This window comes from Triticum urartu, chromosome 3A (assembly GCF_056163025.1).
Source record: "Triticum urartu cultivar PI428250 chromosome 3A, HENAU_Tu73, whole genome shotgun sequence".
Classification (NCBI taxonomy): domain Eukaryota; kingdom Viridiplantae; phylum Streptophyta; class Magnoliopsida; order Poales; family Poaceae; genus Triticum; species Triticum urartu.
In genome coordinates, this window is record NC_141875.1 from 235397700 (window position 1) to 235468103 (window position 70404).

Below are 70404 nucleotides of genomic sequence, written 5' to 3' on the forward strand. Positions count from 1 at the left end.
AAAGAGGTGTATAGCCGTATCTTCGCCCGACGTCGCCGAGGAAGCTGACGACCATTACTAGCGGAAGGCACTCAAGCAGCGGGCTAGAGTATGGGGGCATGTCTCGTCCGCCGGCTACGACATCGAGGTTATTGACAGCGACGCCCTGAGGCGGGTTGTGTCACAGGTTAAGTGGCCCACCCCAACCCCTCAATTTCAACCGCCCTCGATCTCATCCATGGCCCCGCTGCTGATCTCCTCTGTCTCGCTGTCAACAATTTGCCATTCTACATCGCCATCGAGCCCCTTTTATCATTTCTGAAGGACACATTCTGCGACGCTGGCTTGGGATCCGCAGCTTCCAAGTCAGACCTCATCGACGGCGACCACGAGGAGGGCACCCTCTCCGTCTCTTCCAAGGGGAAAGAGCCCATCTACTCTTCCAAAGGAAAGCGCCCGTCTGCGACATCAGGGAGGGCACCCTACAGCCGGGCTCTTCCAAGGGGAAGGAGCCCATCTGCGACAACATGGAGCGCATCCAGGGTCTGTGCTCTTCCCACCGGGAATGAGCCCATCCATAACAAGTGAGGAAACCCATGATTTGTTTTGTCGTGCCTCTTCACAGGGGGAAACCCATGATTTGTTTTGTCGAGTCCCTTTTGTAGTGTAGTGAGAATATGTCCAGTTTTAATTGCTATATCTGGTTGTTTGTAGTATGCCTTGTTTATTCCAGTTGTTCACAATGTGATGCTCTACATGTGCAATTATTTACTCCGCGGTACATTTCATCAATCCAGTTTTAAACATGCCGATAGGAATGCATATATTTGCTTGCTGTTAAGCCTGTTATAGCTAGCATATGCCTCTTTTAAAGTTTTTTGATTGTTAGGTTGTTTGTAGTTAGCATATGTTCAGTATCAAATGCTATCTTTGGTTGTTCGTAGTATGCCTTGTTTATTCCAGTTATTCACAATGTGATGTTCTATATGTGCAAGTATGAACTGTGCAGTTCAATTTCATCAGTACTAGTTTCAACAATACTACTATGAATGACTACATTTGGTTGCTGCATCTTGTAGTTAACACGCCTTTCCATTTTTATTTAACCATAACCATTGTACTTAGATTGGCACAAGACCAGTTTGAATGACCATGTTTGCTTGTTGTTAAGTGTTTGGCCTGTTGCAGTTAGCACACCTTTCCACTTGTTTTGCTTTACTAGCGTGCTTAAACCTGCATAATGAAGCTATCTTTTGGAGATTATTTTGTCTGCCATGTGTAATTTTGGTTGATGTTTAGCCTGTTGTGCTTAACATACTTGCTGATGTACCTACACAGGACAATTTTGGGAATGACTGCTGTTTTCCATCGAGGTTAGTTTCATCCCATGGCTTATATCTGTTCACTGTTCAGGATATCGGTAGCTGGTACCATATAGGCCGGCGGCTGATAAGGGACTAATCGATGAATCGAACTTTTAACTGAACATATCTGCAACCCATTTTTCATAGGTTAACTAGGGCCATATGTAATATATCTGAGGCTACATAGCAACATGCACTGTACTTAATGTCTAAATATGCAATCCTAGGCTACATAGCAACAAGGGAAGAGTGTTACATTAATGTTCTAATGATGTCTAGATATACGTAGAAGAGCAGCAGCAGCAGCAACAGCAAGAACACAACCCTGTTTGGATACTCAAGTTAGCTAGAGGTTAGAGTTAGTTTCTAACTCATTACTAACCCTGAACTAACTCCATCCAAAGAGTTGTTTGGATGGCAGGGTTAGATTGACAATAAATGCACTAGGAGAACTAGCTCCAATTAGCACTTCTTGGGTTGGATAGTAGTTTTTTTGGGTGGGTTATAAATGCAACTAGCTCAAACTAGCCCTCTTGTTTAGATATACTTTAGGGCTATTTGAGCCCGAACTAGCTCAAACTAACTGTAACCCATGGATACAGTAGCAGATAATTTGTAAGAATGAACTAAACTCCTTCCGGCCCATAATATAAGATGTTAATTCATCTAATATGTGAGTATATTGGATGTTATAAGATACTCCCTCCGTTCCTAAATATTTGTCTTTTTAGAGATTTCAAATGGACTACCACATACGGATGTATATAGACATATTATAAAAGAGTGTTGTACTACATCATTGTGCAATTTATGTTTAGCTTCTAATATTAACTTGGTGCTTTTAGGTACATATGTCATTGGTAAAGATCCGTGTTTTGACCCTTTCTGCATATGGGGCAATGAGATATCGATGAACCAGCATCAAGTGAGGAAGCTGATAAAGATTGTTAGTAAAATGGGTCCAATGATGGCAATTAAACTATTTGTTTACACTTTATCCAAGACAACAGCGAAATGCATGATGGTAAGTAAGAACTCTGTAGCCTTCTTTTTACTGCCCATAATAAGTTGTGTTAGATGACAATGTCTGAATCTTTTTCCTTTGTAGTGGTTGCCAAAGTAGTTTACTCAAGATTACCTCTCAAACTACATGATTGGTGCGCATGCAAAGGTTAAAGTATTTCTACCAGAACACGATGATTATTTAGATGTTTTCATGAAGACCATGAAGGATGGGCGGTCGGCCATCACAAGGGGTTGGACTAGAGTCGTGTGTGCCTTCTGCATGGAGGAGGGCACAATATGGGCATTCCGCTTCACCTTGTTCAGCAACCAGAATATATTTCACATCTTTCTTTACCGTCTTTAATAGTATAAGTATACAACTATGGTTCACCATTATTTATTTGGTTCTTATGTAATTCTTGAACATATGTACCTATGAATCGAATAATCCATTAGTTGTTTGAACCTGATGGATATGAATAAAGTTGTAGCATACATTCAAATTCAAATCCAAATCCGGTACAATTTGGAAAAGCGGCAATTAAATTATGGTGAAGTTACGCTCTCCAGGTTGTTATGGCACACACGGTTGGTAAAACACAAACGTTTGTGATATGCACCATAATTGGAGACGGTTCACAGAGAGGGAACTTGTGCAAGCATGCACACAGTTGCCGTTTGCAAAGCATGTGCGATGTTAGACGGTATCACAAATGGTGCAGGCAAACTAAATGTTTGTGTTAGTTGCCTTATCGTACACGATTCACAACCATGACCTGTTTCTGATGAAGTATGCGTTGTAAACGTTGCACCACAGAATAGCGTGTGCGATAGTTGTCGTGTATGACGATGTTACAACGGTCCGACGTTTCGTAATCCTATCTGACACTCATATGACGATTAGCTAATCTTCTTAACAGTGAACCGTTTGTGATGGGCCGCGCATCATACACGTTCTACAATAGTGAACCGTTTGTGATGGGCCGCGCATCGTAAACGTAGCACCACAGAATATCGACTGCGATGGCAACGCGAGCAGAAACGAGTAGGAGTACTGTAGGGGCCCTATCCCCGACAGTTTTTGGGTCGTGTGGGAAGGACCCCCCTATCGCCCACACTCACTTGGCGACAGTTCCAAATTCCATCGCGGAAAGGGGTTTTAAACCATTTGTTTAGGGCCGACGTGCACCAGTGACCTTGTGTGCTATCAAACATCACAACGTAACTGGGTGATTATAAAGATGCTCTACAGGTGTCTCCGAAGGTGTTTGTTGGGTCGTCATAGATCGAGATTAGGATTTGTCACTCCGAGTATCGGAGAGGTATTTCTCGGCGCTCTCGGTAATGCACATCACTATAAGCCTTACAAGCAATGTGACTAATGAGTTAGTTACGGGATGATGCATTATGGAACGAGTAAACAGACTTGCCGGTTACGAGATTGAACTAGGTATGATGATACCGATGATCGAATTTCGAGCAAGTAACATATCAATGACAAAGGGAATAGCGTATGTTGTTATTGCGGTTTGAACAATAAAGATATTCATAGAATATGTAGGAACCAATATTAGCATCTAGATTCCGCTATTGGTTATTGACCGGAGATGTGTCTCGGTCATGTCTACATAGTTCTCGAACCCGTAGGGTCCGCACGCTTAACATTTGATGACGATTTATATTATGAGTTATGTGTTTTGGTGACCGGAGTTTGTTCGGAGTCCCGGATGACATCGCGGACATGACGAGGAGTCTCGAAATGGTCGAGAGGTAAAGATTCATATATTGGAAGGTAGTATTTGGGCATTGGAATGGTTCCGGGTGATTAGGGTATTTTTCCAGAGTACCGAGGGGTTATCGGAACCCCCCGGGGAAGTATTGGTCCTACATGGTCCTAAGGGAGAGAGAGGGAAGCCTGCGGGGGGGGGTGGCGCTAGCCCCCCTCCTAGGGAGTTTGAATAGGACAAGGAGGGAGGGGCGCGACGCCCCTTTCCCTTCGCCTCTCCCTCTCCTTCCATTTCCCTCCGGTGGAAGAAAGGAAAGGGGGGAGGGGCGAATCCTACTAGGAGTGGAGTCCTAGGTCCTAGTAGGACTCCCACCCCATGGCGCGCCCCTCCTGGCCGCCTGCCTCCTCCTCCCCTACTTTATATACGGGGGCGGGGGCACCCCAAAGTCACATCAATTGTTCTCTTAGCCGTGTGCGGTGCCCCCCTCCACAGTTTACTCCTTCGGTTATAGCGTCGTAGTGCTTAGGCAAAGCCCTGCACAGATTACATCACCGTCACCACGCCATCGTGCTGATGGAACTCTTCCTTGACCCTCTGCTGGATCAAGAGCTCGAGGGATGTCATCAAGCTGAACGTGTGCTGAACACGGAGGTGCCGTACGTTTGGCACTAAGATCGGTTGGATCGTGAAGACGTTCGACTACATTAACCACGTTAACCTAATGCTTCCGCTTTCGGTCTACGAGGGTACGTGGACACACTCTTCCCCTCTCATTGCTATGCATCTCCTAGATAGATCTTGCGTGATCATAGGAAAATTTTGAAATTGCATGCTATATTCCCCAACAGTCTTGACCATATCACATCACAACAAGCCCTGCAAAAACAAGTTAGACATCCTCTACTTTGTTGTTGCAAGCTTTACGTGGCTACTACGGGCTTCTAGTAAGAACCGTTCTTACCTACGCATCAAAACCACAACGATGTTTTGTCAAGTTTGATGTTTTAACCCCGTAGTGAAATTCGATTCAACTAAAGTTGGAGAAACAGACACCCGCCAACCACCTTTATGCAAAACAACTTGCATGTGTGTCGGTGGAAGTGGTCTCATGAACGTGGTCATGTAATGTTGGTCCGGGCCGCTTCATCCAACAATCTCGCCAAATGAAAATAAGACGTTGGTGGTAAGGAGTATGACTATGATCGCCCACAACTCTTCGTGCTCTACTCGTGCATATCATCTATGCATAGACCTGGCTCGGATGCCACTGTTGGGGAACGTAGCATGCAATTTCAAAAAAAATCCTACGATCACGCAAGATCTATCTAGGAGATGCATAGCAACGAGAGGAGGAGAGTGTGTCCACGTGCCCTCATAGACTGAAAGCAGAAGTGTTAGCTTAACGCGGTTGATGTAGTCGAATGTCTTCTCGATTCAACCGATCAAGCACCGAACATACGACACCTCCGAGTTCTGCACACGTTCAGCTCGATGATGTCCCTCTAACTCTTGATCCAGCAAAGTTTTGAGGGGGAGTTTCGTCAGCATGATGGCATGGTGACGGTGATGGTGATGTGATCCGCACAGGGCTTCGCCTAAGCACTACGACAATATGACTAGAGGAGTAAACTGTGGAGGGGGCACAACACACGGCTAAGAAACAATTGATGTGCTTTGGGGTGCCCCCTGCCCCCGTATATAAAGGAGGAGAGGGGAGGAGGCCGGCCTATGGGGCGCGCCAAGTGGGAGGAGTCCCACTTAGACTCCTAGTCCAATTCGCCCCCCCCCTTCATTTCATCGGAGGGGGAAAGGGGGAAGGAGAGGGAGAAGGAGAAGGAAAGGGGGGCCGCGCCCCCTCCCCTTGTCCAATTCGGACTCCCCATGGGGAGCACCTCCTTGTGGGTTTCCCTCTCTCTCCCCTATGGCCCATGTGGCCCATTTCTTTCCCCGGGGGGTTTCGGTAACGCCTTGGTACTCCGATAAATACCCGAAACACTCCAAAACCATCCCGATGTCCGAATACTCTCGTCCAATATATCAATCTTTACCTCTTGACTATTTCAAGACTCCTCGTCATGTCTGTGATCTCATCCGGGACTCCAAACAATCTTCGGTCACGAAAACACATAACTCATAATACAAATCATCATCGAATGTTAAGCATGCGAACCCTACGGGTTCGAAAATTATGTAGACATGATCGAGACACATCTCTGATCAATAACCAACAGCGAACCTGGATGCTCATATTGGTTCCTACATATTCTACGAAGATCTTTATCGGTCAAACCGTAATGGCAACATACGTCATTGGGTTAATTATCCTTTTGCCCACAGTGGTGTCCATGTGCTCAGTTTTGCCCTCAGATGTGAATTGTGCTCAGTTTTGCCCCTAGTCCGTGCGCACCGACTCGTTCCGTGAACTCTGTCGTCTCCATCAGGTCAACCTTTTGACTCGGCCCTTATAGGTGGGACCAGACGGCAGAGATGGACAATTCTATTCAGACCGTTGCATGCGTGGCTTGTGGGACCCAGCAGAGAGCCGTTGAGCAGAGAGTCGTTGCGGGTGTGCTATATAAGCGGGTGACAGACAGTGGCGGTGACCATGGCGACAGAGAGCACGGCGGTGACCACGGAGAGAGAGAGCACGGTGCTGTGGAGGGCGCGGCGGCGTTGAGATCCCCTTCGGCTCCGAGCTCCATGTTTTCCTCAAGCTCCCGCGCCACCTCGCGGATGCAGAGCCAGGCGCGTGTGGACATGCCTGTCTTCGTCTGTCCGTGGTGCCTGGCGGGCGTTGATCGAAGGGTTTCTCACACATCGAGGAACCAGAATCATCCGTTCTATGTGTGCAGCGAGAATGGGGTAAGAATCGGGGCAATTGCACCATTTTTGATGGTCGGGATCTTTGAGCAATGGGTTGATATGTTTGGTGTTCATGAAGGTGACATGCTTCTTTCTTTGGGTCGATGCTCTGGCCAAGACTCTAATGAATGAACTGCAAGAAGAGCATGAAGAATGGTTGTGCATGCTGCCACAAACGGAAGTGGCCGCAACACGGGCTCCGGAAGAAGAGATGGAGGGTGAAGCATTCACTGACAGGGAGCTAGCTGTTGAGCTTAGGATGTTCAAGAAGAAGGTTAGGAAGCTTGAAGATCAAGCACAAATACCAATACCCATTTTTAATTACTTTTGGGCATTTGTAGGTATGGTAATTGCATTGGTTGTAATGTTGAAAATGTATGGAAAGGCATGAATTATGGAGGAATTTGTAAGCTTGAAATTGTATGAGAAATTCACCTAGTTTAAATGTTGGTCAGTTGTTTAAATGTTGAAAAAAGAGAAGAAGTGACCAACATTTAAATATGTTGAAAAAAGGGAGAAGAAATGAGGAATTCATAAACTTTTGATAAATGAAATGCAGCTCTCTGCTCTGCGTTTCTGTCAAAAAAAAGGTTCCTCTGTAGGCCAAATTCAGAGTGTAGAGCCAAGTGCAGGCTAGACTAATGGGCCAACTGCATCCAATTAGGCCCATTCGGGCGTTCTCTTGCGTGTTTTTCTGTTTTCTGTTCTGATTTAATTTAGGAAATAAATCATAATGCTGAAACTTTTGTGGAAGCTAATTGAATTATTCCAGAGCCAAACAATTAAATTTAGAAAAAAAAATTGGAGCTGTTAAATATTTAATAGCAATTTAATTACTCCAATTCAAATACACCGTGATTTAAAGCAAAGACCAAAATGTCATGGAAAATGTGCCTCAGCTCTGGTAGAGGTTTACACCTGGTGCCAAAATAAATGAACATTTTTAAGGGCATTACATTGAGAAAAAATAATTTGTCTAAAAAATGAAGGGCGGAAAATGCACAAAAAATTAGTGCGGCTGGGGACTCGAACCCAGGACCGCGTGGGTTTGTGGCGTTTAGGGCTGCGCTGGTAACCGCTAGGACAGATGGAAAGACTTTGACATGGGTAGGGAAGGAATGTATACATAGTGAGACCGTGAATGTTTGCACACGCGTGAGAGTGTTTTTCCTTTGTTTTGCATTGAAATTTTGGAGGGTTGGAAACATATGTTTGCAGTGCCACATGATTTTGGTTAGAGTGGCACTTGGTTTAGGGTTAGAGTGGCACTTGGTTTAGGATTTAAAGGGGATAAATTTGCATGTTAGTTCATGACTTGGTTTTTTTGAATGAAAGAGAGGGCTTCTCACCCCCTCCAATTTTCATTAATGAAACCACAACTTCTCGAACTTCATGACTTGGTTTAGGGAAGAAATGATATGTTTGGGCTCGGGCATTTTTTAACACACATAATAACTTAGATAAGATGCAACACACTGTACCCTTACATTAGGCAATAATAACTTGGACCCATAAGTTCGCGGACACGACACGACACGGCACGCATGACATAGAAAAGCAACAAAATAAAAATGATAAAACTAAAACATGACGAGCTTGACTCCGGGCTCACACCCCTTCTTGAACAACTTCATCTTCACATCCTTCTTCCACCTTGGCCGCACGCCCCTTCAACACCGTCTTCAACTTCACACCTCCTCCTCCTCGTCGTAGGGAAGGGAGTGCATCTGGACTAGAGTGGGGAAGATGCTCTCGTAGTTGGTGTAGATGTTGTACACCGTGAAGAAGATGGCCTCGCAGCCACACCAAAAGACTTGACCGAGGAGCTCGCGCGCGTCAAACGAGTTGATGAAGGTGACCGTGAGAAGTAGGAGGATGCCGCTGCGGTCACGAACCTCATTGAGGGTGAACATCCTAGGCGAGCCCCATGGGAGGTGGGCATAGCCGGCTCTGAGGAAGGTGCGGGTAAGTTCGATGGACCCCCTCCACCTTGAAGTCGCCCACACATGGAGCTCCCTCTCCACGAGCACGCCTGGTGGGTAGAGCAGCTCCAGCACGACAGGCGGGCGATTGAAGGTCGGCCCATTGAACTGTGATACGTTTCCAACGTATCTATAATTTTTGATTGTTCCATGCTATATTATAGTCTGTTTTGGACATTATTGGACTTTATTATACACTTTTATATTATTTTTGTGACTAACCTACTAACCGGAGGCCCAGCCCAGAATTGCTGTTTTTTGCCTATTTCAGAGTTTCACAGAAAAAGAAAATCAAATGGAGTCCAAACGGAATGAAACCTTCAGGAACATGATTTTCGGAACGAACGTGATCAAGAGGACTTGGACCCTACGTCAAGAAAGCAACCAGGAAGGCATGAGGTAGGGGGGCGTGCCTGCCCCCCCCCCAGGCATGCCCTCCACCCTCGTGGGGCCCATGTTGCTCCACCGACGTACTCCTTCCTCCTATATATACCTACGTACCCCCAAACTACCAGATACGGAGCCAAAAACCTAATTCCACCACCGCAACCTTCTGTACCCGTGAGATCCCATCTTGGGGGCTTTTCCGGAGCTCCGCAGGAGGGGGCATCGATCACAGAGGGCTTCTACATCAACACCATAGCCTCTCCGATGATGTGTGAGTAGTTTACTTCAGACCTTCGGGTCCATAGTTATTAGCTAGATGGCTTCTTCTCTCTTTTTGGATCTCAATACAATGTTCTCCCCCTCTCCTGTCAAGATCTATTCGATGTAATCTTCTTTTGCGGTGTGTTTGTTGAGACCGATGAATTGTGGGTTTATGATCAGGTTTATCTATGAAAAATATTTGAATCTTCTCTGAATTCTTTTATGTATGATTGGTTATGTTTGCAAGTCTCTTAGAATTATCAGTTTGGTTTGGCCTACTAGATTGATCTTTCTTGTAATGGGAGAAGTGCTTAGCTTTGGGTTCAATCTTGCAGTGTCCTTTCCCAGTGATAGTAGGGGCAGCAAGGCACGTATTGTATTGTTGCCATCAAGGATAACAAGATGGGGTTAATATCATATTGCATGAGTTTATCCCTCTACATCATGTCATCTTACTTAAGGCGTTACTCTGTTCTTTTGAACTTAATACTCTAGATGCATGCTGGATAGCGGTTGATGTGTGGAGTAATAGTAGTAGATGCAGGCAGGAGTCGGTCTACTTGTCTCGGACATGATGCCTATATACATGATAATACCTAGATATTCTCATAACTATGCTCAATTCTGTCAATTGCTAAACAGTAATTTGTTTACCCACCGTAATACTTATGCTCTCGAGAGAAGCCACTAGTCAAACCTATGGTCCCTGGGTCTATTTTCCATCATATTAATATTCCATCAACAAGATATTTCTTTGGTCGTTTTTATTTTTCTTTATTTACTTTGCATCTTTATCATAGAAATACCAAAAATATTATCTTATCATATCTATCAGATCTCACTTTCGTAAGTGACCGTGAAGGGGTTAACAACCCCTTTATTGCGTTGGTTGCGAGGATTTTATTTTGTTTGTGTAGGTGTGAGGGACTCGTGCATGGCCTCCTACTGGATTGATACCTTGGTTCTAAAAAACTGAGGGAAATACTTATGCTACTTTTCTGCATGACCCTTTCCTCTTCAAGGGAAACCAACGCAGTGCTCAAGAGGTAGCAAGAAGGATTTTTGGCGCTGTTGCCGGGGAGTCTGCGCAAAATTCAACATACCAAGTACCCATCACAAACCCTTATCTCCCACATTACATTATTTTCCATTTGCCTCTCGTTTTCCTCTCCCCCACTTCACCCTTGCCGTTTTATTTGCCCTCTCTCTCCGTCCACCTTCTCTTTCCCTATTTGCCTCTTTTTTGCCCGTTTCTTGTTTGCTTGTGTGTTGGATTGCTTGCTTGTCATGATGACTCAAGATAATACTAAATTGTGTGACTTTACCAATACCAACAACAATGATTTTATTAGCACTCCGATTGCTCCTCTTACCGATGCTGAATCTTGTGAAATTAATGCTGCTTTGTTGAATCTTGTCATGAAACATCTGTTTTTCTGCCTTCCTAGTGAAGATGCCGCTACCCATGTAAACAACTTTGTTTATTTGTGTGATATGCAAAAGAAGAAAGATGTGGATAATGATATTGTTAAATTGAAGCTATTCCAGTTTTCGCTTAGAGATCGTGCTAAAGCTTGGTTTTCGTATTTGCCTAAAAATAGTATTGATTCATGGAATAAGTGCAAAGATGCTTTTATCTCGAAGTATTTTTCCTCCCGCTAAGATCATCTCTCTTAGAAACGATATTATGAATTTTAAGCAACTTGATCATGAACATGTTGCACAATCTTGGGAGAGGATGAAATTAATGATACGTAATTGCCCTACACATGGTTTGAATCTTTGGATGATTATACAAACTTTTATGCTGGATTGAATTTTGCTTCTAGAAATCTTTTAGATTCGGCCGCGGGAGGCACTTTTATGGAAATCACTTTAGGATAAGCTACCAAACTCCTAGATAATATCATGGTTAATTATTCTCAATGGCACACCGAAAGATCTACTAATAAAAAAGTGCATGCAATTGAAGATATTAATGTTTTGAGTGGAAAGATGGATGAAATTATGAAATTGTTGGCTAATAAGAGTGCTCCTACTGATCCTAATGACATGCCTTTGTCTACTTTGATTGAGAATAATAATGAATCTATGGATGTGAATTTTGTTGGTAGGAACAATTTTGGTAATAACGCGTATAGAGGTAATTTTAATTCTAGGCCGTTCCCTAGTAATTCCTCTAATAATTATGGTAATTCCTACAACAATTCCTATGGAAATTATAATAAGATGCCCTCTGATTTTGAATCTAATATTAAAGAATTTATTACCTCGCAAAAGAGTTTCAATGCTTTGGTTGAAGAAAAATTGCTTAAGATTGATGAGTTGGCTAGGAACGTTGATATAATTTCTCTTGATGTTGATTCTTTGAAACTTAGATCTATCCACCTAAGCATGATATCAATGAGTCTCTCAAAGCCATGAGAATTTCCATTGATGAGTGCAAATAAAGAACTGCTAGGATGCGTGCTAAGAAAGATTGCTTTATAAAAGCGTGTTCTTCTAGTTTCCATGAAAATAAAGATGAAGATCTAAAAGCTATTGATGTGTCCCCTATTAAATCTTTGTTTTGCAATATGAATCTTGATAATGATGGGGCTGAATATGATCCACCTTTACCTAGAAGGCGTTCCAAAAATTCGGAGTCTTTTGATCTTGATGCTAAAATTGTTAAAAGTGGGATTGAAGAGGTCAAAACTTTAAATATCAATGAACCCACTATTTTGGATTTCAAGGAATTTAATTATGATAATTTCTCTTTGATAGATTGTATTTCCTTGTTGCAATTCGTGCTAAATTCTCCTCATGCTTATAGTCAAAATAAAGCTTTTACTAAACATATCGTTGATGCTTTGATGCAATCTTATGAAGAAAAACTTGACTTGGAAGATTCTATCCCTAGAAAACTTTATGATGAGTGGGAACCTACAATAAAAATTGAAATTAAATATCATGAATGCTATGCTTTGTGTGATTTGGGTGCTAGTGTTTCCACGATTCCAAAGACTTTGTGTGATTTGCTAGGTTTTCGTGATTTTGATGATTGCTCTTTAAATTTGCACCTTGCGGATTCCACTATTAAGAAACCTATGGGAAGAATTAATGATTTTCTTATTGTTGCAAATAGGAATTATGTGCCCGTAGATTTTTATTGTTCTTGATATAGATTGCAATCCTTTATGTCCTATTATTCTTGGTAGACCTTTCCTTAGAACGATTGGTGCAATTATTGATATGAAGGAAGGGAATATTAGATTCCAATTTCCGTTAAGGAAAGGCATGGAACACTTCCCTAGAAATAAAATTAAATTACCATATGAATCTATTATGAGATCCACTTATGGATTGCCTACCAAAGATGGCAATACCTAGATCTATCTTCGCTTTTATGCGTAGCTAGGGGCATTAAACGATAGCGCCTGTTGGGAGGCAACCCAATTTTATTTTTATTCCTTGATTTTTGCTCCTGTTTAGTAATAAATAATTTATCTAGCCTCCGTTTTGGTTGTGTTTTTTGTGTTTAATTAGTGTTTGTGCCAAGTAGAACCGTTGGTAAGACTTGGGGAAAGTCTTTTTAATCTTGCTGTAAAAAACAGAAACTTTAGCGCTTACGAGAACTTCTGCCATTTTTATTTGGAAGGTGCTATTTAGTTAATTATTTTTGAAGATGATTAATAGATATATTCCTCACGTCCATAAATTTATTTTAGAATTGTTGGGGTTCCAGAACTTGCGTTAGCTACAGATTACTACAGACTGTTCTGTTTTTGACAGATTCTGTTTTTCGTGTGTTGTTTGCTTATTTTGATGAATCTATGGCTAGTAAAATAATTTATAAACCATTGATAAGTTGGAATATAGTAAGTTTAACACCAATATAAATAAAGAATGAGTTCATTACAGTACATTGAAGTGGTGTTTTGTTTTCTTTCGCTAACGGAGCCCACGAGATTTTCTACTTTAAGTTTTGTGTTGTGAAGTTTTCAAGTTTTGGGTAAAAGATTTGATGGATTATGGAACAAGGAGTGGCAAGAGCCTAAGCTTGGGGATTCCCATGGCACCCCAAGATAATCTAAGGACACCTAAAAGCCAAAGCTTGGGGATGCCCCGGAAGGCATCCCCTCTTTCGTCTACTTCCATCGATAACTTTACTTGGAGCTATATTTTTATTCACCACATGATATGTGTTTTGCTTGGAGCGTCTTGTATTATTTGAGTCTTTATTTGTTAGTTTACCACAATCATCCTTGCTGTACACACCTTTTGATAGAGACTCACATGATTTGAATATTATTAGAATACTCTATGTGCTTCACTTATATCTTTTGAGCTATATAGTTTTTGCTCTAGTGCTTCACTTATATCTTTTAGAGCACGGTGGTGTATTTTTTTTATAGAAACAATTGTTCTTTCATGCTTCACTTAGATTATTTTGAGAGTCCTACAAAACAGTGTGGTAATTTGCTTTAATCATGATAGGCATTCAAGATTAGTAGAAAAAAATTCTTATGAAGTGTGTTGAATACTATGAGAAGTTTGATACTTGATAATTGTTTTGAGATATGGAGATGGTGATATTAGAGTCATGCTAGTTGAGTAGTTTTGACTTTGAGAAATACTTGTGTTAAAGTTTGTGATTCCCGTAGCATGCACGTATGGTGAACCGTTATGTGATGAAGTCGGAGCATGATTTATTTATTGATTGTCTTCCTTATGAGTGGCGGTCGGGGACGAGTGATGGTCTTTTCCTACCAATCTATCCCCCTAGGAGCATGCACGTAATACTTTGCTTCGATAACTTGTAGATTTTTGCAATAAATATATGATTTCTTTATGACTAATGTTGAGTCCATGTATTATACACACTTTCTTCCTTCCACCATTGCTAGCCTCTCTAATACCGCACACTTTTCACCGGTATCATAAACCCACCAAATACCTTCCTCAAAACAGCCACCATACCTACCTATCATGGCATTTCCGTAGCCATTCCGAGATATATTGCCATGCAACTTACCACCATTCCGTTTATTATGACACGCTCCATCATTGTCATATTGCTTTGCATGATCATGTAGTTGACATTGTATTTGTGGCAAAGCCAAAGTTCATAATTCTTTCATACATGTCACTCTTGATTCATTGCATATCCCGGTACACTGCCAGAGGCATTCACATAGAGTCATATTTTGTTCCAAGTATTGAGTTGTAATTGTTGAGTTGTAAGTAAATAAAAGTGTGATGATCATCTTTTTTAGAGCATTGTCCCAAGTGAGGAAAGGATTATGGAGACTATGATTCCCCCACAAGTCGGGATGAGACTCCGGACTAAAAAAAGAGGCCATAAAAAAGAGAAAAGGACCAAATAAAATAATGAGAGAAAAAGAGAGAAGGGACAATGCTACTATCCTTTTACCACACTTGTGCTTCAAAGTAGCACCATGATCTTCATGATAGAGAGTCTCCTATGATATCACTTTCCTATACTAGTGGGAAGTTTTCATTATAGAACTTGGCTTGTATATTCCAATGATGGGCTTCCTCAAAATGACGTAGGTCTTCGTGAGCAAGCGAGTTGGATGCACACCCACTTAGTTCCTTTTGTTGAGCTTTCATATACTCATAGCTCTAGTGCATCCGTTGCATGGCAATCCCTACTCACTCACATTGATATCTATTAATGGGCATCTCCCTTTTTGTCTTCTCCACAACCACCATTCTATTCCACATATAGTGCTATGTCTATGGCTCACTCTCATGTATTGCGTGAAGATTGAAAAAGTTTGAGACCACCAAAAGTATGAAACAATTGCTTGGCTTGTCATCGGGGTTGTGCATGATTTAAATACTTTGTGTGGTGATGATAGAGCATAGCCAGACTATATGATTTTGCAGGGATAACTTTCTTTGGCCAAGATATTTTGAGAAGACATAATTGCTTAGTTAGTATGCTTGAACTATTATTATTTTTATGTCAATATTAAACTTTTGTCTTGAATCTTTCAGATATGAATATTCATACCACAATTAAGAGAATTACATTGAAATTATGCCAAGTAGCATTCCACATCAAAAATTATGTTTTTATCATTTACCTACTCGAGGACGAGCAGGAATTAAGCTTGGGGATGCTTGATACGTCTCCAACTTATCTATAATTTTTTATTGTTCCATGCTATATTATATTCTATTTTCGACATTATTGGGCTTTATTATACACTTCCATATTATTTTTGGGACTAACCTACTAACCGGAGGCCCAGCCCAGAATTGTTGTTTTTTGCCTATTTCAGAGTTTCGCAGAAAAAGAATATCAAACGGAATGAAACCTCCGGGAACGTGATTTTCGGAACGAACGTGATCCAGAGGACTTGGACCCTATGTCAAGAAAGTAACCAGGAAGGCACGAGGTAGGGGCGCGCCTACCCCCCCCCCCCCAGGCGCGCCCTCCACCCTCGTGGGACCCACATTGCTCCCCTGACGTACTCCTTCCTCTAGGGATGAAAACGACACGGAAATGGACGGAACTGGGTGCTACCATATTTATTTTCATATTTTTTGCAGAAGCGGAAACGAATGCAGAAACACCGGAAATGAATACGAAAACAAATACTACCGGAAACAGACACGAAGCGAATACAGAGCGGACACGGAAACAAAACTGTATATTGACTGGAACTTAACACAACCTCGAATCATAGAGAAATAGACAAAAACAAACAAATTTATGGAATTGTTAACATGGCTACAAAATAATATGGTTGTGTTGGCAACATAGGGTAGTATTGTAGTAGTACATGACAATTCCCTATAGGGTATAGTTGAGTACGTGTGTGGTCGTAAAAGTTGGTCCTCAAATTATCCATTCTGCTCTTTCTACTCATCATGTTATTGTGTATTGTTTGATAGTTGGGCCACAAAGTAGCCACAGACCTATAGTAGAAACGGAAATTCCATATTTACGGAAACGGAAAGTTCCGTTTTCCATGTCTGTTCCACCGGTAAACACCGTTCCATTTTTGTTTCCATTTTCGCATAAAAAATTCCATTTCCATTTTGGTTTTGCAAATTTCCGTTTCCGTTTTCATATTTCCTCTCCGTTTCCATTTTTCCTCCGAAAAAGCGGAAACTTTCCACTCCATTTTCATCCCTACCTTCCTCCTATATATACCTACGTACCCCCAAACTACCAGATACGGAGCCAAAAACCTAATTCCATCGCTGCAACCTTCTGTACCCGTGAGATCCCCTCTTGGGGTCTTTTTCGGAGCTCCGCCGGAGGGGGCATCGATCACAGAGGGCTTCTACATCAAGACCATAGCCTCTCCGATGATGTGTGAGTAGTTTACTTCAGACCTTCGGGTCCATAGTTATTAGCTAGATGGCTACTTCTCTCTTTTTGGATCTCAATACAATGTTCTCCCCCTCTCTTGTGGAGATCTATTCGATGTAATCTTCTTTTGCGGTGTGTTTGTTGAGACCGATGAGTTGTGAGTTTATGATCAAGTTTATCTATGAACGATATTTGAATCTTCTCTGGATTCTTTTATGTATGATTGGTTATCTTTGCAAGTCTCTTCGAATTATCAGTTTGGTTTGGCCTACTAGATTGGTCTTTCTTGCAATGGGAGAAGTGCTTAGCTTTGGGTTCAATGTTGTGGTGTCCTTTCCCAGTGACAGTAGGGGCAGCAAGGCACGTATTGTATTGTTGCCATCGAGGTTAACAAGATGGGGTTTATATCATATTGCATGAGTTTATCCCTCTACATCATGTCATCTTACTTAAGGCGTTACTCTGTTCTTTTGAACTTAATACTCTAGATGCATGCTGGATAGCGGTCGATGTGTGGAGTAATAGTAGTAGATGCAGGCAGGAGTCGGTCTACTTGTCTCGGACGTGATGCCTATATACATGATCATACCTAGATATTCTCATAACTATGCTCAATTCTGTCAATTTCTCAATAGTAATTTGTTTACCCACCGTAATACTTATGCTCTCGAGCGAAGCCACTAGTGAAACCTGTGGCCCCGGGTCTATTTTCCATCATATTAATCTTCCGTCAATGAGCTATTTCTTTTGTCATTTTTATTTTGCTTTATTTACTTTGCATCTTTATCATAAAAATGCCAAAAATATTATCTTATCAAATCTATCAGATCTCACTTTCGTAAGTGACCGTGAAGGGATTGACAACCCCTTTATTGCGTTGGTTGCAAGGATTTTATTTGTTTGTGTAGGTGCGAGGGACTCGTGTGTGGCCTCCTACTGTATTCATACCTTGGTTCTCAAAAACCGAGGGAAATACTTACGCTACTTTGCTGCATCACCCTTTCCTCTTCAAGGGAAAACCAACGCAATGCTCAAGAGGTAGCAAACTACATCTTCACTTGGTCGCTTGGAGAGGGCTCGGTCGCTTGGGTGTTTGAAGTTGGAGAGAATGGATCAGGTCTGGCTTGTGGGTGGGAGAGGAAGAGAGGCACCCCATTTATAGGCTTGTGGGTGGGAGAGGAAGAGAGAAGGGATAAGAACGGTGTGTGTGTGAATCCGGACGCGTGTGTGCATCTGTTACGTTTTGCACCCTTAATTTTTTGCACGGAAACGATGCATGGGTGCGTGTGTGAATCACTGCATAGGGAAGCTCTTTGATCGGGCGCGTGCATCTGACTCGTTGCCGTAATCTGAACCACTACCGTAATCTGAAACAATGGCCTAACTCTGAATCAATACATGCATGGACACCTAGCTCGCCTCGCTAGCCTAGCTCGCCTCGCTCGCATGCATGCACGTCCGCCTACCGCGCATGCAAACCCACGTCGCCGCCCTTCCCATGCATGCAGGCCTGGAGAGACAACCTATTAACTGCGGTCTCAGGCCCAGACAACGAGACGGCCCAACGGTCCATCCAGCGTGCCCGGTACTTGTTGAGAAAAAACAATCTCCCAGCCAATCAGATTGCATCTCGTGGATCGCCCCCCTCCTCCCCACAGATTCCTTCTAAAAGGGTTAGATCGACGGCCCTTGATCGCCGCTAGGGTTAGATGGACGGTCCTTGTTCAGCGCTAGGGTTAGCAGGGATTGGAGCAGTCAAAGATATGTTTGACCAGATTTAAAATGAGCATAATAAATTAAATAAAAATCAGAAAAATGAAAAACATGCGCACATAGTCTTCTTATGTCATATACTAACGATTTAAGTTGATAAACAAGGTTTACATACATTTAAACGAAAAGTTCATGTGTCTTATGTGATATCTGTTGGGGAACGTAGCAGAAAACAAAATTTTTTCCTACGGTTTCACCAAGATCCATCTAGGAGTTCATCTAGCAACGAGTGATTAGATGCATCTACGTACCTTGTAGATGGCGAGCGGAAGCGTTCAAAGAACGGGGATGATGTAGTCGAACACGACGTGATCCAAATCACCGATGATCTTAGTACCGAACGGACGGTGCCTCCGCGTTCAACACACGTACGGAACGGATGACGTCTCCTCCTTTCTTGATCCAGCAAGGGGGGAAGAGAGGTTGATGAAGATCCAGCAGCACGACGGCGTGGTGGTGGATGCAGGGCGTCACAGTAGCAGGGCTTCGCCTATACTACGAGAGAGAGACGTAACAGGGAGAGAGGAAGCACCAAAGGCTGAGGTATGAAGTCCTCCCTCTCCTCAACTATATATAGGAGGGCCAAGGGGGGGGGTGCGCCAGCCTAGGAGATCCAATCTCCTAGGTGCGGCGGCCAGGGAGGTTTCCCTCCCCCCCCCAAGGCACTCAGGGGTGCCTTCCACTAGTGGGACTCCTCCCCCATGGAAACCCTAGGCGCATGGGCCTATAGGGGCTGGTGCCCTTGGCCCATATAGGCCAAGGCGCACCCCCTACAGCCCATGTGGCCCCCCGGGATAGGTGGCCCCACCCGGTGGGCCCCCGGGACCCCTCCGGTGGTCCCGGTACAATACCGATAACCCCGAAACTTGTCCCGATGGCCGAAACAGCACTTCCTATATATAATTCTTTACCTCCGGACCATTCCGGAACTCCTCGTGACGTCCGGGATCTCATCCGGGACTCCGAACAATATTCGGGTTACTGCATATACATATCTTCACAACCCTAGCGTCACCGATCCTTAAGTGTGTAGACCCTACGGGTTCGGGAGACAAGCAGACATGACCGAGACGACTCTCCAGTCAATAACCAACAGCGGGATCTGGATACCCATGTTGGCTCCCACATGCTCCACGATGATCTCATCGGATGAACCACGATGTCAAGGATTAATCAACCCCGTATACAATTCCCTTTGTCAATCGGTATGTTACTTGCCCGAGACTCGATCGTCGGTATCCCAATACCTTGTTCAATCTCGTTACCAGCAAGTCACTTTACTCGTACCGTAATGCATGATCCCGTGATCAACCACTTGGTCACCTTGAGCTCATAATGATGATGCATTACCGAGTGGGCCCAGTGATACCTCTCCATTATATGGAGTGACAAATCCCAGTCTCGATCCGTGTCAACCCAACAGACACTTTCGGAGATACCTGTAGTGCACCTTTATAGTCACCCAGTTACGTTGTGACGTTTGATACACCCAAAGCACTCCTACGGTATCCGGGAGTTACACGATCTCATGGTCAAAGGAAAAGATACTTGACATTGGAAAAGCTCTAGCAAACGAACTACATGATCTTTGTGCTATGCTTAGGATTGGGTCTTGTCCATCACATCATTCTCCTAATGATGTGATCCCGTTATCAATGACATCCAATGTCCATAGCCAGGAAATCATGACTATCTGTTGATCAACGAGCTAGTCAACTAGAGGCTTACTAGGGACATATTATGGTCTATGTATTCACATGTGTATTACGATTTCCGGATAATACAGTTATAGCATGAATAAAGACAATTATCATGAACAAAGAAATATAATAATAATGCTTTTATTATTGCCTCTAGGGCATATTTCCAACAGTCTCCCACTTGCACTAGAGTCAATAATCTAGTTACATTGTGATGAATCGAACACCCATGGAATTCTGGTGTTGATCATGTTTTGCCCTAGGGAGAGGTTTAGTCAACGGATCTGCTATATTCAGGTCCGTATGTACTTTACAAATCTCTATGTCTCCATCTTGAACATTTTCACGAATGGAGTTGAAGCGACGCTTGATGTGCCTTGTCTTCTTGTGAAACCTGGGCTCCTTGGCAAGTGCAATAGCTCCAGTGTTGTCACAAAAGAGTTTGATTGACCCCGACGCATTGGGTATGACTCCTAGGTCGGTGATGAACTCCTTCACCCATATTGCTTCATGTGCTGCCTCCGAGGCTGCCATGTACTCCGCTTCACATGTAGATCCCGCCACGATGCTCTGTTTGCAGCTGCACCAGCTCACTGCTCCACCATTCAACATATACACGTATCCGGTTTGTGACTTAGAGTCATCCAGATCTGTGTCGAAACTAGCGTCGACGTAACCCTTTACGACGAGCTCTTCGTCACCTCCATAAACGAGAAACATTTCCTTAGTCCTTTTCAGGTACTTCAGGATATTCTTGACCGCTGTCCAGTGTTCCTTGCCGGGATTACTTTGGTACCTTCCTACCAAACTTACGGCAAGGTTTACATCAGGTCTGGTACACAGCATGGCATACATAATAGAACCTATGGCTGATGCATAGGGGATGACGCTCATCTCTTCTATATCTTCTGCCGTGGTCGGACATTGAGTTGAGCTCAATTTCATACCTTGTAACACAGGCAAGAACCCCTTCTTGGACTGATCCATTTTGAACTTCTTCAAAATCTTATCAAGGTATGTGCTTTGTGAAAGACCTATGAGGCGTCTTGATCTATCTCTATAGATCTTGATGCCTAATATATAAGCAGCTTCTCCAAGGTCCTTCATTGAAAAACTCTTATTCAAGTAGGCCTTGATGCTGTCCAAGAGTTCTATATCATTTCCCATCAAAAGTATGTCATCTACATATAGTATGAGAAATGCTACAGAGCTCCCACTCACTTTCTTGTAAACGCAGGCTTCTCCATAAGTCTGCGTAAACCCAAACGCTTTGATCATCTCATCAAAGCGAATGTTCCAACTCCGAGATGCTTGCACCAGCCCATAAATCGAGCGTTGGAGCTTGCACACCTTGTTAGCATTCTTAGGATCGACAAAACCTTCCGGCTGCATCATATACAACTCTTCATTAAGGAAACCATTAAGGAATGCCGTTTTGACGTCCATTTGCCATATCTCATAATCGTAGAATGCGGCAATTGCTAACATGATTCGGACGGACTTTAGCTTCGCTACCGGTGAGAAAGTCTCATCGTAGTCAACCCCTTGAACTTGTCGATAACCCTTAGCGACAAGTCGAGCTTTATAGATGGTTACATTACCATCCGCGTCTGTCTTCTTCTTGAAGATCCATTTATTTTCTATGGCTTGCCGTTCAACGGGCAAGTCAGTCAAAGTCCATACTTTGTTTTCATACATGGATCTTATCTCGGATTTCATGGCTTCTAGCCATTTGTCGGAATCCGGGCCTGCCATCGCTTCTTCATAGTTCGAAGGTTCACTGTTGTCTAACAACATGATTTCCAAGACAGGGTTGCCGTACCACTCTGGTGCGGAACGTGTCCTTGTGGACCTTCGAATTTCAGTAGGAGCTTGATCAGAAGTATCTTGATCATCATCAATAACTTCCTCTCTAGTCGGTGCAGGCGCCTCAGGAACATTTTCTTGAGTTGCGCCATTTTCCGGTTCAAGAGGTAATACTTCATCAAGTTCTACTTTCCTCCCACTTACTTCTTTCGAGAGAAACTCTTTCTCCAGAAAGGATCCATTCTTGGCAACAAAGATCTTGCCTTCGGATCTGAGGTAGAAGATATACCCAATGGTTTCTTTAGGGTATCCTATGAAGACGCATTTTTCCGATTTGGGTTCGAGCTTTTCAGGTTGTAGTTTCCTGACATAAGCATTGCATCCCCAAACTTTTAGAAACGATAGCTTAGGTTTCTTCCCAAACCATAATTCAAATGGTGTCGTCTCAACGGATTTCGACGGAGCCCTATTTAAAGTGAATGTGGCAGTCTCTAAAGCATAGCCCCAAAAAGATAACGGTAAATCGGTAAGAGACATCATAGATCGCACCATATCTAATAGAGTGCGATTACGACGTTCGGACACACCATTACGCTGAGGTGTTCCAGGCGGCGTGAGTTGTGAAACTATTCCACATTTTCTTAAGTGTGTGCCAAATTCGTGACTCAAGTATTCTCCTCCACGATCTGATCGTAGAAACTTGATTTTCCTGTCACGTTGATTCTCAACTTCACTCTGAAATTCTTTGAACTTTTCAAAGGTTTCAGACTTGTGTTTCATTAAGTAGACATAACCATGTCTACTTAAGTCATCAGTGAGGGTGAGAACATAACGATAGCCACCGCGAGCCTCAACACTCATTGGACCGCACACATCAGTATGTATGATTTCCAATAAGTTGGTTGCTCGCTCCATTGTTCCTGAGAACGGAGTCTTGGTCATTTTACCCATGAGGCATGGTTCGCACGTGTCAAATGATTCATAATCAAGAGACTCTAAAAGTCCATCTGCATGGAGCTTCTTCATGCGTTTGACACCTATGTGACCAAGGCGGCAGTGCCACAAGTATGTGGGACTATCGTTATCAACTTTACATCTTTTGGTATTCACACTATGAATATGTGTAATATTACGTTCGAGATTCATTAAGAATAAACCATTGACCATCGGAGCATGACCATAAAACATATCTCTCATATAAATAGAACAACCATTATTCTCAGATTTAAATGAGTAGCCATCTCGTATTAAACGAGATCCCGATACAATGTTCATGCTCAAACTTGGCACGGAATAACAATTATTGAGGTTTATAACTAATCCCGTAGGTAAATGTAGAGGTAGCGTGCCGACGGCGATCACATCGACCTTGGAACCATTCCCGACGCGCATCGTCACCTCATCCTTTACCAGTCTCTGTTTATTCTGCAGCTCCTGCTGTGAGTTACAAATATGAGCAATGGCACCGGTATCAAATACCCAGGAGTTACTACGAGTACTGGTAAGGTACACATCAATTACATGTATATCACATATACCTTTTGTTTTGCCGGCCTTCTTGTCCGCTAAGTATTTGGGGTAGTTCCGCTTCCAGTGACCCTTCCCTTTGCAATAAAAGCACTCCGTCTCAGGCTTGGGTCCATACTTTGACTTCTTCTTCCCAGCAGCTTGCTTGCCGGGCGCGGCAACTTCCTTGCCGTCCTTCTCAAAGTTCTTTTTACCCTTGCCCTTCTTGAACTTAGTGGTTTTATTGACCATCAACACTTGATGTTCCTTCTTGACTTCTACCTCTGCTGATTTCAGCATTGCAAATACTTCAGGAATGGTCTTTTCCATCCCCTGCATATTGAAGTTCATCACAAAGCTCTTGTAGCTTGGTGGAAGCGACTGGAGGATTCTGTCAATGACCGCATCATCCGGGAGATTAACTCCCAGCTGAGTCAAGCGGTTATGTAACCCAGACATAGTGAGTATGTGCTCACTGACAGAACTATTTTCCTCCATCTTACAGCTGAAGAATTTGTCGAAGACTTCATACCTCTCGACCCGGGCATGAGCTTGGAAAACCATTTTCAGCTCTTCGAACATCTCATATGCTCCATGTCTCTCAAAACGCTTTTGGAGCCCCGGCTCTAGGCTGTAAAGCATGCCGCACTAAACGAGGGAGTAGTCATCAGTACGTGTCTGCCAAGCGTTCATAGCGTCTTGGTTCTGTGGGACGGGTGGATCACCTAGCGGTGCTTGTAGGACATAATCTTTCTTGGCAGCTATGAGGATGATCCTCAGGTTCCGGACCCAGTCCGTATAGTTGCTGCCATCGTCTTTCAGCTTGGTTTTCTCTAGGAACGCGTTGAAATTGAATACAACGTTGGCCATTTGATCTACAAGACATATTGTAAAGATTTTAGACTAAGTTCATGATAATTAAGTTCATCTAATCAAATTATTAATGAACTCCCACTTAGATAGACATCCCTCTTCTAGTCATCTAAGTATAACATGATCCGAGTTGGCTAGGCCATGTCCGATCATCACGTGACACGAACTAGTCAACGTCGGTGAACATCTTCATGTTGATCGTATCTTCTATACGACTCATGCTCGACCTTTCGGTCTTCTGTGTTCCGAGGCCATGTCTATGCACATGCTAGGCTCGTCAAGTCAACCTAAGTGTATTGCGTGTGTAAATCTGTCTTACACCCGTTGTATGTGAACGTAAGGATCTATCACACCCGATCATCACGTGGTGCTTCGAAACGACGAACTGTAGCGACGGTGCACAGTTAGGGGGAACACTTTCTTGAAATTATTATGAGGGATCATCTTATTTACTACCGTCGTTCTAAGCAAACAAGATGCAAAACATGATAAACACCACATGCAATCAAATAATAATAGTGACATGATATGGCCAATATCACATAGCTCCTTTGATCTCCATCTTGGGCTCCATGATCATCCTGTCACCGTCATACTCATCGACATGTAAGTTGTGATTCCTATTACAATAGCATGAACATCTCATACATCACATATAGATCATTCATCATTCATCACAACTTTGGCCATATCACATCACATAGCATACCCTGCAAAAACAAGTTAGACGTTCTCTAATTGTTGTTTGCATGTTTTACGTGGCTGCTATGGGTTTCTAGCAAGAATGTTTCTTACCTACGCAAAGACCACAACGTGATATGCCAATTGCTATTTACCCTTCATAAGGACCCTTTTCATCGAATCCGATCCGACTAAAGTAGGAGAGACAGACACCCGCTAGCCACCTTATACAACTAGTGCATGTCAGTCGGTGGAACCTGTCTCACGTAAGAGTACGTGTAACGTCGGTCCGGGCCGCTTCATCCCATGATGCCGCCGAATCAAGATAAGACTAGTAATGGCAAGCATATTGAACAAAATCAACGCCCTCAACTACTTTGTGTTCTACTCGTGCAAGAGAACTACGCATAGACCTAGCTCATGATGCCACTGTTGGGGAACGTAGCAGAAAACAAAAAAATTTCCTACGGTTTCACCAAGATCCATCTAGGAGTTCATCTAGCAACGAGTGATTAGATGCATCTACGTACCTTGTAGATGGCGAGCGGAAGCGTTCAAAGAACGGGGATGATGTAGTCGAACACGATGTGATCCAAATCACCGATGATCTTAGCGCCGAACGAACGGTGCCTCCGCGTTCAACACACGTACGGAACGGATGACGTTTCCTCCTTTCTTGATCCAGCAAGGGGGGAAGAGAGGTTGATGAAGATCCAGCAGCACGACGGCGTGGTGGTGGATGCAGGGCGTCACAGTAGCAGGGCTTCGCCTATACTACGAGAGAGAGACGTAACAGGGAGAGAGGAAGCACCAAAGGCTGAGGTATGAAGTCCTCCCTCTCCTCAACTATATATAGGAGGGCCAAGGGGGGGTGCGCCAGCCTAGGAGATCCAATCTCCTAGGTGCGGCGGCCAGGGAGGTTTCCCTCCCCCCCAAGGCACTCAGGGGTGCCTTCCACTAGTGGGACTCCTCCCCCATGGAAACCCTAGGCGCATGGGCCTATAGGGGCTGGTGCCCTTGGACCATATAGGCCAAGGCGCACCCCCTACAGCCCATGTGGCCCCCCGGGACAGGTGGCCCCACCCGATGGGCCCCCGGGACCCCTCCGGTGGTCCCGGTACAATACCGATAACCCCGAAACTTGTCCCGATGGCCGAAACAGCACTTCCTATATATAATTCTTTACCTCCGGACCATTCCGGAACTCCTCGTGACGTCCGGGATCTCATCCGGGACTCCGAATAATATTCGGGTTACTGCATATACATATCTTCACAACCCTAGCGTCACCGATCCTTAAGTGTGTAGACCCTACGGGTTCGGGAGACAAGCAGACATGACCGAGACGACTCTCCAGTCAATAACCAACAGCGGGATCTGGATACCCATGTTGGCTCCCACATGCTCCACGATGATCTCATCGGATGAACCACGATGTCGAGGATTAATCAACCCCGTATACAATTCCCTTTGTCAATCGGTATGTTACTTGCCCGAGACTCGATCGTCGGTATCCCAATACCTTGTTCAATCTCGTTACCGGCAAGTCACTTTACTCGTACCGTAATGCATGATCCCGTGATCAACCACTTGGTCACCTTGAGCTCATAATGATGATGCATTACCGAGTGGGCCCAGTGATACCTCTCCATTATATGGAGTGACAAATCCCAGTCTCGATCCATGTCAACCCAACAGACACTTTCGGAGATACCTGTAGTGCACCTTTATAGTCACCCAGTTACGTTGTGACGTTTGATACACCCAAAGCACTCCTACGGTATCCGGGAGTTACACGATCTCATGGTCAAAGGAAAAGATACTTGACATTGGAAAAGCTCTAGCAAACGAACTACACGATCTTTGTGCTATGCTTAGGATTGGGTCTTGTCCATCACATCATTCTCCTAATGATGTGATCCCGTTATCAATGACATCCAATGTCCATAGCCAGGAAATCATGACTATCTGTTGATCAACGAGCTAGTCAACTAGAGGCTTACTAGGGACATATTATGGTCTATGTATTCACACGTGTATTACGATTTCCGGATAATACAGTTATAGCATGAATAAAGACAATTATCATGAACAAAGAAATATAATAATAATGCTTTTATTATTGCCTCTAGGGCATATTTCCAACAATATCTCGAGTATCTCAAACTCTCTTCTATGAAGTGAAGAGAAGTGTTTTGGGGAAATGAACATGAAAATTTCAAAAAACTCACCACAGCTTCATTTTGGAGTGACTAAGGATCCAGGCTTAGTTTTTCATTTTGATGTTTTAGACTTGTTTAAATATTGGTCAAAGTTAAGTTTGACCAGAATTTAAATGAGCAAAACAAATAAAAAATCAAAAAATGGAAAAACCAGCGCACATAGTCTGTATATATAGAATATATGTGTAGGAAAGTTATTTGGCTGATTTACACAAGGTCGAAAAAAAACCTTGCTTAGAAATGAATTCGTTTACGCTACCTTTTGACCCCTCTTTTTTAGCACGTTTTTCATGAAAATTTCAAAAACCTCACCACGGCTTCATTTTGGATTGACTAAGAAGGATCCAGGCTTAGTTTTTCATTTTGATGTTTTAGACTTGTTTAAATCTTGGTCAAAGTTAGGTTTGACCAGAATTCAAATGAGCAAAACAAAATTCAAAAAATCAAAAAAAAAGGAAAACAAGCGCACATAGTCTGTGTATATAGAATATATGTGTAGGAAAGTTATTTGGCTCATTTAGACAAGGTCAAAAAAATCTTTCTTAGAAATGAGGCCGTTTACCCTACCTTTGGAGCTCTTTTTTAGCACATTTTTCATGAATGTGAGTTTACCAAAGTTTCAAAAGAATTCCAACATCCATATAGCATGTCAAATTTGAAGTTCTAACATAGGTCCAACATCATTCAAACATAGTTCTAACATAGGTCCAACATCATCCAACAGAAATACAACATTATTCATAATGTTTCATAATCATTCATAAATAGTGTTGGGGCTTCTGTCTGTTCCTTGAGCTTCTTGCCATCACTTTGCTCCTCGTGCACCTTGTGCTCATTGCTTCATCTCTTCTCCTCTTGGTTGTCGGTACCTTGTGCATCTTCTTCAAACCTACCATAGAGCTGTGCAAAACATAAAAGGGTAATGAGATCATGTCAAGTGATAAATGTACAGTAGTATTTGACCCTTGCAAGATTTACATACCTAGCAGAACTCACAACAACAGAAGGTTGGTCACCATGTGGAGCCTCACTTGGATCACCATTTGGAGCCTCACTTGGATCACCATGATCACCATTTGGAGCCTCACTTGGATCACCATTTGCAGCCTCACTTGAATCATTATTTGGAGGATATTTTGGATCATCGTCAAAATCATGCAGCTGGTGACCATCATCATTTGGAACCTCGTCAAAATCCTCATCTCATGCAACCGGTTGTTGACCATCATTTTCATCATCTATTGAGGTAACCGGCTGCTGACCAACATTTTCATCGCAACCTTCATCGAAACTCTCTTCGAACGTTGGATCTACTGTGTTATCAAAATACTTACCGAAATGACCAGACCCACCACACCTTGTGCACTTACGCTTCCTCGCTCCAAGTCCAGCTCCTTCGCTGCGAGGTTTGATTTGACTCTTCCTTGGTCTACCTGCTGCTCTCTTCAGAACTAGAGCATAAACCTTGAATCCAGGGTCCACCATGTCCCATTGTTGTTTTCCCTCCATAACAGGCAAGGCATAAGCATATGTGGACTTGAACCTTGCAATAGAGTAGTAATCATGCACATACTATTGTATGTTCCCTGCTGGACCTGGGAGAGAAGTGATGAAAAGCAAGGCATGAATGCATGGCAACCCAGTTATCTGCCATTGCCTACAACTGCAAGTTCTAGCTTCTAAATTCACTGGATATCTCCATTCCATCTTCTCTTTATCCAAATATGATATATCTGCTGTGGTCCCCGAGCAAAGAGTCATGTTCATTTCCAAGCCTGTTGTTTTCTGCTTCAGTTCATTCATCACGACAGGGATGATAATGTGGCCCCTGAATTTTGCCTCGGCTATTCTTGCACGATAATGAAATTTCTGTATGTATTCTATACTTATCATGTCAAGCAAATCCACCACATAATGACCCTTTAGTTTCCGGATCGTTGAGTGGAAAGACTCTGCTAGATTATTATGCACATAGTCAACTTTTCTCAGTTCACTGATTTGGCTTCTGGCCCATAACTTGGAGTGCTGTGTTTCCAAGCATTATTTCACTTTGGGATTCATGTATAACTGCCTCAAGTGGTAGTTGTGCTTCTTCACACTGCAAGTTAAAAGATGTTGGCCATAAATTGTCGGTATACACCTTTCCTTTGAATTTCTTCATGAAATTTGCAGCAAGGTGATGCATGCATTCCCTATGCTCTACTCCAGGGAACACATTGTCCACGGCCACTTCTAAACCTTTGCAGGCATCTGTATGAATGACCAACCCATTGGGATGTGCAATAGCCCGGCGCAGATTATGCAAAAACCAAGTCCAGCTCTCCTCGGACTCTGTCTCCAGCACACCGTAGGCAACTGGAAATACAAAACTGTGTGCATCAACTACACAAGCTGCTACTAATTGTCCTTTAAACCTCCCTATGAGAAAAGTGGCATCAATAGCCAAATAAGGCCTGCAGCCTGCCAAAAAACCCCGGCGACAAGCCTCAAAGCAGACAAAAACCCTCCTAAAGCATTCCTTGGTCTTTGTCACTCCCCTGAATGTGTACTCCACGGTGTGGTGGTCCATATCTACAATACTACATGGGCTAGTCCTCTCCACTTCACCTTTGAATGAATACAAGAATTGAAAACTTTCCTGCCAGTTACCATAAATAAAATCCATAGCATGTCGGAAAAGCAACTTGGCTCTCGGGTCCAGATGCTCCCGGAATCTGGACCACCCACTGAGCTCGAGATTCGCGCGTGCACATGTATTCTATGATGTATACTGCGGTCGAAATTCTGGACAGCGGCCTCACACAACGGTACAATCCGAGACGGCGTTAGCTCATGTATGGACAGAACAGACAGCGCGTCGATCGGCACAGACGGGGCGTGAGTTCTGTACCACCCGGCCCAGGTAACGGCCGTTTTCCACACCCCCACCCACCGGCCGACACATTTCCAGCAGATCCGCACCAGGCTTCTTCCTCCACACTACTCCAGAAATATCCAGTACTGTTCCGAGCTCCAGATCCATCGGCGCCATGGCTTCTTCGTCATCTTCCAGCCAGCACCCGGCCTCACAGGAGGTGTTGCCTCTAATCCCTTGTCCGTACTGCGGCGACAAGATCCTCACGTACGTCTGCGGAGCCAGTTCATTGAAGTCCGGACAGCGATTCTACAAATGCATCCAGAAAGATGTAAGTGTCTCTGATATGTAGGCATCAGATCGAAAGTTTCTCTGATATGTACGCATCAGATCGAAACCCCGATTTGTGTTTGACTTGATGTCTTGTGTTTTTCGAATGCAGGCCGGGTGATGCAAGTTCTATGAGTGGCAGGAGGGGTACGCTAGGTTTCTCCCGGCTCATCTTGGTGCCAACGGGGTCCAGAACCAGATCTAGGAGGGGGCGCCCCAAGTTGCAGCTCCGGCGGTGGACCAGCATATTGGAGCAATTCTAGCCATGGTCAGATATTTGAAGCTCAATCTTGTAGTCGCGGGAACCAACCTCACTGCCACGGCATTGCTTCTCGCACTATTCATCGCCATATGTGCCATGGTCATTATGTCTCGCTCCACCAGCGATTAATGTAATAGGCAGTAGCAACTACCTTTCGCGTGTGTCATTAGCATGGGGTCTGTGCTGTGCTAGACCCCGTAGCCGTCTTCGTTTATCTGTTCTAAGTAACTCTGCTGTACCAAGCCGTATGTGTCTGTTGTAATGCAACGAAATGATGCTTAATTAAGTACTTTCCTGTATTATGTCGAAAAGTTGCATGTGTCCATTAATTAAATTAATTACAGATGACTGGACCCGTTGGTTGGACTGGACCATTCTGGATTCCTTCCCACCCACACATCACGCTGGTTGTGGCCTTTCCTCACAGCCTGAACCACCCGGGCCGTGGCCGACCACACGACCAGATCTACAACCAACTCAGCGGCGACTCCGCCGCTGCCCCGACCTCACGACGGCGGCCGCGACTGTCTCGCCGAAGCTCCTCTACCAAAGGTACCCCTCTCGCAAAGTCCCCATGCCTCGATCTTTAGGCAGCCGCGGATCTCGCTCTTTGAATTCACTATCCCCATAGCTTGGTCCCGGGATCCCCTTTGACCTTAGTCCGATGCCAACACCCAGTCACCACAACTTTTCTATTCTTCTGCCGTAGGTACGAAATGGCTGGGTCAGTTAGCTCCGATGATTTTTGCGCCGCCGGCGGCCGCCGAACTGAACCAACACCGGCGAAATCATCAGATAGCAGGCGAACTAGTGCGTCAGGCAGCCGATCTGACGCAATTCCACCTAATTTCACTTCTAGGAGCTCTGTCGGGCACGTTGTCACTATTATCGACAGTTTCAGTGAATACAAGCGGCGGCTAGTAAAAGAGATAGGATTCGGGGGGTGCTAGAGCTGCCAATGATCCAGAAGTTAAAACTCAAGCTTAGTGCTTGGGCAATGAGCAAGGTCGATGTCACCCAACGTGCATTTGTTATTAATCCAAAGATAATTCTCCCGTTCAAGCCAGCGGATGTGGCCAAGGTCTTCGAGATCCCATGCGGCAACAGGGATGTGCGTGGACCGAATGGCAACATCAACGAAGAGTCTGTTTCATTTATAAAAAAGACCCTAGGCATGGACCAGTCCGCAGCACACAGCTTGCGCGTTGCGGAGGAGTTCATGATGCGGAACATAACTGAAGAATCAAGCAAGTTGGAGAAAGACTGTTTTCTGATAGCGTTCGTGATCTTTGTAATGGGTCATCTCCTAGATCCTTCGTCGAAACATGACTACAAGAGCATCAATTTCTGGGGCGCCATTGCTAATACCGAAGAGATAGCCCAGTTCAATTGGTGCGAGTATGTGTTGCAGGCCTTGCTTGATGCGGTCACAAAACTGAAGGTTGATATGGATAATGGCGTCACGACAGCAAACCTTACTGGATGCCATCTTTTCCTTCAGGTAATGACAATCATTTCACCCCTTTTTCCACCATCAAGTCAAACCAACTATGATGGTACTATAAGCAAAATCCTTCATCTCAATACTGATCATGATTTGTTATCAACCTTTTTATTATGTGGCCCAGGTGTTTCTTCTTGATAACCTTGACTTGGGGATATTCAACCTGAAACATGATGTTTTCCCTTGGGTCAAAATGTTCGACCAGGACACCTTGCGGCGCATGACTATAATGGCGTCCGACGTTGGAGTACCTGAGCCGTCATTCGCGTCATCAATGGTAATATATCTGTGAATAAACCACTGTCGTTAGCCATTGATGAGCCCCCACCGCACACCCAACTGAACAACCTTTTATTTTTCTTTGTCTCATGTTTTAACATTTGCAGTTGAGAGATGCAGCGACCGTATGCTACTCCCAGAGCGTTCAGACTGACAAGCCCCGCACCGACAACCCGCCATTGTCTCGAACCTGGTCCCCTCTCCCGCCACGCGTGCGCCGGCACCTCCCTTACTGTACCGAAGGACAGTGTAGTCAATCGCCCATCTCCAATGGTCGCAGTTGCCAAGAAGACCACGCCCCCAAGGCAAATGACCGCTGTTGACTACTCGAACTATATCACAAATCGATACCCAACTATGGTATTGAGCTCGCACTCTGTTTTTTCTTAGTATTGTCTTCACCTTCCTGTCATTCTGGTTTCCATAACTGAACCTAACTCGCATCTCCTATTGCAGTCATCCCAAACGATAGCGGTTCTTCTCCGTGAACAGAATGCACGGGCGGTGCGCCATCTTACCACGGCTCGGCAAAATATCCAGAATGACATGGTCAACTTCACAGACAAGCTAATGTCAGCGCTTGCTTCTGGATGCACATGCTGCACTGCTAGGGGTTTTTCTGATTGCCCTGTTAGACCGCAGACGCTAGACGAGGAAAGCGCATCATGCCGCGAAAAACGCAAGTTTGCTCTTCCTGGAGCCACGCACAGTGCACAAGCTTCATACCACACTCTAAAGTATCACAAACTTAGCGGTCTCAAGTTGGACCTCTCCGACTGCGAATGTTTTTTTAAATCCTGCGATAATTATCCATGCCAAATTTATTTTTCTGTTCTATATGTTGCTAAAGCAATTTCCTCTGTTATTGCCCTTTCTCCCCTACAGTTGAAAGTCCACCACAGAGAAGCGGCGTGCGAAAAGGCAGCATGCAAACCGAGCCAACACGCAAACCCGGCCATCATGCGGCCACATCAAGCCACAACAAGGACAAACATCATGGAAGAAGCGACGCCATATGCAACGCCATACAACAGTATGCCATATGCATAGCTGAAGCAGTTAAGGACATATACGTCGATAGTATTCAAGAAAACCAGACAGGCGTTTTCTTTTCCATCTCCACCGCCGAGCTACCCAAACGGAAATACGTATCATCAAGGAGCTATGCAGGGAATCCATGGTTTAAAGGCCGCCCAGTCGTGCCTCCTAAAACTGATATAGCCGACTTGCTGGAAGCCTATCTGCCATCGCTGCCCGACAATCAGCTGGCACAGTGAGTTTTTTCTTTTCAATAGATGTTCTAATGCTGATATATCACATGCCTCCGTCCAAACACCAGAGTTCTAACTTTATCTTATGCTACTGTCTGTAACAGAAACTTGATAGTTCATGGTACCCCCCGGGAGATTAGAATCAGAGGTGTCGAAATCCAACTACAGATCATCAGCAATAGCATGCTCAATCACGAGCTTGGTTCCATCCTTATACGTCAACTAATGCAGATGGACAGCGAAGCTAATTTGGATACACCTTGCCTAACACACCGCCACATCCTCGAATGTTATTTCTCGATACGAATGCACCATGCTAGCAATGTCTTCGGTTCATTTCTCATTTCTCCGCGCAGCCCATTTTGTTTCGCCACCTGCATTAATCATAATGGCCTCCTGAATTGTTTTAATTGTTCCTTCTTTGCAGACCTTAGCCCTTGCCGAAAATTCAAGTATTTCTAGGTTTTTAGAGATCCAGAATCAGTTTATTGGTCCGGTTGTGCAGCACGCAGTAGAGGCATGCCAACTAGTAATGTTTTTTACCCCGCCAATACTTTTGAGCAAACCCTTTCTCCCCCTGTGACACAAATGGCACGACTAGAGCTCACAAATTGTGTCTCCGAAAACAAAAAAACTGTAGTTTTACATCCCAGCAATACTTCGAGAGGGGTGGGCTCTCTACATGTGGGACATGCTCCAAAGGGTGATCCACATCATCGCTCCCTCTGTTGGTGGCGGGGTATGGAATGCTGAGCAGAAGGAGCGGCACGAGCTCATAGCGTCCCGGCTCCATGATGCTTTGTTCCAATGCTTGGAAGACTTCTTCGCAGTATGGCCTACGCCAAAAGAAAATTGGTCAACTAAGTTTCCTCAACTCTTTGACACTGCATTCACTAGGCATGCTCGCTGTCAACCTAGGTTCACAAGTTTTATAGAATTTGAGGACATTATTTCCTTGTTGCTATCTCGTTCTAATACTTGCTTCTCCTTTTCATAATACGTGTTAGGGAGGAAACCGGGTACTGTGTTATGCATACCATCAGGTACCACGACGGAGATAAATTACGAGTCCCCATAACAAGGGTGTGTAACCTTTTTGAATTTTCTTACCTCAATTTCATACTTGATGCCCGACATACGTCTTCACTCTTTAATGATAACATTCTCCGACCGTTTTACCTTGTAGGACACCCTTAAGACCACTAAGCTATGTGCGCTGCAAGATGCAATGAAGCTGCAGGGGAACCAATCTTCACTCCCAGCTGACGCAATATGGTCAGTGTTCGCTCCTTCTGGGGATTTCAATGACAACACGTCTCAGTAGCTGCAACCCATGTCTATTGGACATGGTTTTCCTTTTTTTCGTTCAATGACTCATTTCTGGCCATGGAACACGAGACCTTCTGTGCTACTCTTAGTATTTGAGTCTTAATCAAACCGCTCAGCGAACACCAAGACCTTTTTTCCACAAGCGGGCTGCATGTTTGAGACCTGCTATTTTGGTTTTAACTATTCCATTTTGTTCCACCATGATTCCTCCGTTTTCTTGCGGCTAACACACCAGTGGATCTTTTTACTTGTACTAGCCCTACTAACGCACAAGAGGACACCCGAGGATCCTCCTTTCTAGCTTTTTGCATGTCCATTCAAATTACCCAAAACAAACCGCACCCTAGACCAGATTAACAAAACTTAGCACAGGACATACTTCCATAGAGGTATCCGTACCGAAGTTCACATAGTTGATACTAGCATAGTTACGAGCCAAACTATCTAAATGCCTAGGGGCACGCCCAGATTACGACACCAACTTGTTTAACTTCTTACATAAATAAACCTCTCGGAGCAAATGAAACACCCCCCCCCCCCCCCCCCCCGAGGGCGATCAGGATTGCACCAGCCTGTTAGTTCTCACTGACTCCATCACAATTCTCAAACCAAAAAGTAAGTCTGCCCTCGAAACCAACCTCAGCGAGCATCTTAAACTCAAATCCCTGAGGCCGAAGAGGATTTTAGACAATTCTGCTTGTCCTCACTATCTTCATCCTCATTCTACAGCCCAAAAGTTCGTCCTCCCACGCCCATCCCCTCATCGCTACTCGGTGTTGACCTTCATGCAGTAAGGGAGGCGTGCCCTGTTCTCCTTCATGCTCACCATCTTGTAAACAAGAGACTTCCCTAGGAACTCGATCTGCCTCTGAAACATAAACCAACAACATCTCGGGCAGTCAGCAGGGATAGACAACTAAAACAATCTGCACAATCAAGTATTAAGTCATGTCATCCAAAGTCTTCCTACTTACATCAGTCAGTCTAGAAACCTTCTCCCCATTGTAGTCCCGGAGGCAGTGCATCGCATATATCCAGCTTTCCTCCCTAGTCACACAGTCAGCATCATGTACGACACAAGTAACCGAACAAATGGGAGTCCATCGAGACAAAAAAATTACATGTCGCAGCTGCGGTGCATGCCAGTGCTGAATTGCAATGTCCACCCTGCAGTTGACACCCTAACAGCAGGAATGCACTCGTGGATGCAACGTCTCAAATTAGATATCACCCTTGTTGCGTTCGCCGTGTGCTTATCTTCCATTTCGTGAGGCAACTCGTCCGTCTCTACTGGGTCCATTACAAGACACTTCTTTTTCTGAAGATCAATGGCATACACTGCCTAGCTATCCCGATGCTTCAGTATCAGCATCACCTGCGCCGGTTGTTGTTTTGCATACAAAGTTAGAATCAAAAAAAGTTCACCAAACTTGGCAGCAGAGTTAGAGGCTTATGTCAGCTAAACTATAAAAGGTCCAAGATCTCACATTCTGGCAGGCCTCAATCCTCACTCCAGTGTGCTCTTCGGTTATCATTGTTGCAATTTCACCGAAGTCAAGCTCCGATGCTCTTTCTACCTCCATTAGCCGGTCCTGTGAATAGATTATTTTTTCATGATTCATGTTAGTTCCTCAACTTTTCTTCTAACTCCAATGCACATGCTAACAAGCATTAAATCTGTTTCACTTACACCAAGCCTGAAATCTGGTATCATCCTGAAGCATTCCGGCAAACCAGCAAATAGAATTGTCTCCTCCTTCCTCACCAGCCACCACATATTCACCATGTGATCAACATCAGGGTCCCCATCACGATCGAAGTAAATCTGGATCTGGGTCCCTGTCAGGTTGGTCCTGTCCGGGTGTGTGTGACAATACCATTTCCTTCCATGTTTCACCATTTTATAATTTTGATTAGACTACAGTCTTCAGACCACTCCGGGACCGAATTTTTATAAACAGTTTATGTGCATTTTTTATTTACCTTGCCAACTCCATGGATGAGCACCTGTTCATCTTATCATGCCAGCCCATTACATCTCATCCTATAGGTTCATCGGGGTGCAGTCCCAGTCTCCCAGGGTACTTCTCTCTAACCTCATCCTTGGGTTTGATGAACATACGGAGATGTGACGGAACTTGAGCTGTGTATGGTGACAATTAGCCCGATGACCGAGAACTAAATTTTGCAATATTCAGACTTCATTTCAGAAATAGGAAAAAGAGCAAGAGGATGCTACGACACGCACCTTCTGTTTCCCACACCGGAGCACGCTGCCTGCCCTCAGAAATCATTGGTCCACCTGCAAGAACACACACACATAATGCAAGAGTCAGTCATCTTCACACCCAGACCACACTTAATTTTTTTAATAAGGCGATGCTAATTTTTGCACAGTCCGTCCTGGTGTGGGAGTCAAGATGATTATGGTTCCTTTACCTCCAGCCATTGCTCTACGGATCGCCTCCATAACGGGATCCTCTGGCACCACAGCCTCTTTTCCTTTGTCATCTGGAAAAAGTCAGAAATAAAACAATTAGTTTTAAATAAACTCCTAACAAAGCTGATGCAACACCCACATCAAGTGGATTTAACTAATCTCGGGGGGCTTACGTTTTGATATGTGCTGTACGGCCCCACTTGCTGATGGCCCACCAACGGTAGCACTGCTGGACAACGGCTCAACAGGGACAGCCTGGTCACCATGGCCTTCGTGCCCGACCGCTCGTGTGTTTGATTTGTTGCCGATGTCCGGTGTCGATCGTGACACAATGTCAGACAAAAACCTCACCTTCTTTGGCCAAGGATCTTCGCCTTCTTCGGCTGGTCTCTTTCGATCTCCTCCAGGATGTCCTGGCGATGCAGCCGTACCGCCCAGCACTCTCAGCAGAGCAAGTGTCCCCATCCCCGTGACCACCATCATACTTGATCCATAAGCAGGCACTATTAATTTTTTCCAAAATTAGGTTAGTCAACTACCGGGGCACAAAAAACTCTCAAAACATGCGACAACCAATACAGTTGTCCATACGGCCAATGCGTTTTGTTTTTTCGTACCTTCCACTGTTGATACCAGAGTAGAAACAGCGCCTTTGCATGCAGAAACTGCCAGGGGGTCCTCAGCTAGATCATTGGCGTCAACCTCTGTGTTGAGAACAAACACGATATCAGATCTTTTTCTCTGGAAATTGCAAGCACTATAAAGGGTGCCACGACTTGTTGTCACCTTTTTTTTCTAGTTTCCGTTCCAATTCTCGCGCGTACGCCTCATCATTTGATAAATGACTGCCACACTCCCAGCTTGGTGCTTTTGCAGCCAGCCCTTCAGGACCAACGCTTACCTTGCCTGCAACAAAATTATTACATTTTTTTAGAACAATTGATATTACCACAATATCAGTCAAATTCCCTCCTTCGTTTTTTCAATTTTTACAGATTCTTTTTTACTAACCCGGGGATGCAAACATTGAACGCAGGCAGAATGCAATGTCCTCATCATGCAGGGCAACCTCGTCATCACTTTCAGCAGCAATACTTGGAACAAGGGCTGGCAGCGCCATCGTCGATGCAAGGCAACGCTGCTTGCACACGCATCAGCTTGATCAGCTGGGTTGACAAAGCGTGTAGCCTCTACGCCAACCCACGCCTTTGCACTCCAAGGAATATGAAAACGGCTATCGCCTGCCTCCCCACCAGCAACTGCAACTGCAAGCAAACGTCAACCCCAATCAAATTCATGGTCATGCACTCTATAGCCTACATTCCAGAAATTCAAAGAATGGAGCTCCTCGGTTGCGGAATCATTTACCTGATCCAGATGGTTCTCTGCGAGAAGATCCAGCACCAGAACCTACATCAGCGCCAACAAGTGAGATGTTGCCTCCTCGGTCTGCAATTTTTGGAACTTTTTCCTATCAGCTATCAGTGCACTCATAGTTCTACATATCGAATATTTTGTTAATAATGCGACCGCCCCACACCGCCCCACACTGCTTCGTGCGCCATGCTAACAGCATTAGGGTACAGCTTGCTTCCAAAACAATACTGTAGTTTCTTCTTTTGATCATCAACCTACATGATTATACTCTCCACAACCGAGCTCCTGTTTTCTTCAATTGTCTCTGCTGCAACCCTGATCACAGCATCCATAAGCATTGGCATGACATGGTCTTCGATCATAGCCATTATGTTATCCTTTCCCCTGCAGTTATATCAGAACATTAAACATGTCAGAATAGACCATCACCTAAATAGATCAGAGTGCATTGGTCTGCATAAACATATTTACCAGGTTGCTCACCTCTCCAACTTCGACCATGCTGGATGCTGCATCTTCACCCACTCTCGCTGCCATCATCGGGAGCCACCTCATAGGAAGCCCACCCATGCTCCCCTATGGCCTTATCTGCAATACAAAACAGACAGACTGTAAATTTCACAGCCCAGGGGAGAAATGAATTTTTGTTTTATGGTTCGAAGCCAACGAAATGAAGCCAGAGCTGTCTTTGTTTAGTAATTCCAATCCTAACCTTGTATCTCCGGTGCTCATCTGCCCTCTGCCGGTCTTCTTCAACCAAAGTGATGAGCTCCTCCATCTTCTCCGAAGAGTACACGGCAATCTTAGGCACCAGGTCGGTGCTGATGCTTGCTGCCTTGAAATCGATCCACTCGAGGCAGAAAAGATGTAGATTTTCAAGAGAACAAGAATGTGTTCATGCAAAACAGCCAACATTTCATGAAAATACATTAATTTTTTTAAATCTGTAAAGTTGTTAACCTGAAGCAGAAGATTCCACCCCGCCTAAAGTGTATGTTTTTGCACCAGCTAGGAGATCAGCTTTGAATTTTTCTGCAGCTCGCCTGGTGAGAGTAAGGATGTACCCCGCCCAGTCGTACTCCCCAATCTTGCTAGGCTCCTTTACACATGCTAGCAACTCATCTGGCACGTTTGCCTGGGCACCCCTTGGTTCCACCTGGGTGCAGAAAACAAGCAATGTGTAGGCTACGCGTGCCGTGTCTAATTGCTTTGCTGACATCTCTTCAGGATCACATATCTGAGCTAGTTTCTGCAGATCCCCTACCTTAATTCCAGCGGACGCTCTAACTTCTAAGCCAAGCAACGACTGCACCTTCTCAACAGTTTTGACCCTATCTTTCAGTGGTCCAAATTTAACAGGCCTATTGCCAGACACCACACCTATAATCCTACCAAATGCCTCCCTGTCTAAGTACCTAACTTGCTTATCTGGGAAAGTCATCCCCATGGTTTTTGGATCTAACCTAGACTGCACCCAGACATAGAACCTCCTATTCATCTTGCCAGCCACCCTAATAGTTAGGAAACTGCCGAGCCCCGTGCTTCTGACCACTGGATACAATATGGACCCGACGCCCAGCAATGTCGCCGGAGTGGAAGTGTTCCGTATTGATGGCCCTGGCAGGTTTTCGGCCGCTAACTTCGGCTCCATCGGAGGGATCTCCTCTGGTTCAGCTGTGGCTGGAAGCTGAAGCCTGCTCCCCCACGGGCGTGAAGACTGGCTAGATCTAGCTTCGACAGCGACCCTTCCTCGGCTTCGAGTATGACACTTCCTCGACGGTGAAGCTTGTGGCTTCATCGCGACGACCTAGATGCATAAACATCAGTAGGAAGGACCACCCCAGTGTCAAACCAAAAAATGCCTATGATTTTCTTAATCGCCACACGAAAGAGCAAGCCTTTGTAAATGCGGACCAGATCTACTCACCAGCTAGCCAGGTCGCAGCACGAGATGCACGGCAGCGACCCGGAGATCCGGTTTTCCACCGCCAAGCACCAACCTTCTTTTCACCTCTCCTCTGCTTTTGCTCTCCCCTTATCTATCTCTTTTGCCCAAGCAGAGAGAAGGATTGGAGTGAGAGTGTGGGGTAAGAAGTAAACACAGCTGACCACGGGGCACGGGATGATTTTTTCACCCACTCCCTTATCTGCATCTAACATGGACGTCTCGCTGCCACTCATACCGAGCTATAGCTCGCCCGAATTTTGGGTGCAAATGGCGGGATTTTTACCGCCCACTACCGACCAGCAATACGTGCCTACCCGGTGCGCGGCGCGACCCAGCTGCCTGTACAAATGACACGTCTACACCTTCACCCCAGTCATTTTGCTTATTCATTCCACCAAATCAATCAAATCGCATGCCAAAACAAAAATATATATGATGCCGGTGACATCTATTACCAGAGACCGGGAGTAGCAGCTCTCATGGACGTAAATGCACAAACCCAACGAGTCATACAATGAGGGTTCACCGCAGCATGCACCGGGATGCACGTGTACCTTTTTTTCGCTCCACGACATTAACTGTCATACTGGGCCCCCCTGAAGCATGCAGCGTCATGCACGAAATGCACCCCGGATCCCACTATATCTTGCACACTTTTGTCCACGTGTCACATGACAATAACAAAAGACCTTGTCGACCAACGGACCGGCCACCTTTTCCCCATGCTACGAGACAACAAAATCGGATGTCGCAATAGTTCGGACAGCGAGTGTGGTGGTCCATGCAGTTCCTCCCTCAAAGAAAAACAGGGGTCCATACACCCGCGCCACCAACCCACCGACGCGACTCCTTTGACTCTTCCACATGCATGCAAACTGTTTAATTAGCATGGACGTAGTTACCTCTTACTAATCAACCATGAGACCCAATGGCAGACAAAATAAATTATTGTTCTATTCTAGCCGAGTGGGATCATCGCAAGAGCAATTTTTCTGGTTACTAACGATGCGACCATGCAGCCCACACTGCAAAACGACAGTTAATGCGATTATCTGGCATCTGATTCATTTCATAATGATTCACTATCACTACCAACGAAAGTCGAATCATATAGACTCTCATTTGTAATGAGTGCTTTTCTATCGCCATCATGGAAAGTGAGCGACTTTTCCAAACATGGGACCGATCGATAAGATATTACAACCATGTGTTGCCACATCCAAAATACCGGACGACACCCAAACAGTTGACAGTAAGTCAACAACTAGCAAGTGCTAAACACATGCTAACTTCTACGATTCTAAACTACTTTCGACCGATCAATTATCAGATTATGTCGTCTTTCTTGAAACTAGTTCAGATGAGGACGCTTCTGCGCGGAGGAGCGCACCTCATCTTCATCCTCAGACTCCTCCTCACCACTCCAAAACATCACTGACTCATCGAACTCCTCAAGCTCTGCCGACTCCACCAATCCATCCTCTCCCTTCGCGTCCAGGTCATGCTCCGCCACCACCTCCAGCCCGAAATCTACCGCCTGGTTCTCCACCACGGCTGCTCCGTCCTGGTTTTCTGGAAGAACATCTGCAGGGGCAGCTTCAACCTGCATCAAACATAACAAAAACGGGGGGCAGAACACAAAATGCTTCAGATTCACAGAGCAGGCAACATAAATGGTCAGATCTGATGTCTCTTCTCACCTCCACGAGATCATCAGCCGCCTGATCCGCCCCCTGGTTCACCTTGCCCATGCTCTGACCATCTTGACCATCAACCGAGCTGCCGCCTCCCGCGATGCACTGCACGCCGCCGTTAGACAAGCCCAGCCACTACACGGGGCAACCATGGTGTTAGCTTGCTCGAAAGGAAACAACTGGAATCATACGGTTTTTGTAGAAGTGGCGCGGCATACCTGTGCAAACAGGTCACTGTCGAGGCTCCAGACAAACCCCTCGGTGAGGATGCCGGAGCTCGGCCAACTGATGGACGGCACCATTATCTTCTGTCTCCCCCGGATGTCTAGCTTGGTACCTCGAGCTTTTTTGAGTATTTGGCGTGTGAACTGTACTCGGGAGCACGCTATGCGGCTGGACCATATTTAAAGGCAAAGAGCCTCCCCTGTTTAGTGCCCCACCTATCTGAACCAACCTAGCGCAACAGCTCTGTCCAGTAGTTCAAAATTCAAAATTCAAACCCTTAAGTCGCAGCCACAGAGTAAACGGAAAAAGAAAAAAACACATAATGGCCAAGCAGTGTACGTATCTCACAGAGCCCTTCCATTCGCTCACGCAGTTCCAAATCTTCCGTGCCTCCTTTGCAACTGTTTGCTTCGGAATACATAATGGTCAACAACAATACGGTGGGAATTAAGCTCATCTAGTCACACATCGTTTCACTCTACAAACATAAAACGTTCTAAAATAACCTATGGAAAAAACTGTCAGAGGGCATCGCAATTAAACACCACCCGCATGCAACTTAACAGCAAATGCATTCGTGCAGGTGTTATGCTTGTGTCCTGCTACACCACAGTTGCTGCATTTTGCCTGCTTCCTGGGATTCTTCGGGTGATCACCGCGCTCCGGGCATGTCGTTTTCTTGTGCCCACTCCCTCTACATATGCTGCAGAACCTTGTCCTCTTACTCAACTGTTCATACGGAGCCTTTTCGCGGCTGCTTGTTGGGCGCCCTTGCTTCTTTCTCTTCTCCGGAGCATCTAGGCCAGCGAAAGTATCAACATCCATTTGCTGCCTTTCTACGGGTGCAACAAGTCCACCATCATCGCATTTTTCTCCGGCACCACAGTGAGCTTCAGGCCTGTCCTCCAAAGCTAGCCCGTCCCTCTGGGATTCATAGCCAGCAAGAGCAGCAATACCATCCCTAATGATTCTCATCCCTTTCTCATAGTCTTCTATGGATGCATCGCCCAGACGGACCAACTCCATTGCGTGCACGTATAGACTTGTGTGCCGGTGTGTCATTATCCTACTGCTTGCATGGCCTCTTTGGTAGACTTGCAAATGATACAGAAGAACATCCCTTGCATCCCTTGTCCACCTCTTCAATATCAACTTCTCCGGGATCTCAGTGTAACCAAGAACATCCATAACCTGGAGCAAATGATTACTGAGCAAGCTTTGCCATGGCTTCAACTGGTTGAAAAGCAGTACTAAACACTCCAACAAACTAAATTTACCTTTAGCATGTGGCAGCACGGCATGCCCATGTGTTCAAACAGACCACATTCACACTCAAATAAACGACCATCATCCAGCATCTTCACTTCGTAAACTCCCCTTGCCCACTTCTCGCGCATCTCAGCCTGCGTGTGTGTGGCTCTGTACAATCTACCCTTATCCAACTCCTCAATTCGATATGCGTTAGCTTGGTAGAGCAGCTCACCTAGCTGCTCGATCATTGCACATGTGTACACCTTGCTGCCATGTCTCTCTATTGACATATTGCACTTGAATACAATTCCGGCCTGTTAAGCAATGCAAGGCAATCTATCATAAGTATGCAACACCATCGGCAATTTGTTTTCCAATGGGATGGTTCAACTAGATTGAGTTTGGTTACTTACCACTTTATTACGCTTTTCCTCATAACTCTCCTCTGCGTCCCTCGCGGACTGGAGACGCATATAGTGTTTCACAAACATGTGCATTGGACACCCTGGCGGCACATATGTTTTCAGCATACTGTTGGCACTTTCACTCCTCTCCGTGCTAGTCATTTTCGCACAAAATACCCCCTGAAAATAAGGCTTAGCCCATTTCTCCCTTATCTCATAGACTTGGGTCATATATGTGTGACTCTGTAAACTGTATTTCTCTATTAGCATTTCCAAGCGTCCTCGAACTCGTTAATTGTCAACATGTGGATGACAACCTTGTGAAACTCTGCTCGGAAGTCACTCTGTTTCGTGTACATTGGACCCAGTGTCTCCTTGCACTTCTTCAGCACATGCCACTTGCACCAGCGATGCGTGGTTGTCGGTAGCACATTCCTGATCACAATCTCCATTGCTCGACATTGATCTGCTCACACCATGCCCGGTAAAACAAAAAAAACTGTTTTAGTACCTAAATGCCACAATTACATGGATGGGTAGGACCGAAAACAGCATGTCAAAAATTATAAAGATGTACCTGTCAAAATTGTCAAGGGAGCCTTCCCTCCCATCATTCTAACAAACTCTGAAAAAACCCACTCGAAGCTCTCAGCTTATTCATCACGGAGAAGCACACCCGCCAGCACAATGCTCTGGAAATGGTTGTTCACCCCAACGAACAGCCCGAATGGCATATCGTACAGATTTGTTCTATATGTTGTGTCAAATGTAACAACATCACCAAAATAAATATATTGGTTCCGGCTGCTACCAGTTGCCCACATCAAATTCTTAATCCTACATCCTTTATCTGGCTGCACTCTGAAAACAAACTCCTGGTCTTTCGCAGCTATGTCAGCAAACACATCAATTGTTTTCCTAACATCATCCTCTGCCTGCTCCCTATTTATCTTACCGCACAAATTTCGCAGTGATCTTTTAGTAAAAGGCATTTTGTTTGCATCACCGAAGAAGCTTGAAATTATACTGTACACCTTTGTGACATTTACGTTGTTCTGCCTAAGCTGCTTAACCAAATCCCTTGTGTATGCATCTATATGTTTATGGGATGGCCAATTTACCTTCTCACCACATGTTTGCGTCAAAGCATGGTTATGATTTGCCCTGTGCTCTTGATGTACCAGCCATTGTCAGATGTCCAGAGCAGCCTTATCATTGCTGGGCACTAGCAACGACATGAACGGCTGTTATGCTTCGTTGGTTTACCATGACAATTGGCACAACATCATACATTAGATATACAGTGCTAACCACCACCCATTAGCTCCCTAGCATGATTGGAAAGACAGTTTCACAACAAGCATACTCACCGAGCACCCGCAGACAACAGCACCCGCAGACAACCTCCTGCATGCATTTTGTCTTCTCTGAATTAAGCCTGCTCTTGCCGTACCTTATGCCGAAACCCAGCTCCCAGGAATACAAATTGAAAAAATCGTACGCCTCGCCCAAGGAGTCGAACGTTAGACCAACTGATGGCTCAACCACACGATCCCCAAGTGTTTTGGCATAGCCCCTGATGGTCTTCTCCAGCGCTCCTACTCTTTCAGCGCACGGAGCTTTGTCTAGAAGCTGTTTACCAACTCTTACCCTACATCATGCGAGTCAAGTTACAAAAATTCGTATTACTACATTCAGGACATCAAGGAATCATACTCAGAGACAAACGCACGAAAAAAAATCATTATTCTTCATTTTCCCCAATTACTAGCACTGCAAAAATACATTAGATCTTATTCTATAGGGCGACGTTTTATTACCTCTTCGTCCACCCCGGGGCCTGAGGATCAGCCTTTCCTGTAGATTGAGCAGAACCTACATCTGCACTTTCTGCTCTATCGCAAATAATAGCTTCCTGGTGACCATCAGCACGAGATTGGTGGCCTCCATTCTCAATTTTTTTAGTGTTGTCGCCCTCGCTCTCGCTGAACGCGGACAACCCACCGCACCTAGCATCAACACTTGCTTCCTCTCCGAACAGATTAGAACAGTTCACCCGTGAACTGATGCCCAATCCACAGACGATGCCTCCGCGCGATCCATTAGGTGAAACCCTTCCCCCCCCCCCCCCCCCCCCCCCCCACAGCACCTTCGCCGCACTAGATGCCTCATCTGAGAAGATTGGCAGTCTGGTAGCAAATCAGAACGAAAATCCTGTCATGTAACTAATTACGGGAGTGGGAGTTGGGGGCGGCAACTATTGTAAAGCCAAGCTATGGAGGATTCATTTACCTGCTCACTGGAGAGACGGGGAAATCAGTCGGCATGCTAGGGCTACCACCGATCCGCCACCGCCGCGCCGCCTACACCGCCCTGTTCCTCCTCCCGGATCCCCTTCTACTGACCAAATGGACTAGACCGCCAAGAGGTGGCCAACCCACAAGACGGCATGGGCTGACAGATGGGTCCAGGTAACGGGCTGGAAGCAAGCTGACAGAAAAGGCGACCGGGGGAGAGTGACAGCGCGCGGACGGCCGTTCGCACATGTTAACGACAACTAGACGGGGCGTTAACTGAACCATCCCGACCCCACGCGTACTCGCCCGTCGACCAGACTTTTCCATCGCCGTATATCAAATTCAATAATACATGGCACAGATATCGGGCTCATCTGGACCCGGGAGCCAAAACTCCACTCCCATAGCATGTTATTTACCATTGAACAACCTCATGTATGGTAAATCTATCTTGAACTTATCTTTGATGTTCTTATGCAATTCCTTTGGACCCACTTGCTGGTTTTCTATCACCCACTTCTTTACTTCTTCTGCCACCCATCTTGACTTGGCTCTACTGATTGTATCCTTTCTAAGAGTTGATTTCTGTCATGTGTGCTTAAAAGGGTTCACTTTGACCTGAACATTAGTGCTATTTCGCATTTTAGATGCTAGCAGCCTCCATGGACAATCCTTAGTTGGACAGTGCACTCTGTAACGTACTTGATCGCTCTTGTCAACTTTGAAAGTACGTTCTACCTTGATGCAGTATGTCACAAGTGCATTTCTATACTCAGTCATGGATGCAAAAACAGTACCTTCTTCCATATGAGGGTTCAAAGGGTCCCATTCAATAACTGCAAGGTCTTTGTCCTCACCTACCGCGTCATCATCCACACGGACTGCATTGTGAGTCTCATCTTGGTTTTCAGCCTAAGGTGCCTGTCGTAAATTCTGAATAACATCAGAATATAGGTTCTCTTCATTAACCCCAGAATTGTAATCATATGGCTCCACTTCAAGGGGGACCCTACTGCCGTTGCCCATGCTTGTCGAGCCACCACGTCGTCGTGCACCAACGGAACTGTTCTGGCTAGAGATGCCATTACGATGACTTGGTTCTCCCCGAGATGTTGCACCCGTCATCCTAGGTCCAAATGCCTGCTCAAGCACATCAATTTGCAGCCTCACATGAAAATTATCTTTCTATTTATGCCTAGCAAACATGGTAGCCAACTCTTCATCATTACTAACTGTCACCCATTTCTTTTCCCCATGATAGTATTTGTATACCACTTCATCAAGCAAACCCCAAGGATATTGGCTACAAATTACCTCCCCAAATTGTCTGAAACTCCAATTACTAGCCATTGGCAACCGATAATCGAAACCTCCTTGGTATTTCTTCTTATCCTTTGCATCGAACATGTACCGGTCCCTTCTAATGTGCACCAATAAAGCAAACCGCAACTCCATCCTAACCGACGAAAACGGAGACGCAATCAGCACACTAATCGGGCAAACCTACTCGAATCGACTGTTCAAATGCACAAGTAAGCTCAATCTAAACAGGAGGCATGACTTACCCCTCGGGAACCCACTCGTGGACGCGGCGGATCTCCGGCCCGATGCTTGCCTCGCCAAATACTCTGGGGTCGCTGTTGATCGCCATTTTGCCCCGGGGTTCTTCCTCCTAGTTCAAACAGCTCCACCAGCCCCCAACCTTTGAGCGCTCCAGCCGGGCGCACAGAAGGAGGCCGCGCCGTCGGTAGAGCAGGTGGCGGGCGCCCCACGCGTGGCGTCGCAGGTAGGTGGTGGGCGTCACAGGTAGCGGTGGAGCGTCGGCGCAGGACGGTAGTGGCGGAGCAGGCCGTGCAGTTGGTGGCAGGGCAAGTATTGGCTGCGGCGCAGGTGACGGCGGCGACGTAGGACGGCCGGCCGGCGGATGGGCAGAGTGGGCGTTGATTTGGGCAGCTAGAATCCTATGAATGATTTGGGGATTTTGTTGCACGGGCCCACATGTCAGCTGCGGACCCACGGCCACGCGGTCCCACGTGTAAGCTCCGGACCCACAACCACTAACGCCGGCTGACGGAATGGACTCAAATCTGGCCGTTTGGCCTCGTCATAGTAGTTGTGCATGGACTAGGGGGAAAACTGAGCACAATTCGCATCTGAGGGCAAAGCTGAGCACATGGACACCACTGAGGGCAAAAGGATAATTAACCCTACGTCATTCCCTTTGTCATCGGTATGTTACTTGACCGAGATTCGATCGACGGTATCTTCATACCTAGTTCAATCTCATTACCGGCCAATCTCTTTACCCGTTCCATAATGCATCATCCCGCAACTAACTCATTAGTCACATCGCTTGCAAGGCTTATTATGATGTGCATTACCGAGAGGGCCCATATATACCTCTCCGATACTCGGAGTGACAAATCCTAATCTCGATCTATGCCAACTCAACAAACACCTTCAGAGACACCTGTAGAGCATCTTTATAATCACCCAGTTATGTTGTGACGTTTGATAGCACACAAGGTGTTCCTCCAGTATTCAGGATTTGCATAATCTCATAGTCAAATGAATATGTATAAGTCATGAAGAAAGCAATAGCGATAAAACTTAATGATCATTATGCTAAGCTAATGGGTGGGTCTTGTCCATCACATCATTCTCCTAATGATGTGACCCCGTTCATCAAATGACAACATATGTCTATGGTCAGGAAACTTAACCATCTTTGATTAACGAGCTAGTCAAGTAGAGGCATACTAGGGACACTTTGTTTTGTCTACGTATTCACACATGTATCAAGTTTTCGGTTAATACAATTCTAGCATGAATAATAAACATTTATCATGATATAAAGAAATATAAATAACAACTTTATTATTGCCACTAGGGCATATTCCCTTCAGTCTTCACAAATGTGGACCATCTCAGATAGATGCCATCAATTGACCTTGAAGTTCATCGAAGGAGAATGACCTTCAACAAGCTTGGCAAAGACATGGGAGTACTGCAGTACGTTGATGTCATTGTGAGTTCCTGGCATACCAAAGAAGGTCGTGTGTGGCCACTGCCTCAATTACCACACTGCAACTTCCTTTGGCGCCTTTGTACATCCCATGCCAAGCAAGTGGACAGTTCCTCCATTTCCAATGCATGCAGTCGATGCTTCCAAGCAACCCTAGAAATCCTCTTGCTGCATTCTATGCTAGGATCTGAGCAGTGTCTTCAACATTGGGTGATCGCAAGTATTGCGGTCCAAACACTGCCACCACTGCCCTACAGAACTTGTAGAAACACTCAATGGTTGTGGACTCGGCTGTGTGTCCATAGTCTTCCAGTGAATCACCGGGAGCTCCATATGCAAGCATCCTCATAGCTGTCGTGCCCTTCTGGAGTGAGGTGAATCCAAGTGTGCCGGTGCAATCCTTCTTGCATTTGAAGTAGTTGTCGAACTCCTGGATGGAATTCACAAACCTGATGAAGAGCTTTCGGCTCATCCGGTAAATACGCCGAAATACTTTGTCACCGCGCAGTGGAGTGATACGTCTCCAACTTATCTATAATTTTTTATTGTTCCATGCTATTATATTATCCATCTAGGATGTTTTATATGCTATTTTATATGATTTTTGGGACTAACCTATTAATCTAGAGCCCAGTGCCAGTTTCTGTTTTTTCCTTGTTTTTTTAGTTTTATAGAAAAGGAATACCAAACGGAGTCCACTTGGTGTGCCAATTTTGATGATTTTTTATGGACCAAAATAAGCCCCCGGAGTAAAAGAGTTGGGCCAGAAGAGTCCCGAGCCGTCCACGAGGGTGGGGGGCGCGCCCTACCCCCCTCCCGAGCGCGCTGCCCTATCTCGTGGATGACTCGGGGACCCCCCCTGACTTGTTCCCGACGCCAAAAATTCCTGTAAATACAGAAACCTCCAGAAAATAACCTAGATCAGGAGTTCCGCCGCCGCAAGCCTCCGTAGCCACTAAAAACCAATCTAGACCCATTATGACACCCTGCTGGAGGGGGGGCCTCTCCGGTGACCATCTTCATCATCCCGGCACTCTCCATGACGAGGAGGGAGTAGTTCACCCTCGGGGCTGAGGGTATGTACTTACAACTCAATATTACAACTCGATACTAGAATAAAGATATGATTCTATATGAATGCCTCCGGCGGTGTACCGGGATGTGCAATGATCTAGCGTAGCAATGACATAAAAAAGGACAAGCCATGAAAACATCATGCTAGCTATCTTATGATCATGCAAAGCAATATGACAATAAATACTCAAGTCATGTATATGATGATGATGGAAGTTGCATGGCAATATATCTGGGAATGGCTATGGAAATGCCATAATAGGTAGGTATGGTGGCTGTTTTGAGGACGATATAAGGAGTCTTATGTGTGACACAGCGTATCATATCACGGGATTTGGATGCACCGGCGAAGTTTGCACCAACTCTCGAGGTGAGAAAGGGCAATGCACGGTACCGAGGAGGCTAGCAATGATGGAAGGGTGAGAGTGTGTATAATCCATGGACTCAACATTAGTCATAAAGAACTCACATACTTATTGCAAAAATCTATTAGTAATCAAAACAAAGTACTACGCACATGCTCCTAGGGGGATAGATTGGTAGGAAAAGACCATCGCTCGTCCCTGACCACCACTCATAAGGAAGACAATCAATAAATACCTCATACTCCAACTTCGTTACATAACGGTTCACCATACGTGCATGCTACGGGAGGCACAAACTTCAACACAAGTATTTCTACAATCCACAACTACCCACTAGCATGACTCTAACATCACCATCTTTATATCACAAAACTATTGCAAGGAATCAAACATATCATATTCAGTGATCTACAAGTTTTATGTAGGATTTTATGACTAACAATGTGAATGACCAGTTCCTGTCATCTCTCTAAATAGATAAAGTGAAGCAAGAGAGTTTAATTCTTTCTAAAAAAATATATGCCCATGCTCTAACAAATATAAGTGAAGCACAAGAGCATTCTACAAACGGCGGTTTTCTATGTGAAGAGAAACATGCAATCCAAACTTCAAAAGATATAAGTGAAGCACATGAAGCATTCTCTAAAGCCATACTCAAAAGATATTAGTGAAGTGGAATGAGCATTCTATAAATAAACCAAGGACTATATCATACCAGCATGGTGCATCAAAGAAAAGTGAAAACTAAATGCAAAAGACGCTCGAAGATTTACGCATATCATGTGACGAATAAAAATATAGCTCCAAGTGAAATTACCGATGATCGTTAGAAGAAAGAGGGGATGCCTTCCGGGGCATCCCCAAGCTTGGTTGCTTGGGAGTCCTTGAATATTTCCTTGGGGTGCCTCTGGTATGCCCAATCTTAGGCTCTTGCCACTCCTTATTCCTTCATCCATCGTAATCTCTCCCAAAACTTGAAAACTTCAATCACACAAAACTTAACGGAATGTTCGGTAAGATCTGTTAGTATAATAAAGCAAATCACTACTCTAAGTACTATTGCAAACCAATTAATATTTTGTTTTTGCATTCTAAATACTGTAATATAACTTTTTCATGGCTTAATCCACTGATAGAAATTGATGGTTTCATCAAAACAAGCAAACTATGCATCAAAAACAGAATCTGTCTTAAACCAGACAGTCTGTAATAATCTGAACATTCACCATACCTCTGGTACTCCAAAATCCTGAAACAATTAGGAAAAATAAAAAATTCGTATATAAATACAGTGCAAAAAGTTTCAGAACCGTTTGACGTTCTAGTAAAAAATGTAAAATCGCGCACTACAGCCAAAGTTTCTGTTCTGCACCGCACAAACCAACAAGCAATGTAAACATCCTAAAGGCAAATCTTGGCACATTATTTTTATAATACAATGTAATTGTACAAGGGCATAATTACTTTTGTTGAAAAGTTTCTGTAATCAAGATTCACAAAGTTTCCGTGAGGATGAACAAAGTTCAAGGAGCTCCCCCACTTGAACAATGCTTGTCTCTCTCACTTTCACTTTCCTTTTTGAAAATCTTTGGGTTCCCCTCTTTATTTTTTTGTTTTCAAACTATATAAAAGCACTCAACAGAAATAAATGACTCTCTAAAACTTCCGGGTTGTCTCCCTGGCAGCGTTTTTTTAAGCCATTAAGCTAGGCATATAGTGCTCAAGTAATGGATCCACCCGGATCCCAAGGTATATCAAAGCCAATTTTAATTAACAATGATTTGTGATTTAGTAGTGAGCACAAAGCAACATATATCATGCAAAAACGAAGTCTAACTCTCTTCCTATGCATCGGCATGTCATAAAAGAACAATTCATGCACACATAGTAAAGGCCAATGCATAGTATAAACAGTTTCTTGCAATTTTATCATATTGGAAACATGGAGAGGCGGAAATGTAGTTCATCTCTCATAATAATTGCAAGTAGGAGCAGCAAGCACATGCATATTATATCTATCAAAATCATCATGTGTAGTAGTGAAACGCAACCCATCAATATAATCCTTAACAAGGGCAAACTTCTCTGATATAGTGTAGTCGGGAGAATTCCAATAGATAATAGGACTATCATGCGTGGGTGCAATAGCAACAATTTCATGTTTAACATAAGGAACTATAGAAAGTTCATCTCCATAAGCATAATTCATATTGGCATCTTGGCCACAAGCATAGCAAGCATCATCAAAAAGGGATATTTCAAAAAAAATCAACGGGATCATAACAATCATCATAGCATTCATCCTTCGGTAAGCACGAAGGGAAATTAAACAATGTATGAGTTCAAGAGTTACTCTCATTAGAAGGTGGGCACGGGTAGCTAATCCGCTCTTCCTCCTTTTGTTCTTTGCTCTCCTCATCATCTTTTTCATCCAATGAGCTCACAGTTTCATCAATTTCTTCTTACATAGACTCCTGCAAAATATTAGTCTCTTCTTGGACAGCGGAGAATTTCTCAATAAATTCATCAATATCGGAATTGAATTCATAATTTTCATAGCAATATTTAAGTATAGCAAAATTTTCAGGTCTGTAAACACCATCATCAAGATTTTCACACTCTTTAAACAAAGATTCAATTTCATAAGCACCCATAAAAGCAATGAATTCTTCTATTCGTTCCACATCATAGTAATCATATATACCATTAGCATAAGAAGCTAAGGTTTCATTATTATTAAATTTGCATGAAAAGGGAAGGTGTGGAGCCTTCATCCTAGAGCAACAAGTATAATCATATCTCAAGCATAGTTGTCGAGCATACCAATGCAACATATAAATTTGATCCCATAGTAGTTTCCATTTTTGAGTCAAGCGATAATCCCTAAAGTATTCACGTTGATCCAATGTTACTCCCATTATAAAGTTGAATGGGGTTTTCTCAGGATTATCAAAGTAGTACATAATATCTTTCACATAATGAGCATCGAGGGTTTTAGGAGGTTCCCCATCTCCATGAGTAGCAAGTAAACCTATTTTTTAGTATTTCGTGTTCCATATCCATAACTAAAGATAGAGAACAACTTAGAACAGCAAATAAAAATTACTTAGTGATAAAGCAAACAGGCACACACGAGAATATTCACCCCACGCTATAACTCCCCGGCAACGGCGCCAGAAAAAGAATCTTGATAACCCACAAGTATAGGGGATCAATTGTAGCCTCTTTGGATAAGTAAGAGTGTCGAACCCAACGAGGAGCTAAAGGTAGAACAAATATTCCCTCAAGTTCTATCGACCACCGGTACAACTCTACGCACGCTTAACGTTCGCTTTACCTACAACAAGTATGAAACTAGAAGTACTTTGTAGGTGTTGTTGGATAGGTTTGCAAGATAATATAGAGCGCGTAAATAAAAAGTATGGGCTGTTTAGATAAAGACACAACTAAGTTAGGTTTAGTAGAGAGCTTTTTGTCACGAGAAAGTTATTTGTCCCTAGGCAATCGATAACTAGACCGGTAATCATTATTGCAATTTTATTTGAGGGAGAGGCATAAGCTAACAACTTTCTCTTCTTGGATCATATGCACTTATGATTGGAACTCTAGCAAGCATCCGCAACTACTAAAGATCATTAAGGTAAAACCCAACCATAGCATTATAAGGCATCAAGTCCTCTTTATTCCCATACGCAAACAACCTACTTACTCGGGTCTGTGTTTCTATCACTCACGCCACCCACCATAAGCAAATCATGAACATATTGCAAACCCTACAACGAGGATCCCTCACGCTTGCGTGACACGGAGAGCACCATAGGAAAGCACCAATAATAAAACATGCAACTCAAACCAATCACGATCATCAATTAACCCATAGGACAAAACGGATCTACTCAAACATCATAGGATAGCCATACATCATTGGGAAATAATATATAGCGTTGAGCACCATGTTTAAGTAGAGATTACATCGGGTAAAAGAGGGGTTACACCGCTGCATCGAGGGGGGGAAGAGTTGGTGATGATGGCGGTGAAGTTGTTGGTGTAGATTGCGGTGATGATGATGGCCCCGGCGGCGTTCCGGGGCCACCGGAAGAGAGGGGGAGAGAGCCCCCTTCTTCTTCTTACTTGACCTTCTCCCTAGATGTGAGAAGGGTTCCCCCTCTGGTCCATGGCCTCCATGGCATGGGAGGGGCGAGAGCCCCTCCGAGATTGGATCTGTCTCTCTGTCTCTGTGTTTTTGCGTTCCCTAATTCTGCCCTTTCACCATTTCTTATATTTCCGGAGATCCGTAACTGCTATTGGGCTGAAATTTGGAAACGATTTTTATCCGGACATTAGCTTTCTTGCGGCGAAAGAAGGGCAGCAACCGCCTTACGGGGTGGCCACGAGGGCCCAGGGCGTGCCTGACACCCTGGGGCGCTCCCCCTGCCTCGTGGCCCCCTCGATCATCATCTTGCGTTGATTTCACTCCCCAAAATTCACATATAATCCAAAAAAATCTTCGTCAGTTTTTATCCTATTTGGACTCCGCTTGATATGGATTTTATACGAAACAAAAAACATGCAACAAACAAGAACTGGCACTGGGCACTGGATCAATATGTTAGTCTCAAAAATAGTATAAAAAGTTGCCAAAGGTATATGAAAGTTATATAATATTGGCATGGAACAATAAAAAATTATAGATATGACGGAGACGTATCAGATCTTATGATATTTCTCCCCTCTACTCTCTTGTAATGGATTGAGTTTTCCCTTTGAAGTTATCTTATCGGATTGAGTCTTTAAGGATTTGAGAACACTTGATGTATGTCTTGCATGTGCTTATCTATGGTGACAATGGGAAATTCACGTGATCCACTTGATGTATGTTTTGGTGATCAACTTGCGAGTTCTGTGACCTCGTGAACTTATGCATAGGGGTTGGCACACGTTTTTGTCTGGACTCTCCGGTAGAAACTTTGGGGCACTCTTTGATTTTCTTTGTGTTGTTTGAATAGATGAATCTGAGATTGTGTGATGCATATCGTATAATTATACCCACGGATACTTGAGGTGACATTGGAGTATCTAGGTGACATTAGGGTTTTGGTTGATTTGCGTCTTAAGGTGTTATTCTAGTACGAACACTAGGATAGATCGAACGGAAAGAATAGCTTCATGTTATTTTACTACGGACTCTTGAATAGATCGGTCAGAAAGGATAACTTTGAGGTGGTTTCGTACCCTACAATAATCTCTTCGTTTGTTCTCCGCTATTAGTGACTTTGGAGTGACTCTTTGTTGCATGTTGAGGGATAGTTATATGATCCAGTTATGTTCTTATTGTTAAGAGAACTTGCACTAGTGAAAGTATGAACCCTAGGCCTTGTTTCCTAGCATTGCAATACCATTTACGCTCACTTTTATCATTAGTTACCTTGCTGTTCTTATATTTTCAGATTACAAAAACCTATATCTACCATCCATATTGCACTTGTATCACCATCCCTTCGCCGAACTAGTGCACCTATACAATTTACCATTTTATTGGGTGTGTTGGGGACACAAGAGACTCTTTGTTATTTGGTTGCAGGGTTGTTTGAGAGATACCATCTTCATCCTATGCCTCCCACGGATTGATAAACCTTAGGTCATCCACTTGAGGGAAATTTGCTACTGTCCTACAAACCTCTGCACTTGGAGGCCCAACAACGTCTACAAGAAGAAGGTTGCGTAATAGACATCAAGATCTTTTCTGGCGCCGTTGCCGGGGAGGTTAGCGCTTTAAGGTATATCTTTAGATCTTGCAATCGAATCTTTTTGTTTCTTGTTTTATCACTAGTTTAGTCTATAAAAGAAAACTACAAAAAAATGGAATTAAGGTTGCCTCATATGCTTCATATTTTTTATGTCTTTCGTGAAAATAAGGATTCTGATAATTGTGCCAAAGTGTTAGAAGAAGAATGTATTAAAATGTTTCGCACTAAATCTTTGGATGATGAGAATGACTGCAATGTTCTTAGTATGAATTCTTTGAACACCCATGATGCTAATGATATGCAAAGCCACAAGCTTGGGGATGCTATGTTTGATGAAGATAATATATTTTGTCCCCCAAGTTTTGATGAGCAAATTTATTATGGTGATAGCATGCCTCCTATTTATGATGATTATATTGATGAAAGTGGATTTGGAGAGGTCATGACTTTATTTAGTGATGAATCCACTATTTCAGAAGAGGTTCCAATTGATTATGAGAACAAAGTTGCTATCTATGATGATTATTGTGATGACATGTATGCTATAAAGAACAATGATAACCATGAAACTTGTCATCTTGATTTTAATTTTCAATTGTGCCTCATATGATAGTTATTTTGTTGAGTTTGCTCCCACTATTCCGAATGAGAAGAATTTTGCTTATGTGGAGAGTAGCAAAATTTCTATGCTTGTGCATCATGAAAATAATACTTTATGTGATGGTTATATTGTTGAATTCATTCATGATGCTACTGAAAATTATCATGAGAGAGGAACATATGCTTTTACATATTGCAATAATATCAAGTTTCCTCTCTATGTGTTGAAAATCTTGAAGTTATCCTTACTTTACCTTCCTATGCAACTTGATTCTTGTTCCCATAAATGGTTTGCTCACAAAATTCCTATGAATAGGAAGTGGGTTAGACTTAAATGTGCTAGTCATATTCTTCATGATGCTCTCTTTATGTTTCAATTCTTATCTTTTATGTGAGCATCATTGAAATCATCATGCCTAGCTAGGGGCATTAAACGATAGCGCTTGTTGGGAGGCAACCGAATTTAATTTTTGTTCTTTGCTTTTTGTTCCTGTTTAGTAATAAATAAATCATCTATCCTCTGTTATGATTGTGTTTTTTATGTTTTAATTAGTGTTTGTGCCAAGTAAAGCCTTTAGGATCTTCTTGGGTGATTCTTGTTTGATCTTGCTGAAAAAAACAGAAAGTATGCGCTCACGAGAATAATTTTCATTTTTTTGCCAGAGAGCGAGCGATAAAATACCAATTCCAACTGCAGTAGATCAATATACAAATAATTTAGGATTGTCGATGTCAAAACCGGCGGATCTCGGGTAGGGGGTCCCGAACTGTACGTCTAGGATTGATGGTAACAGGAGACGGGGGACACAATGTTTACCCAGGTTCGGGCCCTCTCTATGGAGGTAATACCCTACTTCCAGCTTGATTGATCTTGATGAATACGAGTATTATAAGAGTTGATCTACCACGAGATCGTAATGGCTAAACCCTAAAAGTCTAGTCTGGCTATGATTATTCAGGTCTATCTATGGACTTAGCCCTCCAGTTTATATAGACACGGGAGGGATCTAGGGTTACACAACGTCGGTTACAGAGAAAGGAATATTCATAGTTGATTACCAAGCTTGCCTTCCACGCCAAGGAGAGTCCCATCCAGACACGGGTAAAGTCTTCGGTCTTCGTATCTTCACAACCCATTAGTCAGGCCCATATCAATAGGTCGGACGCCCGAGGACCCCTTAGTCCAGGACTCCCTCAGTAGCCCTTGAACCAGGCTTCAATGACGATGTGTCTGGCGCGCAGATTGTCTTCGGCATTGCAAGGCGGGTTCCACTTCCGAATAATCCAAGATAGTCTTCGAAGGTGTCCAGATCTGCAACGCAAGTACCACACACAACCGCAGGGAATATAATATTTCATGAGTCCCATCTGCTGACAACTTTTTGCAAGATGACATCACGTCTATTCGATCACTATATCAAACCGTTTTTGTCCGCTGTTCCGCGCTTCGAGATGCGGTTTCCATTAGCATGTCTTGTCAAAGCAGAGATCGTGTCCCCTTATTGCGGTATTTTCATCAATGCGGGCGTGGGTAACCCAACCGTGTCGTTTACACGGCCCTTAGGAATAGGCGAGTTTTAGGGAAAGTGGGGAGGCGTTCGATATTCACTGCCTTTATTAGGGGATAAGGATTCCCCCTTCTTCTCCCACGCATTCTCTCTTCCTCTGCCCTTCCACTCTTGAGCTCCAGCGCCCAATTCCCATCTTCTTCCCACTCGAGCAAGCACTCAACCATGTCCGGATCTGAAGGTCAAGGCAAGTGGATGGTCTCCTCCGTCAAGGAGAAGGACATTACTGAGCTCCGGGCGGTCGGGTACCTGGTGAAGGAAATCACCCACCGTCTTCCAGCCCAAGGGCAAGTCGTCCCCACACCTAAGCCCAATGAGAGGGTGGTATTCATCCCTCATTTCCTCCGCGGGCTAGGGTTTCCAATCCACCCTTTCGTCCGCGGGCTGATGTACTATTACGGGATAGACTTCCATGATCTATCCCCGAACTCTTTCCTCAACATCTCGGCGTTTATCGTCGTGTGTGAGGCCTTCCTCCGCATCCAACCCCACTTCGGGTTGTGGCTCAAGGTCTTCAACGTGAAGCCGAAGGTGGTGGATGGCCAGCACACGGAGTGCGGAGGCGCCATGGTGAGTAAGATGACCAATGTCTCCTGGCCGAAAGGAACTTTCGTGGAGACTGTCAAGGAATGGCAGAAACAATGGTTCTACATCACGGAACCCCGCGGCGCCAACTGGGCCGCAGCTGCCGAATTCAACTCCAGCGCTCCAATGCGGCTCACCTCCTGGGTTGAGAAGAGCCCGAATTGGTCTTCGTCAGACGAGCTGATAGCGCTACAAATGCGCGTTCGGAGCATCATGGATAAACATATCAAGCTCGTCGACGTAATCCAGGTGATGCTAGTTCGCTGGATTCTCCTGTGCCAAAGCCGAGGTCGCCCTTTATGGGAGTTCGATCTCAAGAAGCACCATACCCTGAAGAGGCTCTTTGAAACTACTCACGAAGATGTATGGAAATTGCTCTTCAAGGGCAACGAGAAACCACCAGCCACAGACTAGGACCGCGGGCATGACATTAACCACCCCACCAGCGAGGTAAATTTTCAAAGCATCCTCTACTTGTTTATTTCAAGGAGGATATCTGAACTTTTATTATCACTTCTTTTTCAGGAATGGATGAAGAGGGCGAAGCGGATACAGTGTCCGGCTCCGCTGCCTGAAGAACCAATCATCCCGTGTCTAGCGAAGATGCTGGTGCCGGCGCCCTATAAGGCGCCGGAGAAGAAAGCCAAGGGGAAGTGTTGGTGTCAAAACCGGCGGATCTCGGGTAGGGGGTCCCGAACTGTGCGTCTAGGCCGGATGGTAACAGGAGGCAGGGGACACGATGTTTTACCCAGGTTCGGGCCCTCTTGATGGAGGTAAAACCCTACGTCCTGCTTGATTAATGTTGATGATATGGGTAGTACAAGAGTAGATCTACCACGAGATCGGAGAGGCTAAACCCTAGAAGCTAGCCTATGGTATGATTGTATGTTATGGTTGCTGTCCTACGGACTAAAACCCTCCGGTTTATATAGACACCGGAGAGGGTTAGGGTTACACAAGGTCGGTTACAAAGGAGGAGATATCCATATCCGTATTGCCTAGCTTGCCTTCCACGCCAAGTAGAGTCCCATCCGGACACGAGATGAAGTCTTCAATCTTGTATCTTCTAGTCTAACAGTCAGGCCAATGGAGATAGTCCGGCTGTCCGAAGACCCCCTAATCCAGGACTCCCTTAGTAGCCCCTGAACCAGGCTTCAATGACGATGAGTCCGGCACGCAGTATTGTCTTCGGCATTGCAAGGCGGGTTCCTTCTCCGAATACATCACAGAAGAATTTGAATACGAGGATAGTGTCCGACCCTGCAAAATAAGTTCCACATTCCACCGTAGAGAGAATAATATTTTCGCAGATCTAATTTGCTGGCTTGTTTTGGTAGCATGACGTTACGTCATGGCCCGGTGATTATTCGAACCGTTTCTTTTAACCAGCCCCGCACATAACGCGAGGCAGTTTTTCGACACGTCTTGTCAAAGCAGAGATCGTGTCCCCTTATTACGGGATTCTCATCAATACGGGCGTGGGTAACCCAACCACGCCATCAATTGCGGCGCTTGGAGGATAAGAGAGTTTTACCAGGCAAGTGGGGACGCTTAGTTTCGTCCGCCCATATAAAGGGATAAGGATTCACCTTTCTATCCACGCCTTCTTCCTCCTCTGCTCATCCGTTTTCGCACACTCGAGCTCCAGCGCCCAAGTCTGCACTTCCCACCTCGACCTTATCCAATCATGTCCGGAGCGGGAGGAAAGTGGATGGTCTCCTCCATCACGGATGGAGGCATCAAGAAACTGAGGAGAGCCGGCTACCTGCCCGACGACATCGCGCACCGACTCCCAGATGAGGGGCAACTCATCCCCACCGCTAGGCCCCATGAGAGGGTAGTATTCCTCACCCATTTCCTCCACAGATTGGGGTTCCCTCTCCATCCCTTCGTTTGTGGGCTCATGTTTTATTACGGCCTGGATTTCCACGATCTGGCCCCGAACTTCATCCTCAACATCTCGGCGTTTATCGTCATGTGCGAGGCCTTCCTCCGCATCAAGCCCCACTTCGGCTTATGGCTGAAGACCTTCAATGTCAAGCCGAAGGTGGTGGGCGGCCGCCAGGCAGAGTGCGGAGGCGCCATGGCGGGCAAGATGCCCAACATAACATGGCTCGAGGGCTCCTTTGTGGAAACCATAAAGGGGTGGCAATCGGGGTGGTTCTATATCACCGAGCCGCGCGACCCTGCATGGGTAGCGGCCCCCGAGTTCCGATCTGGCATCCCCACGCGGCTCACCTCCTGGAAAGAGAAGGGCCTGTCCTGGGGTAGTTCAAAAGAGCTGACCGGACTCCAAACATGTATTCAAAACATGGTGGACAAGAAGCTCAAGCTCGTCAACATAGTCCAAGTTATGCTTATCCACCGGATACTCCCATGCCAACAACGGGAGTTCAACTTGTGGGAGTTCAATCCGGCGTAGCACCGAACTCTGAACAGGCTCTTCGACACAACTCACGAAGACGCATGGAGGGTGCTGTTCAAAAGTGCCGAGGTCCCTCCCCCTATTACCGAGGATCGCGGATTCAGCGCGAAGCGCCAAGCCAGTGCGGTAAGCTGCTTTACCTTTCACAGGATAATTATTTTTTAATATAGATTGACTCCATGCGGGATCTAAACTCCCGTACCTTTGACAGGACTGGTAGAAGATGGCCGGACAGATCGACTGTCCGACTCCTTTGCCCGAAGTCCCCGCAGACGCTCTTCTGTCGAAGATGCTGACTCCGGCCCCTTATAAGGTGACGGAGAAGACCAAGAAGGCCAAGGGGACCCGAAAGAGTTCCCGATGCCAGGCGTCGTCGGACTCACCGTCCGATGACTCTGCGGCGCACTCTTCCCCTGAAGATGAGGAAGAGGAAGAAGAAGATGCTCCCCCACCGACTGGGGGAGACAAGAAAAGGAAGGCCGCCCCAACCGGGGAGGCCGGAGGGTCCAAGAAGGGAAGGACTCTCCTTCCGGACAGTTCCACCGCCGCCGACAAAGGCGAAGGCGAGTGGCTGCCCAGGGTCAAGCCCCCGGGGAGATCGTAAGTATTCGGATACCAGAGTAACTCCTAGGATTCCTTTGTCCCACTGCTTTCCCTAACGCCGAACGCGATTATGCAGGCCGCCACGAGCCAGTATCGATGTATCATCGGACGGCTCCTTGGGCTTGTCGGACATGGATAGCGATCCAGTCCCGACCGCCACCTCCCCATCCCGCCGACGACGACGAGGTGTTGTCTCAAGAGGCACCGAATCGAGGGGAGACAGTCCTGGAGGCACCTCAAGGCGACCTTCCGGACTCCGGGAGCCACGGGGACGGGCCCCCCGAGGGCTCCGAGTTCGGCCCTCAGCCGAACACCGTGCCGGACCCTCCAGCGGTTCCAGGCTCAGACAGGCGGCCTCCATCTAAGAGGGGCAAGACGCCTGTGCCGGTGACCTTTGTCCATCCAGAGGCACTGGACAATCTGCTGGAAGTGCTTTGCAGCGCTTCCATCGACGAGGAGCACCGTACTATCATGAGTGCGGTGATCCAGAAGGTTCAGTCCGCCAAGAGCGGATTGACTGAAGCCTGTGCCAGCCTCCTAACAGGCTTTGAGGTAAGTGTTTTAAAATGTAGTAGAAATATTACCGCATAGACAGTAGCCCCTGATGCTTTGTTCGGTGTTCACAAGGAAAAGCCGAATAGAGGATCAAATAATATCGCAGGAGTCTAATATAAGTATGTCAATATGCATATGCAGGCTTCGCTGCTGGCGTCCGCCGCACTAACTGTGGAGGTCGCCGTACTAAAGCAGGACCTCGAGGGGTCCAAGAAAGAGCTAGGCCTTGCCAAAAGGCAGCTCGAGGAGAACAAGGGTAAGTAATACCCTGTCTATAGATATGTATATATAAAAAAGGACGCGATTGCAAAATGACAGGATCATTGTATGTTTGCCAGGGGTCACGACTGAGGTGGCGACCCTGAAGCAAGCGCTAACCAAGGCCGAAGATACAGCGGCCAAGGAGCGCACCGAGCGAGAGAAGCACGAGGCTCGGGTGGGCGAGGTGCAGCAAGAGCTCCAGGCTCTTGTGGCGAAGCATGAGGCGTTGGAGCTTGACTCCAAGACGCGGGAGTCTGAGCTTGTCGCGGCTCTCGAGAGTGTAAAAAGTGCCAAGGCCGAAGCCCAAAAGGCTCTCCAAGAGATCGACGCGATGAAGAAGATAGCGGCGGGTAAGGCTTTCTATATGTAAAGCAAACATGTAAAAGTAAATTACCGATTACTTACTCGGATCCGGAGCTCTTCAGGAGCATTCGCAGATTTGCCCCGCAGTGTGTCCGATGCCGCACAATTTTACCAGGCCAAGGACGGAAGCTCGACAGAGAAGCTGTTCTGGTCTCAGTATGCTCAGGCCGAACATCTAGTGCCAATGAGCGACCAGCTAAAGCAGATGGTCGAGCTACATAAGGCGGCCGATCAGGCCATGAAGAGCTTTATAGTCCGGTTGTGGCCTGGTGACGCCCTTCCGAACAGCTTCTTCGGCCTGGTGAGGCGGCTCGTGGATGCCTGCCCGCGGCTAGAGGTCGTCAAGCGATCTGTCTGCATTGAAGGTGCACGCCGGGCTTTCGCCCGTGTAAAAATGCAGTGGGTCAAGCTAGACGCCGTGAAGCTGATCAAGGAGGGGCCGCCGGAGGGCAAGGAGCACCGCCACCCCGAGATGTACTACGAGGGTGTTCTGCCGGGTGCCCATCTTATCGCGGATGAGTGTTCAAAAGATGTAATATTTGAATGAGACTTGCTCGTTTTATCATGTATGTATGAAAACTTGTTTCATATGCGCTATGCAACGCTTGTTAGAATTTAAAATATTACCTTCTGTTTGGCATTTTATCCAATCTGAGTGATGGCTAGTCCTCGGCTTCTGCCCCCATGCCACGAGTGCTCGGGTGTTCGGGATAAACCTGAGCACTCTTGTTCCCATGTTTGGGTCCTTCAAGGGAGGTGCTCAGCACAACGAACAAGGCAACCGGACTAATAATGCTTTATCACTCTCACTTAGCCATAGAATTCTATAATTTTAAATTTCGGCGAAGCCCCTGGTATTCGGAAGCCGAATTCGGGGCGCGATACACGCCTGTAAGCCGGACAGGGCCGGCCCCTCGCCCTAAGTGGCATAAGTCTTTAGGGACTCGAAAAACCTCGCCGAACAGCGACCAGTCTCTCGCCTTATCATGACAGTCAGTTTTAGCTTTCTCTACTGAGGTGCTCAACCCGGCAGAACCGGGCACAATCGCAGTAGTTCTCCTAGCGCTACCTTAGCCGATAGAGCGGAACGTAAGGTACCAAAACATAGGAGCCGGGAAAACCCAACATTTGACCAAAGACATGATTCGGAGCTGATGCATATAATGCTATAAGTTCGGGGTGCCGCACTTGTGAAAGTGTTCGGACTTTTCACACCGCATTGTGGGGTACGTAAGCCCCTGGTGTATTGGCCGTACCAGAGTGTACGGTGGCAAGGCGTCATTAATGAACACATAGATATATATATGACAAGAATGCAATAATAGTCGTAATGTCATGCATTGTTTATTGAAAAATTGCGTTAAAGCAGAATGATACAGATAGTGCGATAAGCAAAGAGTAGGACTATGTCCCTTCCAAGGGCAAGCTGAGGAATGATATGAAATTGAATATTTCGCTCGTTACTGTAATCAACCTAGGAATCCCGTGGTATAACGTAGCTATATGCCTCCTTGGTTGCTGCATCATGTGTTCGGCAATAGTGCTGCCGGACAGTGTTTCCAGAGATTAAGGTCCTGAAAGAAAAAGAAAAATGACAAAATGGGAAGCCCCTAGTGCGGTTTAGGGCGCGTTTTGGGGCGTGCCGCAGGTGCGACCCCCTCCCCACTTGTGCCCAAGGTATTTTTAATGCGTAATTATGTACGTGCGGCACGAATATCGCCGTTGGGCTAGGATTGGGGTGGCCGCCGTATTGCTAAGTGAGCTCAGATCACGCCAGGCGGTCTATTTGCCGATTGCCCCAAGCGCGCTTGAAGGTGTTCGGGCTTTGAAATGACGGATTGGTTGATTGCCTTGAGAGGCTGCTTTGCGCTTCTGCTGCGAGGGTCGCGGTGTGCTCCTCTGTTCGAAGAGAGCGCTCTGTGTTTCAGTTGATTGTAATAACTCCGCGAGGTCCTGGCATCTTGAGCTTGAGGTATGCATACCGCATTGAATCTAGCGAATGCGGTTCGCCCGAGCAGCGCGTGATAACCACTGCGGAACGGGACTATATCGAAGATTAACTCTTCGCTTCGGAAATTATCCGGGGATCCAAAGACCACCTCCAGTGTAATTGAGCCTGTGCAATGGGCCTCTACGCCTGGAATGACGCCCTTAAAGGTCATTTTTGTGGGTTTGATCCTTGAGGGGTCTATACCCATTTTGCGCACTGTGTCCTGATAAAGCAGGTTCAGGCTGCTGCTGCCGTCCATAAGGACTCGAGTGAGGTGAAATCCGTCGATGATTGGGTCTAGGACCAGTGCGGCGAATCCGCCATGACGGATACTAGTGGGGTGGTCCCTGCGATCGAAGGTGATCGGACAGGAGGACCAAGGGTTGAACTTTGGGGCGACTGGCTCCAACGCATATATGTCCCTGAGCGCATGCTTCTGCTCCCTCTTGGGGATGTGGGTTGCGTATATCATGTTCACCGTCCGCACTTGCGGGGGAAACCTCTTCTGTCCTCCAGTGTGCGGCTGCCGGGGCTCCTCCTCGTCATCGCTATGCGGCCCCTTGTCCTTGTTTTTGGTAATTAACTTGCCGGCCTGCTTGAACGCCCAACAATCCCTGTTGGTGTGATTGGCTGGCTTGTCTGGGGTGCCGTGTATTTGACACGAGCGATCGAGTATACGGTCCAAGCTGGATGGGCCCGGCGTACTTTGTTTGAATGGCTTTTTCCGCTGATCGGGTTTAGAGCCTTTGAATCCGGCGTTGACTGCCGTATCCTCAGTATTTTCGCTGTTAATGCGGTGCTTATGCTTGTTGCGACATGACCTGCTATTGCCGTGCTTGGTATCTGAGGTACCATGGTTCTTTGATATGTTATTACTGCGAGCCAGCCAGCTATCTTCTCCCGCACAAAATCGGGTCATGAGCGTCGTTGTAGGATCTTGAAGTAGATGTGTCTAGAGGGGGGGTGATTAGACACTTAATGCTAAAGTTGCAATTTTTAAGCTTTTTCGGTTTAAGTGGAGTTTAGGCATAATTTCAACATTCACAATACATATCAAGCAAGCATGTAAAGAGTATATGAGCAGCGGAAAATAAAGCATGCAACTTGCAAGAATGTAAAGGGAAGGGTTTGGAGAATTCAAACGCAATTGGAGACACGGATGTTTTTCCCGTGGTTCGGATAGGTGGTGCTATCCTACATCCACGTTGATGGAGACTTCAACCCACGAAGGGTAATGGTTGCGCGAGTCCACGGAGGGCTCCACCCACGAAGGGTAATGGTTGCGCGAGTCCATGGAGGGCTCCACCCACGAAGGGTCCACGAAGAAGCAACCACCCACGAAGGGTCCATGAAGAAGCAACCTTGTCTATCCCACCATGGCCATCGCCCACGAAGGACTTGCCTCACTAGCGGTAGATCTTCACGAAGTAGGCGATCTCCTTGCCCTTACAAACTCCTTGGTTCAACTCCACAATCTTGTCGGAGGCTCCCAAGTGACACCTAGCCAATCTAGGAGACACCACTCTCCAAGAAGTAACAAATGGTGTGTTGATGATGAACTCCTTGCTCTTGTGCTTCAAATGATAGTCTCCCCAACACTCAACTCTCTCTCATAGGATTTGGATTTTGTGGAAAGAAGATTTGAGTGGAAAGTAACTTGGGGAAGGCTAGAGATCAAGATTCATATGGTAGGAATGGAATATCTTGGTCTCAACACATGAGTAGGTGGTTCTCTCTCAGAACATATGAGTTGGAATTGTGTATGTGTTCTGATGGCTCTCTCCATGAATGAAGAGGAGGTGGAGGGGTATATATAGCCTCCACACAAAATCCAACCGTTACACACAGTTTTCCAATCTCGGTGGGACCGAATCAACAAACTCGGTCGGACCGAAAAGGTAAACCTAGTGACCGTTAGAGATTTTCGGTGGGACTGACATGCAACTCGGTAGGACCGATATGGTTAGGGTTTGGGCATAACGTAATCTCGGTGAGACCGATTACACAAACTCGGTGAGACAAACTTGGTGGGACCGATTTGCTCTTTCGGTGAGACTGAAAAGTTACAAAAGGGAAACAAAGAGTTTACATTGCAATCTCGGTGGGACCGATTCGCTCTTTCGGTGAGACCGAAAAGTTACGAAAGGGAAACAGAGAGTTTGCAATCCCATCTCGGTGAGACCGAGATCCCTATCGGTAGAACCGAATTGCTAGGGTTTGGCAGTGGCTTATGACAAGTGAAACTCGGTGGCGCCGGATAGAAAGAATCAGCAGGACCGAGTTTGGCTTAGGGTTTAGGTCATATGTGGATATGGGAAAGTAGTTGAGGGTTTTGGAGCATATCACTAAGCACATGAAGCAAGAGGCTCATTAAGCAACACCTCATCCCTCCTTGATAGTATTGGCTTTTCCTAAAGACTCAATGTGATCTTGGATCACTAAAATATAAAATGAAGAGTCTTGAGCTTGAAGCTTTAGCCAATCCTTTGTCCTTAGCATCTTGAAGGAGTTCCCACAACCTTTAGTCCATGCCACTCCATTGTTGAACTTATCTGAAACATGCTAGATAGAAATGTTAGTCCAACAAGAGATATGTTGTCATCAATTATCAAAACCACCTAGGGAGCACTTGTGCTTTCAGTCGTGAGCGCTGCCATAGATTTTGGCTTTTCCTGACCAAGGTGCCGGGCTAGCCACTCGTCTCGGATGTTGTGCTTGAAAGCTGCTAAGGCCTCCGCATTCGGACAGTCGACGATTTGATTTTTGTTTGTAAGGAACCGAGTCCAGAATTGCCTGGCCGACTCTTCTGGCTGCTGAATTATGTGGCTCAAGTCATCGGTGTCTGGTGGTTGCACATAAGTGCCCTGAAAGTTGTCGAGGAATGCGGCTTCCAGATCTTATCAATAGCTAATGGAATCCGCTGGCAAGCTTTTAAGCCAATGCCGCACTGGTCCTTTGAGCTTTAGTGGGAGGTATTTGATGGCGTGTAAGTCATCGTCGCGGGACATGTGGATGTGGAGGAGGAAGTCCTCAATCCATACTGTGGGATCTGTTGTGTCGTCGTATGATTCAATATTTATAGGTTTGAAACCTTCTGAGAATTAATGTTCCATTACTTCGTATGTGAAGCATAAGGGGTGTGCGGCGCCTCTGTATTAGGCTATATCGCGACGCAGCTCGAATGGGTCTTGCCCGCTGTGTTCGGCCCGGTCGGATTTGCTTTTACTGTATCCGGCGTGACGTTTGTCGTCTCGCAGAGTGGTGCGCCCTCGTGATCCGTAGATCAATCTTGAATGCTTTGCCTTGTCCTCCAATATGTCTCGCAGGTCTGGCATATCTCCCCATGCCTTTTTGTTTGAATGGCGTTGGGGTGGAGGCTGAGCTTTTGGCTGGAATGCCTCTCTATCGCGGCCACGAGGTGGCCGATCAACCGTATCATACGCTTCTTCCTCCAGTCGGGGTAGTAACCCGCGCCTTGGGTAACTCTTGGAGGGACGCTCAAGTTTATATTCCTCGGCCACGAGGACTTCAGTCCATTTGTCAGCTAGCAGATCTTGATCAGCTTGAAGCTGCCGCTGCTTTTTCTTCAGGCTATTTGCCGTGACCATAAGCCGGTGCTTGAAGCGCTCTTGTTCGACGGGATCCTCCGGTACGGCGAATTCATCGTCGCCGAGGCTTGCCTCATCTTCGGAGGGGGGCATGTGATTGTCATCCTCCTCCTCTCCGTCTGCCGCTCTCTCAGGAGAGCTGGCTCCTCCATCCTCCCGCTCTAAATCTTGCTGGAGGGGGTTGTTGTTGTCTTCGGCACTATCCGGAGTGTTATTATCTCCTGTGCCGGTATCACCACTTTTGCTTTGGAGGGACTTAGAGCGGCGCCACTGACGTCGGCGCTTGGGTTGCTTCTTGGAGGGGTCATCCTCTGCTATCTCGTCGCCATTGACTTCGTTGGGTGTATCCACCATGTATATGTCATATGACGAGGTGGCTTTCCAGTGCCCTATAGGTGTTGGTTCATGTTCGTCTCCTACATCGTCGTCCATACCGTCGATGTCTTAGGGGTCGAAGTCGAGCATGTCGGTTAAATCATTGACAGTGGCTACGAAGTGGGTGGTGGGTGGGCGTCGAATTTCTTCATCATCCACATCCCAATCCTGTTGGCCATAATCCGGCCAGGGCTCTCCTGACAAAGAGAGAGACCTTAGTGAATTCAGAATGTCGCCGAAGGGCGAGTGTTGAAAGATATCTACGGCGGTGAATTCCATGATCGGCGCCCAATCGGATTCGATTGGCAGGGGCGCGGATGGTTCGGAGTCCGGA

General features: G+C 45.4%; 6 protein-coding genes across 18 annotated transcripts; 4 read left to right on the plus strand and 2 right to left on the minus strand.

Moving 5' to 3' along the window:
• Positions 1–6775: 6775 nt before the first annotated feature.
• Positions 6776–7328, plus strand: LOC147979319 (uncharacterized). The gene is made up of 2 exons (XM_087516728.1): positions 6776–6937; positions 7017–7328. Exons 1-2 carry the CDS (start codon positions 6776–6778, stop codon positions 7326–7328), a joined length of 474 nt encoding a protein of 157 aa, XP_087372854.1.
• Positions 7329–31319: 23991 nt separating this feature from the next.
• LOC125543684 (uncharacterized) lies at positions 31320–34371 on the plus strand. 2 transcript variants are annotated; one of them, XM_087546834.1, is made up of 6 exons: positions 31320–31459; positions 32218–32408; positions 32536–32688; positions 32798–33050; positions 33147–33963; positions 34066–34371. In XM_087546834.1, exons 4-5 carry the CDS (start codon positions 32805–32807, stop codon positions 33738–33740), a joined length of 840 nt encoding a protein of 279 aa, XP_087402960.1. In that variant the 5' UTR covers positions 31320–31459; positions 32218–32408; positions 32536–32688; positions 32798–32804; the 3' UTR covers positions 33741–33963; positions 34066–34371. The 2 variants fall into 2 exon arrangements, with proteins under 2 accessions (XP_087402960.1, XP_048563087.2); XM_048707130.2 differs by lacking the exon at positions 34066–34371 and having other exon boundaries at positions 31617–32408; positions 33147–33427; positions 33576–33841.
• Positions 34372–34418: 47 nt separating this feature from the next.
• On the plus strand, positions 34419–39405 carry LOC147979320 (uncharacterized). The gene is made up of 4 exons (XM_087546835.1): positions 34419–34816; positions 34969–35044; positions 35148–35236; positions 38767–39405. Exons 1-4 carry the CDS (start codon positions 34644–34646, stop codon positions 38903–38905), a joined length of 477 nt encoding a protein of 158 aa, XP_087402961.1. The 5' UTR covers positions 34419–34643; the 3' UTR covers positions 38906–39405.
• Positions 36021–37404, minus strand: LOC125543685 (uncharacterized). Of its 2 annotated transcripts, XM_087546837.1 has the most exons (6): positions 37274–37404; positions 36981–37173; positions 36778–36882; positions 36412–36665; positions 36265–36337; positions 36021–36158 (listed from the first exon to the last, which is right to left on the minus strand). In XM_087546837.1, the coding sequence occupies exons 4-6, from the start codon at positions 36588–36590 to the stop codon at positions 36057–36059; spliced, it is 354 nt and encodes a 117-aa protein (XP_087402963.1). In that variant the 5' UTR covers positions 36591–36665; positions 36778–36882; positions 36981–37173; positions 37274–37404; the 3' UTR covers positions 36021–36056. The 2 variants fall into 2 exon arrangements, with proteins under 2 accessions (XP_087402963.1, XP_087402962.1); XM_087546836.1 differs by lacking the exons at positions 36021–36158; positions 36265–36337 and having other exon boundaries at positions 36527–36665.
• Positions 39406–42156: 2751 nt separating the features above from the next.
• LOC125543682 (uncharacterized) lies at positions 42157–51097 on the minus strand. 11 transcript variants are annotated; one of them, XR_015618633.1, is made up of 10 exons: positions 46922–51073; positions 46450–46818; positions 46000–46280; positions 45751–45854; positions 45207–45254; positions 44639–45095; positions 44252–44539; positions 42968–44165; positions 42756–42884; positions 42204–42658 (listed from the first exon to the last, which is right to left on the minus strand). XR_015618633.1 is itself a non-coding variant. In XM_048707121.2 (8 exons), exons 6-8 carry the CDS (start codon positions 43049–43051, stop codon positions 42407–42409), a joined length of 465 nt encoding a protein of 154 aa, XP_048563078.2. In that variant the 5' UTR covers positions 43052–44165; positions 44252–44539; positions 44639–45095; positions 45207–46280; positions 46450–46818; positions 46922–51097; the 3' UTR covers positions 42157–42406. The 11 variants fall into 11 exon arrangements, 1 of the variants encoding a protein (XP_048563078.2); XR_015618635.1 differs by having other exon boundaries at positions 45751–45873; XR_015618630.1 differs by having other exon boundaries at positions 46922–47269.
• Positions 51098–59470: 8373 nt separating this feature from the next.
• On the plus strand, positions 59471–60304 carry LOC147979321 (uncharacterized). Its single transcript, XM_087515153.1, has one exon. It carries the CDS (start codon positions 59471–59473, stop codon positions 60302–60304), a length of 834 nt encoding a protein of 277 aa, XP_087371279.1.
• The last annotated feature ends 10100 nt before the right edge of the window (positions 60305–70404 follow it).

Coding starts and splice junctions, on each gene's coding strand:
- LOC147979319 (XM_087516728.1), top strand. CDS start 6,776: ATGTTTTCCTCAAGCTCCCGCGCCACCTCGCGGATGCAGAGCCAGGCG. Junction 6,938..7,016: donor ATGTGTGCAGCGAGAATGGG/GTAAGAATCGGG, acceptor GTGTTCATGAAG/GTGACATGCTTCTTTCTTTG.
- LOC125543684 (XM_048707130.2), top strand. CDS start 31,866: ATGATCCAGAAGTTAAAACTCAAGCTTAGTGCTTGGGCAATGAGCAAG. Junction 32,409..32,535: donor GATGCCATCTTTTCCTTCAG/GTAATGACAATC, acceptor TATGTGGCCCAG/GTGTTTCTTCTTGATAACCT. Junction 32,689..32,797: donor CGTCATTCGCGTCATCAATG/GTAATATATCTG, acceptor TAACATTTGCAG/TTGAGAGATGCAGCGACCGT.
- LOC147979320 (XM_087546835.1), top strand. CDS start 34,644: ATGTGGGACATGCTCCAAAGGGTGATCCACATCATCGCTCCCTCTGTT. Junction 34,817..34,968: donor CCTACGCCAAAAGAAAATTG/GTCAACTAAGTT, acceptor AATACGTGTTAG/GGAGGAAACCGGGTACTGTG. Junction 35,237..38,766: donor CTCCCAGCTGACGCAATATG/GTCAGTGTTCGC, acceptor CATTGAACGCAG/GCAGAATGCAATGTCCTCAT.
- LOC125543685 (XM_087546836.1), bottom strand. CDS start 37,323: ATGGGCTGGCATGATAAGATGAACAGGTGCTCATCCATGGAGTTGGCA. Junction 37,174..37,273: donor TCATCCATGGAGTTGGCAAG/GTAAATAAAAAA, acceptor GAAACATGGAAG/GAAATGGTATTGTCACACAC. Junction 36,883..36,980: donor TACCAGATTTCAGGCTTGGT/GTAAGTGAAACA, acceptor ATCTATTCACAG/GACCGGCTAATGGAGGTAGA.
- LOC125543682 (XM_048707121.2), bottom strand. CDS start 43,051: ATGGTGCCGTCCATCAGTTGGCCGAGCTCCGGCATCCTCACCGAGGGG. Junction 42,885..42,967: donor ACAGTGACCTGTTTGCACAG/GTATGCCGCGCC, acceptor TGCCCCGTGTAG/TGGCTGGGCTTGTCTAACGG. Junction 42,659..42,755: donor CGGCTGATGATCTCGTGGAG/GTGAGAAGAGAC, acceptor TGTTTGATGCAG/GTTGAAGCTGCCCCTGCAGA.
- LOC147979321 (XM_087515153.1), top strand. CDS start 59,471: ATGTCCGGATCTGAAGGTCAAGGCAAGTGGATGGTCTCCTCCGTCAAG.